Source organism: Cavia porcellus, unplaced genomic scaffold (genome assembly GCF_034190915.1).
Source record: "Cavia porcellus strain 051 isolate PalLab524CR breed Dunkin Hartley unplaced genomic scaffold, mCavPor4.1 scaffold_29, whole genome shotgun sequence".
Lineage (NCBI taxonomy): Eukaryota > Metazoa > Chordata > Mammalia > Rodentia > Caviidae > Cavia > Cavia porcellus.
Window position 1 is genome coordinate 44,824,213 of NW_026947512.1, and position 60,948 is coordinate 44,885,160.

The 60,948-nt window shown below is 48.2% G+C and overlaps 1 protein-coding gene across 1 annotated transcript; it reads left to right on the forward strand.

Annotated features, from left to right (window-relative positions):
- Nucleotides 1-38,648: 38,648 nt before the first annotated feature.
- Nucleotides 38,649-54,449, forward strand: Eif4ebp1 (eukaryotic translation initiation factor 4E binding protein 1). Its single transcript, XM_003462882.5, has 3 exons — nucleotides 38,649-38,846; nucleotides 51,240-51,419; nucleotides 54,038-54,449. Exons 1-3 carry the CDS (start codon nucleotides 38,702-38,704, stop codon nucleotides 54,067-54,069), a joined length of 357 nt encoding a protein of 118 aa, XP_003462930.1. The 5' UTR covers nucleotides 38,649-38,701; the 3' UTR covers nucleotides 54,070-54,449.
- The last annotated feature ends 6,499 nt before the right edge of the window (nucleotides 54,450-60,948 follow it).

The following is a 60,948-nucleotide window of genomic DNA, read 5'->3' on the forward strand; positions in this document are numbered from 1 at the left end:
GATATGCACATGTTCTGTTCTGTCCTGGCTACAGAAGTCTGGGGCTGGAACGTGGACAACACTAGTGTCTACTTGCAGAGCTTCTCATCACTGACCCCAAAACTCAGTCCGAGTACGATGACTTCTGGTCTCTCAGAAACTCAAGGTTACAAAAACAATGCGGTCGAAAGCCTGATGTTGAGGCAGTCTCAAGAGAGATCAAAAATAAATGTTCAGTCTGCTCTAGAGTGTATACTGCTCTAACACATACAGCACTAGAAAACATGGAAGGCACAGGTGAGGGAGTTAAAATATTCAGAAATTGACGATGTTCAATTATAAAATTACTGCTAATATTTCTAGAGGTGATGACAGTATTTTAGATACGTAGAAAAAAAATCCTATTCACAGATGTTTTCTGAAATAAACAAGGATGGAGCATCAATTTGCCTTTTGTCTACATTTAAAATTGTTTCAGAAAATTCCATCTATTTTATACATAAAGTATGTGTGATGAGTATTAATATTAAAATGTAAATTGGGAGCGTGTTTAATCACTATATAATTCTTTCAGTTTTTTATGATTTAACAAAGACAATTTTAATTTTTTTATTTTATTGTATTTTTGTTTGGGTCATTCTCCCCCATTTTATCATGATCCCCTTCACTCCCCACATCACCTTCTTGCCTACTCTCCCTGTATACCTGTTTTTTGTTTTTCTTTTGTTTAATCTTCTTTTCCTACCAGAGTTTGGGACCCACATAATTTCTTTATTCTTGGCCTTGTCCTAAAAGAACATTTTAGCCATTTCTGGCATTTCAATTATATAGATGCAAAATTTGATAGTAATCCTTCAATATTTCTCTTTTTTAGAAACTATATCGTGAAATAATTCATTTGTTCCTTAAAATTTGACTTACGATTCCTGTAGCTGACCAATGCTAGTTTTAATCCAGAAAGAAAAAATTTTGGAATAAAGAGAATAGACATGATTCTTATTTACATATATTCATAAACTATTGGCCAACTCAGTAAGAATAACACCCAAATAAATCTTTACAAATTTCTGGCAAGTACATTATCTCTCTCCATTCTCAGGACAGATCGGAGCTCTTTCTTAGTGATCCTTCCACATTGGCAAAGTAGGCCTCATGGCAGCCCAAAGTGATCCACCCACACCTAACACTAGGATGCTGAGGATGGTACTTTATTTGGATAAAGGGTCTGTAGCTATAATTAAATCAAAGCTCTTGAGATAAAATCAGCTTAGACCACCTGGATGGATTCTAGGTCCAGCAAGAAATATCTTAGTGGGACTCAGAAGTAAGTTCCAGCAGCAGAGAAGGCCACCTGGGATGGAGGCAGAGACAGGAGTCATAAAGCCACAAGCCAGTGATGGCCTGCAGCCACCAGAGCCGCTCAGAGCAGAAGGGTTCTACCTTAGAGACTAAACTTAGGGTTAATCCTTAGGGACACACATGGACTCTCCTGGAAGCCAGTCTGCAAACAGGTAGTGAATTTCACGCATTAGTTCACTCAAAGGTGAAAATGTCAGTTATTCGTAAAATCTCAAGGACAAAAAGAGCACAAAGCCCACCTTTCATAGCAGGTGAAAGCCAGAAAGCCCTTCCTGAGTCCCAGGAGCCTGCAGTGGGAAGGTGCTGGCCCCTGCTTTCCTCTGAGCACAGAGCTCGGAGTCCTGCACCCATCAGGAGGCATCTTCTTTGTCTGTCCAGTGTGACATGTGCAGGCCATGTTTTCTCTCACTGTGGCACTTTACTGTCGTGCTCATGTTGTAGTGTCCACATTCTGAAGGAAGTCAGCTGGAGGTTGTTTAGTGACAATTTTGTCTTTATCATGTGATCTGCCCAAGATATGGTGGCTTTGGGTAACTTCCCTAGCAAACCATGGGTCGTACAGTGTGGTCTGTCATTACACTTTAGGACCAGAGCGGAGGCCTACTCTATAGGTCTCTAAAGTGAGGGGCCCCAGAGCTTTCCCTTCAAGGGGCAGCTGCTGTCCTTTTGCTGAGTCATCCAGTGTAAATAATGCCACATAGAGAAAAGCACACAAATAGAGGTGCTGGATAAATATTTGTTGAATGCATCAATAATTCTTTAACAGTGAGACTCCAAAGACATTGCAGTTGTGTGTATTTACACACAGATAGATGTGTGTACAAAATAAACAGAGTAATAAGTACCCTTTTAAAGAATTATCATAAAAGAACCAATATTTCAAAATAATAATCAAAGAAGAGTAAGCCTATGAGGATCTATTGATCTTTACTAGTGTATTCTCCATTTTTCCACAGTTTCTATGATAAATAAGCATACGTTTGTTTATACGTATATATGTATATTCATATTAATGCATACATATGTACCTTTTAAAATATAAATGGAAGGATAATTATACATACTGTTCTGTGATTTAGATTTCTTTTTTAGTAATATACTTTGGAGTCCACTTCTTATTAGCATATATAAAAAGTCCACATTTCTGAAATAACTGTATAGTGGAGTTTTATTACAATTTCACAGTCAGTATGATTTCACAATCAGGATCTCATACATGCTAGGTAAGTGCTCCTCCACTAAGCTGTATCCTCCCATCGAATCAGTTCTTCCTTTTCCTCATGTCTAAGCCTGTGAATGAGCCTTTCTGTTATTTGTTTGTTCTTTGCAACAAAGTCTTACCATGATCCCAGGCTGGCCTTGAACTCACATCAGTCCTCCAATCTCAGCACTTATTTGTAGCCCTAGTGATGAGATGCATACACTGTTCCCAAGCCATCCCTGCTACAAACAATGCCGCCATGAATTTCTTTACACACTTGTATGTTGGGTATAGGAAAAGTATATCTGTTGGATAAATCTAAAAAGTTGACTTGCTAGGTCATAAATAAGTATATTCCAAATTCCAATAGATTTTACATAAGCATGCTTTAAAGAGGTAGAATCAATTTACGTTCCTAGGAAAAAATGATCACACTGCCTGTTTCCCCATACTCTCGAGAACTACACATTATTAAAGTTCTTGGCCTTTACCAGCTTGATCTATCTAAACTGATGTTTCATCTAGTTTTTATCTCTTCTTATAGTGCAGGCGAGTATCTCTACTTATATGGATATAAATCAGCTATATTTCATTTTCTATAACAATTATATGTATGTCCTTTGTCCATTACCTACTGCAGTGCTGTTACTCTAAGTATGTATGAGTGTGTACACACTTTTCATGATCGCAGAGAATCTCTGATGCACATCTATGACAGTGATTCCCAGCCTGTGGCCTGGAGCCCTGGGGTTGAGGTGGGAAAGCATCAGGCCTAGATGCACCTGCCAGAAGGAGTCCTGAGAGCTGCCTATATTTCTATGAATAGGTGTCCCTTAAGTTTACAGACATATAGAATAGAACAGACTTCCATAAGGTGTCCTCACATTTTTGAAACATAGCTATTCTCATAATAGCTTTTGTAACTTACAGAGTGTTCTGGCAAATCTGTTACTTTAAAAATGTTTTTCCATTTAAAATAGGCTAACAATCAACTGTACATGCTTTCACATTTTTATTTTCTGCTGTTAAATCTAAGTACACTTATATAGCTATTTCCACTCCTGTTCTCCATGAAGTAGTTAAGATGGTTCATCTGTCTACAAATAAAGGCAATCACAACACAACAATCATGAAACAAGCCGTTTTCTCAGGTTGAGTTTAGCACCTTTGTGACTTATGCGGCCTACTATTTACCACACTGATGATCAGAGGCTTCCTTGGAGTCTTGGAAAGCCTTTCCATCAGTATTCATGGGACCGTGATAAGAGGAGGCTAGGGAAGAAGGACACCAGGATTCTGTCTGCGAAAGCCTTGTGATTGGCATGGCTGGACTGAACAGGCCCCCCGCTCGGCCCTCACTTACCTCTCTGTGGCTTTGGTCACATGGAGTGTTTGGAAAAAGCTGGTGTTCTTTCCAGTCAGCTGCTGTTCTTTCTCCAGGGTCTTAGGCATCTCACTGGTCCATTATATGCATGTAGAATCACTTCCTCAGAATGAAAGATAAAGATGATGAAAGGAATCTCATGCAAAATCTACAGATTCGTCTCCTCTGATACAACACTAACTCTGCTTTCATGGTGATGGCATTAACAGTCTCTCCCAAACCAGCCATTGGAAGGAACACAATGCAAGCTCTCGGGTTTGTGCCCAAGCACATCAGGAAGGCCTTGTGTGTGGCTGCTTCAAGGACACTCCTTATGTCTGCACCTGTAAATGATCCTGAAGTGCACGTACCCTGGGAGAGACAGACATAATGACTGCCCCAGGAGGATGCAAACCTCCATTTCCAGGACCTCTTTGTGGTTATGTTACAGATACATTACAAACAGGCAGTGTGATCATTTTTTCCTAGGAATGTAAATTGATTCTTTCTCTTTAAAGCATGTTTATGTAAAATCTATTGGGATTTAGAACAGCTAAAATAAAAAAAGAAAGTCATTGATACTGCTAGGGAAAGAGAGATAATTTCTGAGCTGTCTAGACACAAAATTACTGAAGGAGTTTGATAGGCTGCTTTTGGATTTTAAATTTAATACACATTTTACTCTGTAAATACCACAGGAATGAGTATCCTTGCTTAGACTTTTCAGTGCACCCATGTGCTGAGGACACCTCCTCAGAGGTGGGGATAGCGGGCCAAAGGGTCCACACCACAGTCACAAGGACTTAGAAAAACCACGCTACACAGCTTCACTGGTTCACGCCAAGCAACGCTGCCCCCACGGCTGTAAGGACGGCAATGGCCACTCCAACCAGGTGAGCAGGAGTCCATGCAGGGCACAGAGGTAAAGGGAAGTAACTGGAGACCCAGGACAGCAGCTGCAGGGAGGGAGCCAGGCGCTGGAGACTTAGGAAAAGACTCTGGGCAAGGGGAGGGGAGGGAAACCCCCAGAGGTTGGGAGGAATCGCAAAGCTGTGCCCCAGCCCCACAGGGAGGGAATGTCTGTGCCACAGCACTAACCTGGCCCCATCCCCGAGATGCTGAAAGACAGGCGGTGCGGTCACGAAGCAGGAGTCACAGAAGGGGCTTCTGGCCAGGGGTTCAGGCTGAGACCCCACACGGGAGGCAAGCGAGGAAGAGGGATGCACCAGGAAAACAGAGCCTGGAGAACGAGCTCGGCAGCCCAGGCCCAACAGCTGCTGCTGCGGGAAAGCCTAGCTGGGTGCTTGGCCCCCGACCTTCCACACTGGATGTGGGTGAAGGTGCCCTGGAGGGGCAGTAAGGAAAGGGCGGGAACCCTGAAGGGCAGGCACAGGAACTTCCCTTGACACCGCGTGCCCTTGGTCCTCCCTCACCCCGGAAGCCCCAAGGGGCAGCCCATGCTCTGCCCCTTCACCCCTCTGCCCAGGGCAGCCCGGCTCCTCTGCTGCAACCCACAGACAGACCCCAGCATGTTCCGGCTAAGAGGTGACGTCGTGTGGTGTTGGGATTCGGGTTTTCAATCCTGGGAAACATTTCAGGGTGCTCGGCACGGTGTGTGAGGGCGCCTCATACTCGAATACTGCCATTTCCACTGGATGAGGGGCTGCAACCCACGCTCCTCACCAGGCGCAGGGGGACAGAGGCCACCGGACCTCAATGACCATGTCCCTCACCACATGGACCGCCCCACACATCAGCTCCTCGCCTGAGCATTCTGGCTTAAACCCTACTTTAGTAGAGGACCACCTGGGTGACTCTCCTTGAACGAAGAGCCATCATGTCCATTTTGGTTAACCCTGGCCCTATCTCCGTGTGCTGGTATGTACAGAGAGAGCTGGCTAAGCTGTTTCCTTTTCCCCTCAATTGGCTCTATAAATAGAGCCAGCTGAAGTACTAATGTGTGATCTCTGAAGCCAGGTGGCAGTTCTGTTTCCTCACCTCAGTGTCTCCCTTAATGTTCGAGCCTAGCAGGATGCAGAGCCAGTGCTCCAGGGCTGTCAACTGGGTTAGAGCCTGGAGATAAGAGGCTATAGCTTCCCCAGGCACAAAAGTTTGCAGAGCAGAGCTGAAGCAACACCAGCTAAACATTAGATGTTACCTCAGTTGTGTTATGCAGATAGGTCTTTCTGCATATTGCAGAGGTGCTCTCCAGCCTCCTAGCTAGAGCAGCTCACAGCACTCATTGAATCCCTGCCATTCTCCCCGTCACTCATCCTCTAGCCATTCCCTTCTTCATGAATTAATAAATTCCAGTTAGGCCCTGGGCCAAGGTCTTTGTTCCAATGAACCTTCATACAACCAGACTCAGAATCCCTTGACCCTCGTAATTGCAAACATGTCTTAGTGTCTTTATTCTCACCATGGGTTGCACTGGAAGTGGTAGGTTGGAGTTAACTCACTAGAATTTCAATAACATTTCCATGGGATTACTAACATAAACTTCCCAGGCCAGGATGAGGACAGGAAAGGGGTCTCCTATATTTGGCACCCAACATGGGGCACACATCCACTCCCCTGAGACTAAGACTCAGTTAGTAGAGCATGAGACCCTTAGTCTCAGGGTGGTGGGATCTCTTTCTCATCCTTGTCATGGTCCCCCATCTTCCCCAAAATGCCTTTGCTCTCCCGTGTGCCCTTGTTACGTGACTCATTTCCCTACTGGATCAAATAAGTGATGCAGCTGTACTTGCAATCTTATAGGTTGACTGTAATTTGACCCATGTTGTACCCGTACTGTGGCTTTTCTGTATAAATTACTCCTGACAAAGGACTTTGGCGGCAGCCCACTCAGGACCCTGCCTCTCTCTCAGGACCTACCTCTCAGTAAACCTTTCCTACTCTTAATGGACCTTGTTGGGTAAAACTCATTCTTTGATTTCAGAGAATACAAACTTAGACATCTAACATCCCATAGGTTGCGACTTCCATTTCTCCCATATTGCCTACAACTTCTGCTGTTTTCCTTTGAGGCCAGGTCTTTCTACATAGAACAGGTTGTCCTGGAACTCACGATGCTCCTTCCTCAGCTCCCCAACAGGTGAGATCTCAGGTGTGCCCCACCATGGCTGTATCACCACTACTCTCTCTGAAAGCTTTGAGATTGGAAGGTGTCTGTCTCCCAGGAGGTTAGTCCTGCTCTCCTCTCCACTCCTGCCTACATGAAGCACCCATCTACAACTTCAAATGACATTGTTTGTAAGTTTGGCTACTCTTACACCCTGTCCTCTACTAGATTGCTGTTTGCAGCTCCCCAAAGAGGCTATGAATTTCCCAATGACATAGATTGTCTCAGACTCCACAAAAAAGGAAGCCACCCCCATGGTGGTCATGCTTCTGCCAACAGGAGGGATATTTATCCTGCATGTCTCTGCACAGAGTACATTGGAAACATGGAGATGGATTCTGAGGCCTTCTAAACCTTTTTCCCCTTTCCCATCCCCATTACAATGGGTTCCAACATTGCCATGGTGACCAATAGTCACAGAGCAAACACGTACATGTTCTCTTGGCCACAGAGTCTCAAACTCTGAGCCATTTCTCACTTCTCCTGCTCAGGAGTGAAGACTTTTAGAGCTTAACTACCAGATGGGCAGCCACCAGGGCAGGGCACTGCAGGCTGGGAATGTGAGTGTGTCTGTGCCCACACACTTTTCTACTCCCATTCATAGCTAGAGCATCATGGGATATGGTAGGCTAAATATGCCATTAGCTGGTGTGATGATGATGGTTATGAGCTTTCTGGAAAGCACTTTGGTATGGATTCTCATAACAACACCCCAGTATCCCGTATGTCTGAACTCATGTCCACAGGCCCCACATACAGAAATACAAGGACAGACAGGGGCTCAAATTAAGGACACAGGAATCAGCCCACTCCTGGCCACACCAACTACCTCGTCTTGTGTACTTGGGATTTGTTTGGAGACCAGGTCTCACTACGTGGCCTAGTAGGCCTGAGCTTATGCTCCTCCTTTGTCAGCCCCTCAAGAGCTGAGATTGCAGGCCTGTGGCATCATGCCTGCCTCCTGACTGCTTCCTCCATGACTTCCTCTCCAAGGCATCACCAGGGCTGTGTTCCTGGTCTCCTATGCACTCCCAGCCTGCCCGCAAGAGCTGCCCTTCTGGTCGCTCACGATGTCATCTGTAAGCTCTTCCGTTGCACTGCCACCCTGACCACACTGCTCAGGTGATGTGTGTCTCCTCCAGGAGGCCCTGAGGGCCCTGAGGGTGTGGGTCTTCTTAGACCCACTGTAACACAGCACAGCGACCCACATGTCCCACATGCTTTTGCCAGCAGGACAGGTGTTCTTTAGCCTGAATGGTGTGTGCACAGGATATTTTAGAAGACAGTGAATAGGCCCTCAGGTCCTTGGCCCCTTTCCTCCCCTTCTATCTCCCATGATGACTTGGCTCTGATACTGCCATAGTAATTCTCTCACAGAGCACAGATTTCTGTTTTCTCTTGGCCACAGAGACTCAGACTCTGAAGGATTTCTGAGGTCTCTTCATCAGGACGAGACACTGAGAGCTGATCTTTCAGGTGAGCAGATGCAAGGGCAGGGCTCTGCAGACTGGGAACATGTGTGTGTCTAAGTGTGTATGTGTGTGTCTGAACACATACTTGCCTTTTATTAAGTACATGACTCTGTTCTCCCTATCTTTTCTTCAATTTCTTCTGAAGCTGAGGACCTGACAGTGACAGAAGACCCAACCCGATAAGTTCGTGGCAACTCCAGACCCTGGCTCTGGGGATAGCTCAGACTCAGAGCAGTCCCACTGGAAAGTGAATTCTGTAGAGAGCCTCGCAGGGGTGACTTCCTGCCTCCCACACCTTCCAAGCCCTCCTTCATAGGGCACATCTGTCACTGTGACATGACAACCTTGATGAAGGATGTGCTGTAACTGCTTCTGTCACCAGCCTCCCTCCCGTCAAGGAATTAGAGGACACAGGAACTCTAGGAAGATGCGTGGACAAGAAATGTGACACTGAGGATGACCTGACCTGGTCATACACCAAGCACTGACATGGAGAGGATGAGGACACAGACGACAGTGAAGGCCCAGGAGCTGATCCAGTGTCACCACCAACGACCAGCAGATACACAAGAATTCACCCTTCAGAGGGCAACGGATCGACCCCTGGGATGGCGGGCCTGAATTTCAGCTTGTTCTCCTTCAACCCACAGAGAAACAGGAACATGAGGATGGTGACACCAGGAGGAAAAGGTAGAAAGCAAGAGCAGCGAAGACGAGAGTCAGGAACTGACTGAAAACTGATGAGAGTGAACAAACTGACTCAGTGGAACAAGAAGAAACCCACATGGAAAAGAAGAACCATGAAGAGACCCACAGAAACGAAGAGCATACAAAGCTTCATGAACCTATTCGGGTGAGCAAAAGACCCAATGCCACCATGCTGGCGCTGTCCATCTAACGAGGACGATGGAAAACAGCACAGTGAAAACCACGAGGAGCCAGGAGAAACACACAACAGCCAGGAGCCAGTGTTGTAACTCAAAAATGAGGCGTCATACAAAAAGAAAAAGAAGCTCTTTATTTAAGCTGGTACCCAGCGGCAGAGGCACGGTGGGGGTGCAAAGCTGTGCAATGTGCAATGTGGGCAGGTTTTCGGAGAGTTTGTAAAGGGAAAAACCACAATGGGGTGGGCTTGTGCAAACAGGTAGTTAACCATTGGAAATGTTTTACAATCAATGATCAGCCGATTCCAGGAACATGTGTTTTACACTCAGTGGTCGGCCAATTCCAGGAACGTGTGTCTTTCTCAGAAAAGGGGAATTTTACGGGAAACAGAAGTTGAAACAAAGGTCAGGGTAACGACACATACAGAACAGGATGGTGGCGCTTTGGTTAGGATACAACAGCCAGAAGAAACACGGAACAGCCAGGAGCCAGAAAAAATGCAGAACAGGCAAAAACATCAGGAACCTGACACTGAGTCAGCGCTGCCCCAAAGCTGATGCTCTAGTCTTCCAGAAAATGACTGTAGAAGAGTTCCAGCTGGGCAGCAGCTGCCCTTCTCCTCCAGCTCAGGTCCATCAGGAAGAACAGCACACACTGCAGGACCTGCCCACCTGCAAACTGTGGGAAAACGCAGAAGTCACCTGTGTCCCAGGGATGCCGACGATGCTCAAGGAAGGAGCCCACTGAGGTGAGCACAGGGGCTCCCAGGAGAGGAGGGGACAGGCCCGATGGAGCTGCTGGGTCAGACAGCATGGGCGTCACTACCTTCTATGACCAGCGCTGGACGCCGGGTGCTAACAAGGTGCACAGGGGAAAGAGGCCTGTGATGCCATGGCACCTGAAAGGACAGGACAGGGCCACAGCTGAGGACCCCTGCCTCCCACCCCAATTACCTAAAGACTGTAACTTCAGACATCTCACTCCTGCAGCGAAGGTCTACTTGGAGATAAGGTAGTTCTACCAGATAACATAACTTATTACTTGGAGAAGTCCTTGAGCCGACTCCCAAGGTCCTACTCAGTTTCCCAAGTTTTCTCTTGTATGAAAGCCAAATAAATATGGGCTGCCCTGAGAAGTTCTTTGTCTCAGCCCCCCGAGAATCTCGGGTTCTGCTAGAGGGTTTTGATCCTCCTGGAGACCTAAAATCATACCACTTGTCTCTTTCATTTAAGCTTTCACTGTCCACTCATTTGGTTGTGTGCCCAGTCAGTCCCAATAACTGGTGCTGGAACAGGGACTTGAAATCCTTGGACTGGAAATTTGTAGCCTAAACCAAGTAAGTCTACTTAGAGACCAGTTTCCCACATTTTCCACTCTACGCAGACTTACTGGAACAGATTAACTTACTACAATTCAAGCTACTCTGGAGGCTAAGGCAGTGGACTCAAAGTTCCAGACCAGTCTGGGCAAATTAATGACAACCTTTCTCTGATTAAAAGAGAAAAGAGGCTAGGAATAGAGTTCAGTGGTAGGGGGAGGCCTTTGGCACAATTCTAGTACCAAAAACAAGTGAACAACTTAACTCTTGCAGTCTAAACCTGGGATTAGGATGTATTTTCCAACCTACTACCATTGGATGGTTAAAGATACATTTATTTCACTGTCCAGGGGATGGAAGTCCACTGACTGGGTACCAGCAAAATTAGAGGTTAGTTTACATAGGAGCTGCGATAACCCAGGAAGGAAACTTGGGAGTTTGTCTTGAAACTGTATCTACATGGGTTCTTCTGAGGCTGTGTGCTTATTTGGGCACCACACAATGTGGTCTGTGGGTGCAGACACACAGGCCACCCCTGGAGCAGCCACTACTCTTAAGAAGGCCCTTTGAAGTAGACAAAGTGCACCCTCCTGTGAGCCAGGCTCTGCCATGGCATCAGGAGGTGACTGCTCAGCAAGAGGACAAAGCATACCCTTCCATGACATGCCAGGACTCAGGCCGGAAAACTGGAAGAGCACCCCCACCCCACCCCAGGGAAGCAACTGGCTGATTCAGAGATTCAGGGTGAGACAATAGCAACCGAGGTACAAGAATGGCTTGATGCTTGTATTGCTTGATGGACTCTGCAGGCTGGTGTTGGTGGTCTGGGCATCTATTTGGAGGATGGCAGTGTGCATTGGGGCTACTAGGGGCATTTTCTCCTGTCTTGTTTTTGAAATCTAATGCTTGTTCTGTCTTACTGTTTTGTTTTATTTCTGTATCTGGTAACCTGAGCAACTATTTTGAAGATAACGATATGCAGCATAACAACCGTTGTTAAATTCCTATCATCTTGTTTGGAAAACCTATATAACTATTGTTGTTTTGCTGTCCTTGTCATTTTGCTCCTTTGTTTTTCAAGTTTGTTTCCATCTTGATTTTTCTGTTTTTTTTCTTTTTTCTCATTAAAATAAAGAATGTATGATAGATATAAATTGGGAAGAAAGTGTTCAAAAAGAAAGATAAACTGCGGTGAGGAAAGAGGAATGGGTAAAAGAAAAAAATATTTGCATACACAAGATAGTTAAGGTAGTTATACAGCCTGCTTGTTTGTTCCTTGAAAAGAATGATTTGTGCTAATACTGTTTAGACAAGATATCATGCCAATGTCTTGTACCCCGAATGGCTACTACAAGATGCCAGTATGCAACGCATCGAATATTGTAACTGTCCTCCTACCCTTTTTGAAACTCATTTCTATTGTTTATCTGTTTTTCTCTTTAAAATAAATTCTTTTTAAAAAGAGAAGACCTTTTATCTCTGACATTTCTTTCATTTTTATTTAGTTATATTTTTATTTATTTGATGGTGCTGGGGGTCAAAGCCACAGCCTCACGCCTGCTAGGCAAATGCTTTACCCAAAGCTGTACCCCAGCCTGTATCTCCCAGCAGCTTAGTCTAGGCTTGTAGAAAATGTGGGTTTGAACACGTTTTTTCCCAGTTTAATATTTCATGTGATTTTTCTTTTCTTTTTTTTTTTTTTTTTTTTTTTTTTGAAACTATGAAACTGCCCCAAACCTTTGGCTACTGACCTGTAATGCTACATTTATTTAATTTTTACTGACCTGTAATATTTAATTATGTAATTATTTAATTATTACTGACCTGTAATGCTACGTTTATTTAAAACCGTTCTGGCCTTAGAATTCAAAGCGTCTTCTGCAGGACTGTGCAGTACTCAGGGAAGGAATCCTTATCGGATCCCCAGAGTCAAAGAAACTGCCGGGGTTCTGCGCACCTTCTCTGGGCCATCGACGACCCCTGGGGGTGAAACCCGTCTCCCACCTGGAGAGGAGGGCAGGCACACCCCTGAAGGGAAACCGGCTCGGTGCTCGCCTGGTCCCTCCTCGGCTCCTTCTAACCGCGCCTGTCCTCCGCCAGGCCCGCTGCACGGCCGGGCTCCACCGCAGAAGACCCCGTGGGAAGAGCCGCGTCCAAAAGGGGCGGCTTCCTCCAATTAGGCTGCTCAGAAAGCTGTAGACAGGAGCTGACCCTGTGGGTTTCCCTACCTGTGAAAGTTGATAACCTCACTGATGGGAAGAAGTCCAAAGAACTTTTTCACATGGGAAGAGGGGAGGAAAAGGGATTTTTAAAAAGGGAAAAATGGACATATAGCTTCTGTTAACGGGGAGGGGGGAAAAAGGATGGGGGAGGGGAGGGGAAGGGGACAGAATATAATTAATGTGTATTATGTGCATGGACAGTCCCCGATGATGAATGTGTTCATTATATGCCTCAACTATACCGATAAAAATAAATGAAATTTTAAAATTAAATATTTAAACACATATAAGTGAATCATATATATATATATATGAAAACAAGAAATATTTTTAATGAAGCCAACTGTAGCATGAATTTTCATGCTATTTTCCAGTGACCACTCCCCACCAGAAGTGAACAAAGATGGAATTTGTCCTGAGCTATATGTTCTGCACACCATAAAGTGACAGTGTGTGTTCAGATAAACGTCAGAGCTGGGTGTGGTGGCACATGTCTGTAATCACACCGCTCGCGAGGCTGAGGCAGGAGGAGTATTGTGAGTTTGAGACCAGCCTGGGCTACACAGTGAGTCCAAGGCCAAGGTGAGCTACATAGTGAGACCCAGTCTCAAAAAAAAAAAAAGTAAAAAAGACCAAAGAGGGACAAGGGTGAAGTGCTTAACATAGCATGATTTAAAACATCAACATAATTTACAACATAAAACTGGGCATGAGGCTGTGGCAGGAGGATCAAAGTAAGTTTGAGACCAGCTTAGGTTAAAAGTAAGCTCAAGTTCAGCCTGAACTGCATAGTAAGACCTTGTCTCAAAAAACCCAAAAATAATAAAGTGTTAATTTAAAACATACTTGCTTCCCAAGGTCTCTTCCTCAACACCGTATATAAAGGATAGGAATACAGGATACAAGGACTTGAACCATATTCCCGCCAAACACAAGGCTCCATGGGGTTAGAAACCAAGATTTGTACCATTTGTACAGCTGTTCCTTTCCCAAGCCTGAGACAATGCAGGTGCTCAAGAAAGCGTTCTGATTACATAACAGTTATACAGTATTTGTTCCACATATGTCCAAAGTGGAAATTTACCTTCTCATTGTGCTGGGACAGCTTTGCAAACGCTTTCTTTTAATTTCTTGCTTTCTGTTGAGCATGGTGATACATCTGTAATCCCAGCTTGTGGGAGACTGAGGCAGAAGGGTCATGAGCTGGCAGCCGACCTGGATTATATAGCAATGCTGTCTCAAAACAAATAAAATGTCCTATTTATTTTTTTCCATACTGAACCAAGGGGTCCCTAGCAGTGAGCTATATCCCCATCCTTTTTTATTCTTCCTTTTTGAGACAGGGTCTCAGAGATTGCCTAGACTGGCTGCAAGCTTGAGACCCTCCTGTTTCAGCCTCCAGATCAATTAAGATGCACCATGATGTGTGGCTACATTTTCTGACTGAGTCCACCAGTCAAAATGAGTAGGGGACCAGGCCAGAGGACAGAGCGCCTATTTAATCTGAAGGAAGCATGCATATGAGCCCAACTTTAGCAGCTGTCTATGACAGAAAAGTCTCACTTATCAAAATGCATCATGAAGCAAAAGCAAATAAGATTGTGGGACAGTCCCAGAGACAAAAAATGGAGCAGAAGTGTACAGGACCACTTGGGAGACGCCTTGAGTAAAGAGCAATCAGGCATTGCAAGGAGAAAACACAGTACAGGACATATAATCTATAGTAGTATTTTATGCTAGTCACTCAGAGTCAAATAATAAGAACAACAGGAAATCTGTCTGTGCACTAAAGACCCAGAGAATCTAGCTGAGGGCCTGGATCCCATGGCACTATCCTGAATGAGTTAACTGAAAACCTAGAACCCATGACAATGCCTCCCATGAGTCCAGCTGAAGGCCTAGAGCTCATGACAATGACTCAGGCAAGTCTGTTTCATGGATCTGCACTGGGAAGACCCAAAGATCAGTGGTGGAAGCTAGAAAGTCTACGCCAGTGGAGTGAAGGGTCTGTGCCAGCAGGTTGAGGGTTCTGCCCTGGGGCCAAGAAGCGATGCTCAAAATAAGGACTAGGGATCCCCTGAAAAGTACCACAGCCATTGGGGCTAGGGATTTAGCTCAGTGGCATAAGTGCCTGCCTTGCAAGCCTGTGGTCGTGAGTTCAATCCCTGGTACTGGTAAAAATACAAAAATAAAAAATAAAAATGTAAAAAAAAAAAAAAAAAAAGTACCACAGCCACCTTTAGTACAACAAGGTCCCAAGCTTCTCAAATGATGGGAACAGCTAAGTTCATATCAGGAAGCCAGTGTGGCAAGCTTCTCTTGGAGACTGAACAGCACACATCTTCCTCTAGAGACAGGAAGCAATGCTCAAAGGACTAAAATAAGCTCCCCCAAAATGAACCACAGCCATTCTCAGCAACAAGGTACTGAGCTCCTCCATTGATAATAGCCAACTTAGTAACTGGGAAGCCAGCATGACAAGCTCCTCCAGGAAAACCAACAGTGTCAAACACCACTTAGGAGAAGCCACAGTGCTACTTTTCCTCTCCGGGTCTCCTTTTTAAGCTGGCAGCAATCCTCAGCACCACACTGATTCAGTTCAGCTACACCACAAGTTGCTCAGCCGTTTTTAATCCACCACACCACCTCTTCAGCTAAACTGGGCCCTATCTCCATGTACTGATATGTACAGAGCTGGCTAAGACAGTTCCTTCTTTCAATTGGCTCTAAACAATTTAAATGGGGCTGGCTGAGGAGGTGATGCATAATCTTTAAAGCTAGGAGACAGTTGCCGTTTCCCCACCTCAGTGTCTCCCTAAATATGGTTGAGCCTCAAGGTAAGAGGCTATGACATCCCAGGACAGAAAAAGTTTGCACACTGGAGCTGAAGCGTCAGCCTCCTAAACATTTTGAACTCACAGCCTTGTGCTTGTCAAGCAAGCACTTAAGCCACTGAGCTAAACACCCGGCTCCAAGCCTCCTAAACGTTAAATGCTACCTCAATTGTGTTATGCAGATTGGTCTTTCTGCAGACCCTTCTCCGCACACTGCAGAGGTGCTCTCAGGCCTCCTACCTAGCCCAGCTCACAGTACTCCCTATCTCCCACCATTCTCACAGTCACCCATCCTCTAGCCACTTCCTTTGTCACGAATTAATAAGATCCAGGTTAGGGCCTAGGTCGAGGCCTTTGTTCCAATGAGTCTTCATCCTGACTGGACTCAGGACCCCTTAGATACCCATAATTATAAATATGTCTTAGTGTCTTCTCACCAGGGGTTAACTTGCTAGAATTCCAATAATATTTCCATGGGATTACAAATATAAACCTCTCAGACTGCAACAAAGATGGGAAAGGGATCTCTATACAGAAGAATTTAAAAAAACAAATTTGAGGGCCAGGGATTTAGCTCAGTGATACAAGCACCTGCCTGGCAAGTGCAAGGTCCTGAGTTCAATTCCTAGTACCAAAAAAAAAAAAAAGAAAGAAAGAAAAAAGAGAAATAAATTTGGATGGGAAATAAATGTAATAAAGTAATTACTTGTCAGTAAAGAAGGATAACACAATAAAATACTGGGACAGCTACCCACCTGCAAAAGATCCTGACATTATACAGGAAAACTCCAAGTGGGCTAAGGACTACAGGGAAACATTGCTTTTATAGTCCTGGAGATGAGGAAAGACTAACATAAAGCCCAGAAAACAAAACAAATTGGCACCTGCAACATGGAAAGCATACTATGAAAAAATACCATCAGCCAAACAAAACCTGGAGAAACAAGCTAGGAACAATGTTTGTAACCTGAATGAAGATCAAATGCTTCTTATTAAAACGTCTCTAGCTATATGTAGTAATACATGCCTGATATTCCAGCATTTGAGAGGCTGAGGCAGGAAAATCAGTTCAAGCACAGCATAGGCTACACAGAGTTCAAAACCAGTCTGGGCCACATGTGGGTTTTGTCTCAAAAAACCAAAAAACAAAATTAACATACAATAAACAGTGTATAAATGGGAGAGGGTATTCACGTGGACATTATCGACAAGAGCCAATACACAAGAGAATATAAATAGCAACTGAGAGTGCTGGGCCAGGCCCCTCATCCCAGCACACTGGGAAGCTGAGGCAGAAAGAGATGGCACATTCTAGCCCAGCCTGAGCAACCTCGGGAGGGAGACTTTTATCTCAAGATAAAAGTGAAGAACTGGGGACATAGCTCAGTGCAAGAACTGGGGACATAGCTCAGTGCAAAGGCACTCAGGTTCAATCCACAGTACAACACAAAATTAATTAATTAATTAAAATATTCTTAAATGTTAATCTATCAAAGAAACACCATTTATTGATTTAGCATTACTGGGGACAGAACCTAGGGCCACTGCACCAAGCTATATCCCTAATTATGTTTTTAATTTTCTTTTTAAGATGAAGTCTGCTAAATTGCTACACAACTCTGGCTAGGTTCAAACTTGTGATTTTCCTGAATCAGCCTCCCAGAGTGCTAGGAAAACAGACATGTACCACCAACCCAGGTTTGCATATTTCCAACAATAAGACATCTTCTAAATTTTCTCCAGTCATTAAAGTAGCAATTATTAAGAAAACTGACCACGAGCACCTGTATGGATGGAATCCACAAAGTATAAATGTTAACTATACAGTCTTCTGGGAGAATGTTTGGCAATACCTTTTTTGTTTTTGTTTTTGTTTTTGTTTTTGTTTTTGTTTTTGTACCAGGGATCAAACTCATGTCCTCGCACTTGCCAGCAGGCACTTATACCACTGAGCTAAATCCCTGGCCCTGAGAATGTTTGGCAATAAATACCGTTTTTTTTTTTCTTTTTTGGTACTGGGGATTGAACCCAGAACCTTTGCACTGAGCTATATCCATGCCCCTTTTTACAGTTTTCAAGACAAGATCTCACTAAATCATGGAGAAGGTTTAGCTCAGCCATGTAAGTGTCTTCCTGGAAAGCACAGGGTCATGAGTTCAATCCCTGTTACAAAAAAAAAGTCACTAAATCACCCAGGTAAAAGAAAAAGGAAAAAGACAAACATCCCCGGAAGATTAGAATGGACATTCCCTGGGGGGGGGGGGGGCGGAAGTGGGATGTGTCCAAGGAGACATTTTCCATCCCGTGCCCTGAATCTCAGTCAGTAAAAAAAAAAATCTGCAAAAATTAAACAATAAAAGTAAATATATCACCTCAAACTGTGAAGCAGGCTCAAACCTGCAGTCCCCCTGCTTCAGTGTCCCAGAGTGCTGGGATTACAGGCACACACAGCAAAGCTGACAAACATCAAGTTTTCAGTCCATGTAACAGCTACACCTTAAATGGTTGGAGAGAAATCACTTGGGGCTGGCAACACAGCTCAGTAGTACAGCAATCGTCTGGCAAGCTCTAGGTCCTGCGTTTGATTCCTGGTTCCACCAAAAAAAAACCTGTGGGAAATACTGCAGCTGCAACTTGGGAAGAACTGAACCATTCCTTTGGTGAATGGCTCGGGCAGCAGAGAGTTTAGTGTTACCAGTCATGAAAACAGGATGTCAGAGGAGCAGCGAGCAGAAGGCCTGGGTGTAGAGCCCTGCCCCGCACCGCACAAACACGGAACAGTGTAGCTCTAAGGCCACATGTCCGCTGTGTGCATGAGAATCTCCGAAGAGGCAAGGGATATGTAGAGGGATATGTCCTGTAGTACCTTGTGATCCCATTTAACTTTCATTCAAATGTTTCGAACTATTGTTGCCAAGCAACCTAAGAGGCATAATAGAGACTTCTGGCGGGGATTTAGCTCAGTGGTGCAGCACCTGCCTGGCAAGCATGAGGTTCTGAGTTTGAATCCCAGTGCCCCCACCCCAAGAAAGACCTCTCTACTACAGTAATTTAGAGGGGACTCATTTCATTAAAGAAAAATGTGTTGGCCAGGTGTAGTGGCCTGAACTACCAAAAAAAAAAAAAATTTAAAATACGTATTCAAAAGAAGAAAATAAACAAGAGTTTGGCTTCCTCAGGGTAACAATCCACAAATGTTTCTTCTTTTTACTTTCTGGCTCTGTTTTTTGTTTTATTTTATTTTGTTTTGTTTTTAAAGGACTGGTTAATAATCAGCAGAAGAGGAATGTGGCCAGGCACCCTGGTGCAAGCCTATAATCCCAGCTGAGAAAGGGGGGTCTCAGGCTGGAGGCCAGCCTGGGCAATTTAGCAGGAGCTTGTGTCAGTACAGAAGGGATGGTAGTGTGGCTCAGTGGCCCAGCAGTCCTTGTTTCAGTCTCCAGCACCACAATAAAAGGGTGTCGTAATTTTTTTTTTGTTTATTTGTTTTGGTACCTGTGGTCAAACTCACAACCTCATGCTTGCCAGGCAGGCGCAGCCCGTGATTTTTTAAATGTTTATTCATTTATTTAGTCTTTTTGAAATAGGATTTCACGCTGTGGCACGGCTGGCTTTGAACTCACTTTGTAGCCCAGGCTGGCCTCAAACTCCTTGCGATCTCCCTGCCTCAGCCTCCTGAGTGCTGGGATTACACGTGTGCACTACCACTCCTGGCCTGGTGTGTGGTTTCAATAAAAGGCAGCAAGAGCGTCTTCACAAGGCTCTTCCCTCTTTGTGTGTCAGGGTCCGCCGAGGCCTCCGGGTGCCTGTGCAAGAATAGGCAGAGCCCACTTGTCGGAGGGGCTCTGAGCTGGGTCTCAGCAGACTGCGGCTGGCACCCCGCCGGGCCCCTGAGCACCCAGCCTTGGCATCTCAGGAGGAAAACGGTGGTGGTGAGTGCATGGAAAGCGTAAGGGCCTCACAGATGCTGGAGAATCCTCACAGTAAAGTTCACTTTTAACAGCCATCGCTGGACCGGCCAGGCCAGCACACACAAGAGCCACACTGTCCCTGGCGCTGACCCAGAGCCACTGGGGGTCCCGGGAGCTGAGAGTGCTTGGACAGCCGCTGGCAGGCGGCCCAGGCACAGCTGGAAGAGGGACTTCTGTTCCCGCAGTCTGCGCGGGAGGTTTGAAAGACGACTTCCTGACAGCGTGGCCAGCCTGCACTCTGCAGTTCAGCAGATAGAACTTACCTTTTAAAAATTACCCTGGTGCACGAAGCCTAGAAACCCCCATGTCACTGTGTACCCTACCAGGTGCTTGTGGAAGGATCCTGCGGCGAGCTGAGTCACCCCCGGAGAAGCGAGGTCCTGGGCTGAACTTGTAATGGTCCTCCTGACTCAGCCTCCAAGTGGTGGGATTATAGGTGTGCACTGCCCATGTGCGGCTCAGCAATTTACCTTTTTTTTTTTTGTACCAGAGATCGAACTTACACTTGCCAGGCAGGCGCTTATGCCACTGAGCTAAATCCCCAGCCCAGCCATTTTAAAACTAAGTGTAAAGTATTTTCTGGCCTTCAATGCCATATGCAGAAAGCCCATATGTAATACAGGGGAGATGTGAGAGTCGAACACATTATGCAATGTGCCGGCTGCACCACGGACTGTGAGGCTCGGCGACCTCTCAGAAGGAAGTTCCTCAGGACAGTGAAACTAGAAAACCAATTTACTCTTGCAATTGCCTGTCCCAAAAGAGCTGGAGACGGCGTTTTACAGTGATCCCTGCACACTCACGTCTACAGCAGCCCCATCCATACTGGCTAAACCATGGAGGCCGCCTGTATGTCCACAACCTTGCACTTCCCAGGCAGGCACTCATGCCCCTGAGCTAAATCCCTGGTGGGAGGAGATAGATCTTTTGCAGTAGGGAAGGGGACTGAGAGGCTGAGGGAAAGGAGCTGGAGAGGAGGTGAAGCAGGTGAAAAAAGAAATTAAGATGTGCTGTGTATCTGTACCAATTTCCCACAAGGAATGTAACCATGTACTGCAAACATGTACTAATAAAAAATAAAAATTGGCAAAAAAAATTGAAACTTTGTTGATCACTTGATATGGTAGACTTCCTGACGTAGAGGGCATATATTTATGCAGTTCCACTGTATTTGTAATTTCTCTATATGGCTTTAATTTTCAGCTTATTTTTTAGGTTGTGTTCTTTTGTTTTTGAGTCAGGGTCTTGCTATGTGGTTCAGGCTGAACTCACTGTGCTGCACAGGCTGGCCTCCAACGCACAGCGAGTCTCCTGCTTCGGCCTCTTTCACTTTTGGTTTTTGAAATATACTTTGCCACCACCTTTTGCTTGTTTTACTCAATTCTTTATTCAAGACAGAAAGAACCTGCAAACTAACCTCAGAAGAAAACTACCAGATTACACTGGATTGCTGGGGCTGCAGGCATGGCCTCGAGTTCACGAGTGATGCTGGTCTGTAGTGCTCTGTTTCAGTGCTGTGCCTGTCTCTCTGCTGTCTGCTTGTTTTCATGGCAATGCAGTTCTTGTGAATGAGTTGGAAGGCCCTTCCTCCTTTACCTTCTGCTAGACGTTCCATGAAATCAGGGTCCACCTGGATGCACGGGAGAATTCCCCAGTGGAACACCCAGTCCAGAGACTTCTATTTTACCTGGGTCTCATTATCCTGGCCTACCTGATCATAATGGCTTTGGCCACTTTGCAAATACTGCAGCTGCAAAGGACCTTGGAAATCATCGTGGCTTTCACCCTTCATCATCTATGAAGAAATGGGCCTCGGAGTGGGGCTTCAGCTTTGCCTGAGGTGGCAGGACCAGTGAGAAAGAGGGAAAAGCTACAGCTCAGGGTGCTGGTCCTGCTTTCTTTGCTGGTGATGTAAATGGCCATGACTTTAGAAGTGGGGACTTCACTTTTCGGACCTCCTTGGATGATGCCCTTGTTACCCAGCCTTGCTTCCCTGGGGAGATAAAACACTTTCCCATATAGCTTGTCTAAAGGAGAAGTTTCCACTAGGTCCCTTCTAGTCCCAAGTCAAGAGTAGAAAAGAGCAGGAGTGGAGCTGGAACCTGGGCCAAAGGGGGCGGAAGGCCAAAGGGGCAGTCACCAAAGTCTGTACAAGAAGCAGGAGCCACCACCGGCCCAGGGAGCGGGGCACAGGGAGCCACACTGCCCTCTGCACGGAGAGCTGGGAGATGGTCTCCTGTCTCACACTGTGTCCCCACCAGCCCATGGCTGTGCTCCCAAGGGCAGCACAAAACGGGCGGAGAAGTCACAGCCACATGTGACAGTGCTGCAGTAACAGGACCTCCTGTGACGTCCAGCGGCACCACCACTAGCCTCTCGTGGTTACGGGGATCCAGAAATGTACACCACGTGACAAAGGAGCTGAATTCTAAATGTTATTCCATAACATGAGCTTAAATGTGAAGAGTTACAAGAGATGGCTGCATGCAGAAGCAGAGTGGCTTGAGGAAGCTGTAAAATGTACTCAGCAACAACCTATAAAGTGTTTGAAAATCAGAATATAGTCCACAGTGTCAAGGAAAGATCACTACAACACATCGAGACATTTAAAACAGAGCCAAAAGTTCAAGCCCCAAAGTGGCACCAAAATTACAAGGCGTTCTTGTTTACTTCATTTGGTCTCCATGCATAGTAGTTTAGAATCTCACTTGGGCAACGCACAGGCTTCAGGAGTGTGACTGGACCCAGTCACCAACTGGGTGCGGTATTTGGTTTTTAGTCTGTTTGTTTTTCTGTGATTGGGGACTGAACTGAAGCCCTTCTCACTGAGGTAGATCCCCATCGTTTTTAAAAAATTTGAGACAGAGTCTGGCTAAGTTGCACAATTACCCGGGCTGAGCTTGAACTGGTGATCCTCCTGCCTCAGCTTCCCAGAGTGCTAGGACTATGACAGGCACCACTACACCAGGCAACCATTTAGAGAAAGAGCAGCGCAGCTATTTGGTTTGCTTTATTCCTATCTCTGTCCAGGGTGACACCTACTAGCAAACAACACCCTCAGTAAACATTTGTGGAGTGAAAGAAAGGACCGACTCAAGACCCTTTGATTGGTCTTATTAAAAAGAAAAAAGTTGCAAAGCGAAGTCTCCAGGCTGAGAGGCGCAGCCGCTAGAGGGCGCTCCCACCGCTACCCACCGGGCTGCGGATCCGCCCTCCACAACCAGGCTCGGGTGTGGGGACACGCCACGTCCACGCAGCCCGCGGACTGGAGGCCAGCGACGAGGGCTGTGCACATGCACCCTGCCGCCCATCACTCTGTCACATCCTGCCGCTGGAGTAAGAAAAGCGGGGCTTGGGGCAGAACACGGGACACAGGCAGAGCCCACACACCAGAGACCCGGGCTTGGAGTAGTGGAAAAGACACGGGGAGCAGATGTGGCCTTCGTTTTGTTTTGCAGTACTAGACATTCAAAGCGAGGGCCTCGCACATGGCAGGCAAATGCACACGCCAGTCCCTGACCATTAGGTCTAGGTGGGATGGGAAGGCAGGACGCCACTGAGAGGATTCATGTGCTTGGAGGACGCAGGAAAGCTGGCGCCGAGGCGCCGCACACCTCTACAGCTAGCGCTCAGGCTGAGGTTGGAGGATCTCCAGGCAGGAGTCCAGCCCTGTCCCAAAACAAAATAGTGCTGAGAACAGGGCACACACCTGAAATCCCAGCCCGTGGGAGGCTGAGGCAGGAGGATCTCTGTGAGTTTGAGCTAGCGTGGGCTACATGGTGAGTTCAAGGCCAGCCTGAACTCATAACCACGCATAGTGGCACAAAACTGGGCCTGGGAAAAATAGCAATTTAGTGAGGTTCTGTCTAGAAAGAGTCTGTGGATGTAGCTCTGTGTGAAGGCCCTGGGTTTAACTAACTCCCTGCCCTGAAAGGTGGGGGTGCTGGCTTGTAGTTCAGGGGAGAGGCCCTAGGTTCAATCCCCAGTACCACCACCAAAAACAAAAAGAGCCGGGTGGTGGAGGGCACCTGTGAGCCCAGAGGAGACCCGAGGCCAGGGTGGGCTACATAGTGAGTTCAAAGTCAACTTGGAATACAAAGCAAGTCCCTAACCCCCAAAAACAGGGGGCACAGAAAAAAGGATGAGCCCCAGAGGCTCTCAGCACAGCACTCCAAGGTCAGAAAGGGGTCTCGTCATTGGGCCGAACCCTCAGGCACCTTGGACCTTCCTGAGCCCTGTGCATCATGCCCTACCTGCTTCAGCAGCCCAAGATGACTGACTGCTCCTCTGGCCTCAGGGTTCTTACTGTCCTGGGATTCCTCCCTCTCCCTGACACTGGGGTAAATCCCGTTCCACCAAGCTCCAGCCTGTTCCTGCCTCCCAAGCTCTCAACAGCCCTCGGGAGCCTGGGACCCACTGTCTAAGCAGGGGGCAGACCTTGTGCCTTCTGCTCAGGGCCGAACAGATGCTCCTGCCCCTCCCTATGGCTCCTCCTCCTTCGTGAAAGGCCAGCCGGCCTTGTCTGAGTCAGTGGTGGGAGGAAAGGCCCACAGGGCTTGTCTGAGTCAGTAGTGAGGACATTCCCAGAGTTCCACTCCCATGTCGCCTCTCGTACAGCTGCAACCATTGGATCTCTATCAAGGATTATTTTATTCTATTTGTTGAGACAAAGTCTCGTTACGTAGCCCAGACTGGCCTTGAAGTTGTACTGACCCTCCTGCCTCAGCCTCCCAAGTGCTGGGATTCCACGCATGCACCACCATGTCCAAAAATATCATCCCTTCCTTACTTGTGGTTCAAGATACTCATCATGCTCACAGTTAGCAAGCCTTACGCTAACAGAAAAACCTAGAATAAAAGATATTTGGGGGTGACAATGAGTACTTGGGGCTAAAGATCTTGACTTCCCTGGTGCTCAAGAGGACTGTGGACTGTCCTCAGCCCAGAGCAAATACTGGGCTAAAGCCTGGCATGTGCAGGCTCCAGAGCCCTTTCCAAAGCAGGAGGAGTGCACTGTGGTCACACACGTGCATGTGTGTGCGTGTGCACACACACACACACACACACACACACACACACGCTTGGGCCAGCATTTAGGCGGAGATTTGCTCTGGACTACTCCACATACCCTCGCCCTACTTCCCACCGCACCCGACCTCCCCCTCCACTGTGCCCCCTTAGCCCCACTACACAGCCTTTCCCACCTCCTCTGGTCTTGGGAGTTGACCTAAGGCCACGCATGCCTGGACTTCTGCTCCTTTGTTTTCCTGTAGGGTTAGGTTGGAGCCAGGCAGGAAATCCCAAGGCCAGCGGGCAGGGTGAGAAGTGCAGCTCCAAGGGCCAATAGGACTCGCCCGGTAAGTGGCTTCTCCACCCAGACTGCTTCCTCCTGCTCCTCCCTTCCAGGAATGGGAGGAAGATGGGACGGAGAGACAGAGGTAACAGCAGGTAGACTCTCAAATGACTAGAGGATAGGAGGCTTGAAAGAAAATAAATAAATAGACTTGAAAAAACTGAAAAGACCCAGGTGTGGTGGTGCATGCCTGTAATCCTATCACTCAGAAGCTGAGGCAGGAGGATTGTCATGAGTTCAAGACCAGCCTGAATCGAAGAACAAGACCCTGTCTCAAAAAAGAGAAAAAGAAAGAAAAAAAAACTGGAAAAGGCTGACCGTTTGAATGGCTCTCCTTGAATACAGAACAATTGCTTCAGAACTGGTTAAATCAAGTCTTCTCTCCATGCGCTGATACTACAAAGCAGCCCATGGTATTTCCTTGTCTCTTCCGTTGACACTAAGCAATGCAACTAAGGCCAGCTGAAGCACTGACATGTAATCTTTAAGGCCCATCAGACAGCCTGTTTCCTCACATTGTGTTCCCTGTCAGTCTGTTGAATGCAGCCGGATGGCAGAGCCAGTCAGCTCCCCTAATGTCAGCTGGGTACAGCACCCTAAATGAAGAGGCTGTAAGTCCCTAGGGCACAAAGTTTCCGTATCAGAAACTGAAAAAACATCTTCCTAAATTCATTCATATGCTATCCCAAACAAGTTATGCAGACTGGTCTTTCTGCATATCTCTGTCTTCGCATTTTGCAAAGATGCTTTTCTCCCTTCCAGGCCAGCCAGCTCAAATTACTCCAGCAGATCCTGCCATCCTCACTGTCACTTGTTAGAGTTTTTCAGCACAATAAAGAAGCAGAATATAAAAGTAAAAGTGGCCTTTATTCTACAGATGTGGAGAGGAGCCCGCCAAGAGCGGTATGGGTTATTTCCTGTGTCCTGGATACGGGGTATGAGGTATATGTAACCTCTGAGCAGGGGTGATGTTTAGGGTGGGCATTGATGACACTTGAGGAGCTGATTGGAATTTTCTTCATGTGCACTGGGAAAGGAAAAAGGAAGTTGTTATAGGAGAAGGAGGAAGTGACCTCAAGGTAAACATCTCTGGTTTGGGTTCCACCACCATGATGTCCTGTAATTTATTCTACAGCAAAACTCTTTCATTCCCATCTTTTTATTGTTAGGAAAAGGGTGAAGTCGCTCTCATTATTTCCTGCTGAAAGCAGTGCCGTATTGGGGTTCAAGAAGGTTGACGGGATGACGGCTGATGTCTGTGTAGAAGCTGGTACCAGGTGTTTGAGTCAGGACAACTTTATCATTGGTGAATGTTCACATCCTAGATTGGAGAAACCAAGAGACAGAGTGCTATGAGGAGGAGGCCACTGTCATATTTAAGGACTATGAGAGGTAGAAGGAAAGGTGTCTTTGATCTAAATATGCCATTCCATCAGGACCACAGTGAGGTAGAATCTGAAAAATAAGTGTGGGGTTAGGAGGAATGAAGTTATGAGAGGTGATTATCCCCCCATCTGAAAGGGTAAAAGTTAAAAGTGTAGGTAGGTAGGGCTTTTCTCTGATCCAGGAGTCGAACTGGAAAGAATAAGCATGAGAAATACAAGGCCTGCTGATTGAATTATGTTTAGGAAATTACAGAGCAGGGGTGGGGAGGGCCATGACTGTGTCACTATAAGGGAGATAGGAGCCTAGGCCCACAGGATCTCACTAAACAGCTGAGAGCAGAGAGAACTGAGACAGTTGTCACACAAAACAACATGAAGACGATTTTACGCATGATGTGGGAGTCTTTAGGAAAGACTGTCAAGAGTCCTACTGTAGAAAAATAATTAACAGGATGTAAGGGATTAGGAACCAAATTGGACAACAAAACATGACTTAGCCTGAGAGTTGTGGCTGTGGGGCCTTGGTGACACAGAGACGGGTGGGCAGTGTAAGATGAGATGACCACTCAGGACGGTTAGATTCAGGGTTGGGAGGGCCTCACTTAGCCTGAGTGATGTGGAACCAGGATGGCAGTCTAGTGACTCTGACCGCTGTCGGGTTTGCCAAGAAGACCAGGTAGGGGTCACTACCTGATTGTAGTCCTGTGGATTTAGAACGTTTGAGATAAATTAGATCTCCTGGGGATATGAGAGGATCTGGTTTGGTCCCATCAGAGGGTTGAGGAAGGCAGAGATCAGCATGTGTCATAACAAGTGTTGGAGGGAGGAGAGGACTGGGATGCAGTCAGCAAGAGGAGGGAGACTTTGGGGAGTAGGAAGATTGTAGAGTAAGAATGGCCTGCCATACATGAATTTAAAAGGTCTTAAAAACGTAGGAGCTGGGGGAAGTGCCCTGAGCTTGGCTAAGGCGAGGGGCAGAAGTCGAGGCCAAGGTTGGTGTAGTTCTAAAATGAGTTTTGTGAGGTGTGTTTTTATGAGGCCATTTGCCTTTTCTACTTTCCCTGAGGATTGTGGATGGTATGGAATGTGTAGGTGCCAGGTGATGTATAAGCTTGAGGATACCTGTTCAGTGATCTGAGAAATAAAGGCGGAACCGGTAACTGACTAAATACTCTGAGGTAAACCAAACCTTGGGATGATTTCCTGTAACAGAACTTTAGTAACTACGTCAGCAGTCTACCTGGTTGTGGGAAAGGCTTCTGTCCATCCTGAAAAAGTACAAAGGTGAGAAGATATTTTAGAGTTTTGTAGCGGGTCATGTATGTAAAATCTACCAGGGGCGTGTCTCCAAAATTGATAAGTAGGAAAGGAAGGGGGTGCCACGTGTCCCTGAGGAGAGGTCCTAGCCCAGAGATGACAGTGTGAGTAATCTGAAGGATGATAGCCCTCAGAGAAGGGTGTGTGACTACTGGGGCTGCGAGTCTGTATAGGGCCTGTGATCCTATATGGAAACAGGTATGTAAGTCAGTGATGATGTCTAAGGCCTGCTGATCTGGGAGAACAAGTTTTGATCCCTGGAAAACCCATCCCTGAGTGTTTTGTGTGTAACCTGGTTTATGAAGTAACTGTAGCTGCTCTGGGGAATAATTAGGTTGAGGTAGACTCTTTGGGACTAACGGGATAAGATGAGAAGGATGGGGCCTTTGTGCAGCTAATTTGGCCTGTGAATCTGTAAAGGCATTGCCTTGAGCAATGGGATCTGCAGAATTCTGGTGTGCCCTACAGTGAACAACTGCTGCCTGCTTTCAGAGTAGTGCTGCCTTTAGGAGTTTAAGAATAAGAGGCACATTAATCATGGGGGTTCCCTGAGAGTTAATAAAACCCCTTTCTTGCCAGATAAAGGCATGGGAGGGTAAAATGCTAAATGTAAATTTTGAATCAGTCCTTTGCTAGTGTAAGAGCCCTTTAAGGGCAATAAGTTCTGCCCTCTGGGAAGAGATCCTAGGTGGCAGTGGATTAGCCTCTGTAACTTTTGACTGGTTAACTATTGCATATCCTGCTTTCTTTTGGGTGTCTGTGTTTGTTGAAAAGCCATCTATGAACCATGTGTCAAAGGCTAAAGAGAGAGAGAGGTGTGCTACTGATGTGAGGGAAAGGGGTCAGCTGTTGAAGGTGAGAAGGGGTCAGAAGAGCAGGGAAAGCCTTATGTGAGATGAGCTCACTTAGATGATGAGGTGAGTGTACTGTAATAACTGCCCTAATGTAAACTTCTTAGCTTCCTGTGTCTGGAGGGCTGCAACCGCAAGGGCTCGGAGACAAGGAGCCCATCCCTTTACTGTGTTGTCTAACTGCTTTGACAAGTAGGCTACCACTTGAAAAGAAGGTCCCTTCTTGTGTCCTAATATGCCTACAGTACTGTGGCCCTGAGAGGTAATATATAGAGTGAGAGGTTGGGTGGGTCAGGAAGGCTAAGGGCTGGAGCCCTTAGGAGGGCCTCTTCCAATTTATGAAAGGAGGCATGCATGGGCATAGCGGGGTCTAGGAGTTCTGAAAAGGAACCTTTAGAAGCTGAGTAGAGGGGTTGGACTAGAGTTGCAAAGTTAGGAATCCAGAGACAAAAGAAATTAGCTAAAACTAGGAAAGATATAACCTGTTGTTTGGTTGTGGGCACCGGGAGATCCTAAAGAATCGCCTTATGATCTGTAGTGATGGAACGAGTGGTAGGGGTGAGAAAAAGACCTAGATATTTGACTTCTGGGGAAGCTATTTGGGCTTTAGCAGGAGAGACCCTGTACCCACGACTGGCAAGAAAATTAAGGAGAGTAGCTGAATGCTTATGGCTAACGTATGGGATGGAGAACACAAGAGAAGGTCACCTATGTGTTGAAGGAGAGTGCTAGGTCTGAGGTCAAGTGCTGCAAAGCCAGCAGCAAGAGCTTGGCTGAAGAAGTGGGGACTACTCCAGATCCCTTGGGGGAGCACAGTCCAAGTAAGTTGTTGAGACCTGAGAGTGTCTGGATCACTCCATGTAAATGCAAAGAGATCCTGACAATCAGGATGTAGGGGGATAGTTTAAAAAGGCACCTTTAAGATCTACAACCATAAAGTGAGTGGTGGAGGAGAGATATGACAGAGCATGGTATAAGGGCTTGGCACCACTGGGTGAATTTGGGTAACAGCTTATTGATTACCCTAAGGTCCTGTTCTAGATGATAAGGCTTGAGAACTAGGAGAATGGAAGTATTATAGGGTGAATGGGTAGGTTTAAGAAAACCATTGTCTAAAAGGCACTTAATTATAAGTTTAAGTCCCTGTAAATGTTTGGGAGCTATGGGATATTGGGGAACACAAAGAAAAATTGAAGGATCCCTAAGATGAATTAAAATAGGCATGGCATGGGTAGCGTGGGTGGGATTGGAGGTATCTCAAACTATGGGATCAACCACAGAAGAAGGGAGGGGAGGGGATGGCTCTGTGGCACACTGTGAGCGTGTCTGGAGAAGGAGAGCTGTAGGGAGGGAGAAGGTAAAGAAGCAGTTAAGCTTTTGAAGAAGATCTCTACCTAAAAGGGGTGTGGGACATGTTGAAATTACTAGGAAGCTATGGGTAAAGAAGAGAATCTGGAACCTGCATGGAATAGGCCCTATCTGCAAAGGCTGTGTAGGTTGGCTGTTAACATCCACCCCAGAGATGAGGACTTAATATAGTGACCTGAAAACTCAGGAAGTACACTATAAGTTGCTCCCTTGTCTACAAGTACAGATAGTGTCTTACCTGAGACCTCCAGTGAGGCTCAGGGATCCGAGAAGGACACCTTAGTGGGGGCTGTGGACCCCAAGCCTCATCAGTCTTCAGCAGCAAGTCCGAGTAGGTCGCCAATGATGAATCCAGTGGTGATGAGATCTCCTGTGAGGGCAAGGAGTTAGAGGATGGCTTCCCACTGTCTGGCAGTTAGGACAGTCGCTCTTCCAATGGTCCTTGAGATTGCAATAGGGGCAAGGCCCCAAAGGAACGCCTGGGTCGGGGCACTCTCTTACCCAATGTCCTTTCTTGTTGCACTTGAAGCATGGTCTCAGGCATACTTCAAGTGCAACAGGGGCTCAGGCAGCTCTGCCTTGTTTTGGTTTTCCTGTCGTGGGAGCCCCAAGTGCCACCGGTAAAGATCAGATTGATATTTAGTAAGTGTCTTTTTCATGCCTCTTTTTCCTCTTTTTGAGTTTTTCCCTCTGTTGTTGAAAGCAATGAAAGCTATATTAAGAAGCTCTCTCTGTGGGGTTTGAGGGCCAAGTTCAGCCTTTTGTAATTTTGCACAAATATCAGGAGCAGACTGAGAAATAAAATAGGAGTTAATAACAATTGTCCCTTCATGAGGGTCTGGGTTTACATTAGTAAACTTAATTAAGGTGTCCCTAAGCTGATTTAGGAACACAGCTGGATTTTCATTAGCCTCCTGGACCTGTCCTAAAAGCTTGTTATAGTTAGTATTTTTGTGAGCTATTTTATTAAGGCTCACAATTAGACATTCAATCATCTTACATATTTTATAAGAACCCTCTCCATTTTGGTAATTCCAGTTAGGATCTTGTTCAGGCACTTCAGTAGACCCAGGGTCATTCTCAGCCTTATGTCTGTGGTCAGCTTCTTCTCAAGCTGCTTGCCACAGCTGAGCTCACTCCTGTGAGCTGAGGGTAATGTTCAGAATCACATAAGTATCCTTGAAATGTAAATTATAACAATTAGTTATAAATTCAAATTCTTTAATATGATTCTGTGGGTCAACAGAGAAGCAACCTAATTTATGGATAATCTGAGATAGGTCAGAGTGAGAAAAAGGAACATGAATATGAGCTAATCCCTCAGGGCCAACCTGTTCCAGAAGCAGGCATAGAGATTGAGGCTGAGAAGTCTGTGGAACAGATGGCCACCAAGCGGCCAACCACTCAGCAGGCGTGTATGGGCAATTACTTGATGATTCACTACAAAACGGCCACTCATCACCATGTGATGGGAATACAAGATGTCGACTGATTACCGTGTGACCCACAGCAGGATAGCTATTGCTGGTGACACAGTGAGGGAGCACAAGATGGTGACTGGTCATCATGTGACCTGCAACAAGATGGCTGCTGCTGGTTGCATGATGAGGGACCACAAAATGGTGACCATTAACCCTGTGACCCGTTGCAAGATGGTGGCACACTATCATGTGGCAGCGGGCTGAAAGATGGCAGCTGTCCTCCATGCTAGCTGCAGCAGGATGGCTATTGAGGAATATGTGGCCTGCAGGATGGCTGGAACACAGCCAAGTAGGTAGGCCAGCAGAGCAAGCGGCAGTGTAGGACAAGGGGACAAAGAACCATCCGACAGAGTATATGGCTCAGGTGGAGGGGATTGAGAAATTGGAGACTGGGGAGAGAAACTAAGGAAGGATTAGAGGCCACTGGGGGTAAGGAAGGGGGAGAGCATGGCACGGGAGGCACAGAAACCTTTGGCTGAAAAGGCTGTGGGGTTTGATCTTGAGGATATGGAGGAGGAGTAAAGACAGGAGGCACATCATTTCAGGGGTCTGGTGGAGAAGAGGGGAGAGTTCTGGTACGTAGAGTTAGCTATAAATATTTGAGCTGCCGTATATGACTGAATGAGACAAGAGCACATCCTTAGGGTAAGGAAGGCCTGTACATAAGGGGTTTCTGCTAACTTATCGCCAGTGTAACAAAAGTTATATAAGTTTTGAAGAATACAGGAGTCAAACATTCCCTCTTTAGGCCATGGCTGCTGTTAAGCTTGTAGGTCTGCCATGCCACCTGGCATTAAAAGATTGTTTTTATTTTTATAGCCTTCTTTAGGCCAAGAGCACCAAGGTTATGAACCAGGCACCCCAGAGGTGTGTTTTTCAGGGGACAGGAAATAGTATTCCCCATGCCGGAATTAAAAGTGAGCCAAAAGAACAACTTTGCCTCAGGGTATAAGAGCCGTAGCTCCCCCCAGAGAACCTGAGAGTTGTCCCAGAGTACACTTATCAAAAGAAGTCAAATGTGATAAAGAAGGCTCCAATCCAATCTCACTGGCCGTCACCAAAAAGCACTGATTGGGATCCCAGAGGACCAGAGTAACAGTTCTGCCTCAGCCCGCCAAGGAACATGAGAACTGCTATCTCTGTCCAGGGATACCAATGGGTAATCCAGTGTGGGTCTGGCCCACAGAAGTAGAAAACCCCTGATGCATGAGATAAATCAATGCTGTATGCAGGCTGATGTCGACAGATTGAACAATGTCCACTGAAAGGAGAAATTATTTCAAGAAATGCTTCTTAGAAACGGTCTGCATTTCTGCAGGGGAGCTCAGCTGGGAGGACTCCCAGGAGCCACTCACTCTGCCAAACGGGGCCGAAACACCATAATTTTAGAGTTTATTGGTTTAAAAAAGGAGCAAAATATAAAAGTAGATGTGGCCTTTATTCTAAGGATGTGGAGAGGAGCCTGTAACCAAGAGTGGTCTGGGATTTTTCTCTGTCCTGGATATGGGTTATGGGATATATGTAACCTTTGACTGGGGTTGGTGCTTGGGGCAGGCACTGATGCATGAGGAGCTGATTGGAATTTTCTTCATGTGCACTGGGAAAGGAAAAAGGAAGTTGTAACAGGGAAGGAGGAAGCGACCTCAGAGTAAACATCCCTGATTCGGCCTTCCACTGCCATGATGTCCGTAATGTATTCTAGAGCAAAACTCTTTCATCACTCATCCTCGAACCACCCCCTTCTTCACAAGATAATAAATTCTGGGAGAGGCCCTGGATCAGACTTAGGACCCCCTTGCCTGCCCATCACTTTGTTGTTTTGTTTTTGTACCAGAGATCGAATTCATGACCTAGTGCTTTCTAGTCTGGCGCTTACACTGCTGAGCTAGATCCCTGGTCCTGCCCATAACTTTGAGTGTGTCTTGATGTCTTTACTCTCACTGTGCCTTACATTGTAGGTGGTAGATTGGAAGGAACTTGCCAGGATTCCAATAATGTTTCTATGGGATTATGAATACAACTTTCTGGATTACAAGGTGAACTGGAAAAAGGATTTCAATGTTTGGATTACAATGTACAATATTGGGATTTCAATAAACTGGCTTTTACTGTGAGAAATGTCTAAGTTTTTGAGTTTACTAGAGACAAAGCTGACCTGAGACTCATGGTTCCACTGCCAGTGAGAACAAAGGGACTGAATGCTGGCCCAAAGACTCAGCATTAAGGTTTTCATCAGCCTTGGCCAGGGGCTGCATGCAGCAGAGAGAGGGAAAGAGGGATAGAGAGACAGGGCAGATGCACCATAGAGCTCGTGGGCCCTGCCCAGGATGGACAAGGACCAAGGAGCTCTGGCCAGGACCACCAGGCCTGCCAGGCCTCCTTGGTGCCCTTTGGCATCCTCCACGTGGCTGTCAGGACCTCACTGTATGCAGCAGTTCTCACCAAGGACTCGGCTATGTGCTTGCCATGAGGGAATGTCCTGCCTGCAGCTGCTCAATGTATAAGAGGACCACAAGTCCTCTACACTCTAAGTCCCCGCAGTGCACCTCTCCAGTCCATGATGGGGACACATCATAGAATGTGAAATCTCGATAATTAGCAAAATAGGGCTTTTAAATGAGAATAAGAAAGTGAGCGCCACAAAGAGTCGTCGTTCCCCATTACGTCTGACCTAACACTTAGGCAGTCAGGCTGTAGCACGTGAGGCATGAATCGGTGTCTCGGACCTTGTGCCAGAGCAGAAGGAAGTTACAGGTGATGGGAAGCTGTGCTTGGGCCACAGTAATAAGTAACAGCTGTGAAGCAGCCCTGTTGTAGGAAATCAATGTAGAAGTAATTAAGGGGTCACATCCACTTTAATACCTACTTTTTCTAGAACTGTGCGTCAACCTGTCAACTGTGACATAACTTTTCCTAAGAGCTCCAGTCAAAAAACTAAACAATTAGTGACAATGCACTGTGGGCTTATTGTATTTTCTCTGTAGCTTTTAGATGTATAGTCTAGGCAGTCTAAGAATACTTCATGCCTTCTCTCGGAATCCCTTGGTTTTGAATGTGTAAGCACCTCACCTCATTATACACAGTATTATTTGTATCAAATTAAACACTGACTGACACTGAAGATGTTGAAGACATTGCTGTGTTTCTTCAGATACTCAACATTTAAGTGCCAATACTTTTGTAAAGCCGTACTTTTGGAAACATCTTTAAACGGAAACCGGTGGATCTAGTCCTAAGAACTGAGCGGGAATGAGGGTGACCACTCTCCACTTGTTTTCCACTGAGTTGCCCTGAGAAAGGAGGGCAGAGTCCCTGAAAGTTTGAAATTCTGCTGCTGCACAATCGCATCTTCTTAATTCAACAGATCAGACATTGCCTTCAGAATTCACTCCTGAAAGCAACTTCTTGGGACACCAGCAAACCATTCAGGGCAAATGACACAGGAAGAAAACACAGGCCCAGGAGGATTAAGAGCCAGAAGTCCAGGGACAGGAGCATTGGGGAAGCCCATTGTTCCCGGCCACACCCGGGGGCATCTGAGTCACCTGAGTCCTGGTAGCTGGGCAATTCCTCAGCCCCAGGAAATCCAGAGTCCCTTGTTGCATAGCCACCAAAGACCAGAGGACGTGGCCAGTGGGGAAGTGGGCACATCTAAGAACACACACCTTCAAGGGCCCCCTCAGGCCCCTTCACTCAGCCTCCAGCTCCTCCCCAGCCAGTTAGTTACTATAGGCTCTCTCCACACTTAGGGATACCTCTTCGAATGCTTCCTTACATATATATGATTTTTTGTTTTGCTTCATTTTGTTCTCGCTGTTGTTTTTGTGGCCATCTTACTAGGTAGCCTCTTTGGCCTCAAACTTAAGATCCTCCTGCTCAGCTTCTGAAGTGCTGGGGCTGAAGACACGTTCCACCTCTCTGGGCTAGCATAGCTGTGGGCACACCTGCCCACTGGTGATGGACTTTACTTTCACCTCACCCCTTTCTCCTGTACACACAGGCAGGAGGACAGAGGGTGGATATCTCAACCCTCTCAGAGTGCCTCAGTCTTGCAGTCTTGTGGTCTTGCAGGTGACTGGCTGCCCTCCCAAAGCAATCCAAAGACACACAAAAGGAGAAGCTAAGGGGAAAGACTCCTGGGGTGAAGACCCCAGGGCTCAAAGATTTAAGTAGAATTTTTAGTGATGCCAAGCACAACCTGCAATCTTTCCTTTATCACTGTACCCAGATTCTTGGGACCCAGAGTGGCACTCTGTCTCACGTTTGTTCAGCAGAGCAAAACTGCGTTGAGATGAACACTGAATTCTCAAACTGGGTTCAAATCTTCCTCCATTCTTCCTCAGCTTTCCTAGGTGCTAAGATTACAGGCATTCACCCCCACACCCAGCCTGGTTTTGTGTGTGTGTGTGTGTCTGTTGTTTGTTTTACCCCAAGAATTACAATCACAATAAATGAAATCAAAATAGGTTTTTTCAAAGTTCCTTGATAAGAAAAAAATAAATACGGTTTGCAATTGTAGCAGCGGCACCCAGGGATCAACAATGCCTTCTCTAGGGTAGGTGCATGCCCAGGAGTCATGTGGTCCCTGCCCCTCTGCAACTCCATAGAGAGCGTGAAATGCACACATCTTTCTCCCATTTCCTGATGGACAGCTTGCTTAAGCCCTTGAGTTCCTCTCAGTGAGAAGTGTGCCTTTGGTACACTAATGAGATGGTTATCAGATAGGGCCTCATAGTTTTGGAAGGGGCCAGGTCTTTGAAAGAACAAGGCAAGTGGGGTGAGGTGGTAGTCACCTGGAATCCCAGCACTGAGGAGGCTGAGATCAGAGGATTCCTAGGAGCTTGAGGCCAGCCTGGGTCACATAATGAGTTCAAGACCAGCCCAAACTGCATCATGAGAATCCATCTCAAAGCAAAAACAAACAAACAAAAAAACAGAGGAAGAGAAAGACCAAAGCAATAAAAGACAGTTGGGACTTCTTGCAGTTATGTTTACTAGGAGACATGGTGACCAAACAGCCCTGTATAAACAACCTCTACAGAAACCAACCTCAGTAGTCTGGGAGCCTGAGGCTGGAGGGTCACAAGTTTGAGCCCAATCTGGGTAACTCAGCAAGAGCCTGTCTTCAAATAAAAAAGCCTAGAAATATGCAGCTCAGTGGTAGAATATCCAGTACCTAATACAAAGAGGACGACAACACACACACACACACACACACACACACACACACACACACGGACACACAGTCATTAAAAAGTTACTGCTCAGAGTTTTCAGAGACTCCACCCCTTTGTCTAACAGACGTGACATCTGATGGAGCCATTTCTTGGAAGCAACAGGCGACTTGTGCAAACATACCCTTAACCTCACCAGTTGGTCCCTGCTATAGCCCATCTTCTAGCTGGCAGCCAGCTGGAAAAGTGTTATCCTTTGGAGGGAGCAGCTGTGTTTGTGTGAGGGGCTGTCTGTCTTTTAGAGGGCGGCCAAGAGGTCCCCAGTCTACTCCACTCCCAGCTCTGTTTTTGCCATTCTTGTTTTGAGATAGGTCTCCATATACAGTTCAGACAAACCTTGAAGTCATTATAGAGCACAGGCCGGCCTCAGACTTTCGATGATACTCCTGTCTCAGCCTCCTTCTCAGCCCCTTTTCTTTACATATTTACTTGGTGTTTCCTTTTGAGACAACTATGCAATCCAGGCTGGGTTCGGTCATGCCCAGAGCTTGGAGAAGGGATCACTTTGTTTTTCCTAATGAGAAAGGGCTGGCCTAAGGACCCTGGATTCCTGTCCTGCCTCTGCTATTTAAATTATGCATTCTTACTCAAACCTTACTCCTGTCTGGACTTCAGTTTCTGCTGTTTTTTTTGGTTTTTTTGTTTTTTGTTTTGAACTGGGGATGGAACTCATGATCTTGCACTTGCCAGGCAGGCACTTATGCTACTGAGCTAAACCCATGGCCCTGTTTTTATTTATTTATTTATTTATTTATTTATTTTTGTCTTTTTCTTTTTTTATCGGTACTGGGGATTGAACTCACGACTGCCTGCTTGCAAGGCAGGCTTTATGCCGCTGAGCTAAATCCCCAGCCCCCCTGTTTTTATTTTTTAATAAAATTGGGTGAATAACCAATGATGTACTGTTCCATTTTCCTGGACCTCAGCTGGGTGCGCCCCACTAGCAGGAGAAAGGATCTGAGAGCTTTTGGACTGGTTTTACATACTCCATTCACAGAGCAGCGCTGTCCGACAGAAATACAGATTTCACAGTGCTGGGGATTGGACCTTGGGCCTGGTGTATGCCAAACAAGCACTCCACTACGGAGATTATTTCCAGCCCAACATTCAATGTACCTAATACTCTAGGAGGCTGAGGCAGGACTGCAAGTTCCAGCTTGGCTTAAACTTCAATTTAAAAAAAGGGGGAGGGAGGCGGACAAGTAACTCTGGGTAAAAGTCTTGGGTTCCATCTTCAGTCCCCCAACCCCTTCGCACCACCACTGCCGCCAAAAAAAATATTCCATGGTTTGGGGCGATTGCTCAATGTGAAACTCTCTGCCGAGTACGGGCTAAGCCCTGAGTCCGCCAAAAAGGAAAAGAAAATCTGTCTCCTACTTTTGAAAGATCCTTTTAACAATCTGACGGCAACTTCCCTTTCTGATTATTTTCTCCTCTCCCACGGAAAGACGCGGACACCCGGTGTACACGTTTCCAAACCATCAGGTATGCTGTCCGCACGTTCCTTCCACCGGGGGACCTGCCGAGGCCGGCCACACTCGGGCGTGCCCGCTTCAGGGGCCACCGCCATCCCTTGCGCCTCCGAGGCCCGGAGCAGCACTCCCGGTCGTTTCCCAGCCGCTGGTCACGTCGCGAAAAGAGAGGACACACGACAGGGGCCCTAAGGCACAGTACGGGGGAGGCTCGAGGGTCCCCTCGGCTGGGACTCCTGCCAAAGAGGGGCTCACCTCTCCGAGCCGCAGCAACAAAGCCCCGCAGCCTCGCCCGCCGCCCCAGCGCTCGGGGACAGCAGGCACAGGGAGCCGGAGGCGGGGCCCACGTGCGCGGAGGGGCGGGGCCACGCGCGCGGGGGCGGGGCTGGACCCGAAGGGGCGGGGCGTGTCTGGGGGGGCTCGTGTGGGCGGGGCGGCGCGTCCAGCACGTCCCGGGGCGCGGGGCGGAAGGGGTGGGGCCGGCGGGAGGCTCGGGTGGTGAGCAGCTAAACATGTCTGGGGGCAGCAGCTGCAGTCAAACCCCGAGCCGGGCCATCCCCGCCACGCGCAGGGTGGTCCTCGGCGACGGCGTGCAGCTGCCGCCCGGGGACTACAGCACGACCCCCGGCGGCACGCTCTTCAGCACCACCCCGGGAGGTAGGCGGGGGTCCGGGGTCAGGGGTCTGGGCGATCCGTGCGTCGCAGCTGGCAGCAGCGGCCAGGAGGTGTGCGGAGGCTGCGAGGGGCGCGGGTGGCCGCCCGGGCGTCTGCCGCCTGCGGGGCCACGCGGTCTCGAGCCTGGGCTGCACCTTCCATGGTTAGATACAGCGGCGTGGCCTCGCGCGCACAAACCCGCGCGCGAGCCAGGGTCGGCGGCCCGTTCTCTGGGGAAGGCCAGGCCTGGAGTTTGCCTGCCGCGGGCAGTCTCCGTCTCAAATGATGCCCCCTGCCAGGGTCCTTCCTCCTCTCAGAGGGACCCCTGGTTTCGCGTGGGACAGAGCCTGGGGACCAAGTTTCTGCTCCGGCCACGTTCCCCAGTAGCTGTGACGCGTGCAGCCTTTACGCGCGTGGAGTCCCCTGCGGAGAAATGCGTCCGTCTGGCCAGGGCAGCAGCGCCGTGTGGCCGCTCTGGCGTGGCCGAGGAAAAGGAAGCCGAGCTGGCGCGGTGGGGGCGCGGCGCCCGTGTGTATGATGAAATCCTCGTGGCGCGCCGCTGCGCTCCGACCTCGCGCCGCCCCAGCCCGCGGCCCGGCCTCCGGCGGCGACGGCCAGACCGGCAGGGACGGCCGCATGGGCGGCCCAGCGCTTCAGCACGAGTGCCTCGTACTCCACGACACAGGGCTCTGAGGCCCCAAAGCTTGAGCACGTAGCCGTCTGCGTTGTCACATCGCTTTCCTAGACCCGGTACTTTTACTAGAAATGACCCAAGGAAAAGTTGCCAGGAATCTGACTTGCCACTCTTAATTCTATTGCTTTTCTTCTTGCACGGCCTTCCCAGCCCGTGTTGTTCCCTTTGTCTTTTTCTGACAATTAGGTGTTTTTCAAGTGAAGCTGTGAAGCTGCTGTTCAGGCTGGGCGGGGAGGAAGCCCCTGAAAGCTGGGATAGCCCTCTGGCTGCTCCCTTTGTTGTTGGGGGGGGGGGGGGCGCGAACGAGAGCAAGTGTATCATAACCAGGCTACCTGTGTGGGCAGCTCTCGATTTGGCTGGAGGGTGGGGGATTTGGCAGCCCACGAGAAACCTTCCCTTTGGAGGTCTTTGGTGGGGAAGAAGAAGATGGGGCTTCTGCGGCAGCGCTAGGAGCTGGGTTCCAGCCTTTGTTGAATGTCCTTGGAGAGAGCACCGGACACTATCCATAGCCTGGGCCACCCAGCTTGCTCGTGTCCAAGTCGGTGAGCCTGGCCCTCCTTAGTTCCGCAAGGTGGAGAATTCTTCTTTGGAGTCCGTGTACCCCACCTCTGCCAGGCAGGCAAGCTGACCTGACACCCTTGCCGCTCCAGCCCTGAGCCTTTTACAGTTAGCATGGGAGTTGCCTGGGGCCCGATTTGAGTGTAAGTTAGACTTGGATTGTGTAGGTCTGCGGTGCTGCGATGTGCCCAAGGTCTCATCTCTTCTCTGCTCTTCTCTTCTCTTCTCTTCTCTTCTCTTCTCTTCTTTTAAGACAGGATCTCACTTTATAGTTTAGGCTGGCCTAGAACTCTCTATGTAGTCCAAGCTGGTCTTGAATCAAGCTCTGTGATTCTAGGTGTAAGCCACCATGCCTGGCTAATTCCTGTATTTCTAACCACCATGAATTTATAGAGCACCATAGGACACTCCTTGCCTTTCCAGGTCCTGGCATCTGGTGAAAAGTAATGACTGTGCAGAGAATGGTGGTGCATACCTGTGATACCAGCTGTGGGAGGCTGAGGCAGGAGGATAGCAACTTTGAGCCCTGCCTGGACAATTTAACAGCAAGATTCCATCTCAGAATAAAAAAGGGCTGAGGCCAGGGATATAGCTCTGTGGCACAGCAATTGCTTGGCAAGTGTGAGGTCCTGAGTTTGATTTCTGCTCCCCACTCCCCAAAAAAGGGCTGAGGATGTAGCTCAGTGCAGAGGCCCTGGGTTCAATCCCCAGTACTACAAAAAAAAAAAAAAAAATGTGATGATTGTATTTAAGTAAACATATCCTTGAGGTTGGGTTTAGTGTCCATAAAGTCAGGGTCTGGAGAGACAGTTTTGACAGATTGGCTACCTGGCTTGCTTCCAGGGACCATCAGCTTCTCTGAAAGAGCTTTTGGAATAAGTCACTCTGGCTGGGGAAGTCCAAGCCCTCCTCATTCCCTCCACATCCACTTAACTTCGCATGGTCAGTAACCCCTTGCAGGCTGAACCACTGAGCAGAGACGGGAAGAGAAATTTGCTTAAAGGAATTTGTATTGAGGCAGGGTCTCACTGCAGTTCAGGCTGGCCTCACACACACAGCTGTTTTCCTGTCGCAGCCTCCCAAGTGCTTCGATTACAGGCTTGCACCATCTCACCTGGCCTGAAGGGAATGTGTGTATTTGAGTCCAGGGTAGGTGTGGGGTCTTAAAACTCTCTGGCAAAACCTTTGAATGGGTCAGAACCTTTCTTCCCCTCCCCCATCCACTCTGCACATCCCCAATCCTGTTCCTGGGGTTCAGGGTTATCAGAGGTGAGCACCCAGCGCTGCAGGTGTTAATGGCACCCTGTTTGGTTAGGTGAGCAGCCTCTGTGCCCTGGAAGCACACCCTGTAGCTGCCCAGTCTTTCTGTAAGCAGGGAGGGGGAGGTGCACCGGGCCCTGAGGCTTTGATCATGTGTCATAGAAGTTAGTGTTGAGGACAGGCTGGAGAGCTAGGAAGAGAAGGCAGTGGAGATGCAGGTTCCCGACTCATCCTGACCCAACCTTCCTCTTCGTGTTTGGAGCATGCGTACTGACATGTCCCTCACTGCCCAGAAGACTGCCGAGAAGATGGGGTTTTTCCGGGTATGGATGCCCCAAAGACTGTAGTGGTGATGCCAGGCCTCCTCATTTTGTTCATATGATGGCTGAGGATCAAACCCAGACCTTCCCAGCCAACTGTGTCTCCAGACTACTTTATCTTGTAGTTTGAGACAGGGTCTCACTAAATCAGCATGCCCAGGGTGGGCTTAAACTTGTGAACCTCCTGCCCCAGGTTCCCAGAGTTATGGGGTTACAGGCAGATGCCCCATCTAGACACTAGAGGCAGTACAACTTCTGGGTTGGGCTTGCCACTTAGGAAGGTGACACTGGACATGTAGCTTGGCAGTGGTGCAGCACCCACCTTGCGTGAGTTCTTTCCGAAGCAGCAGTCCAGGCTGGCCTTGAACTTGTTAAATTGCTGAGCTAGTCTTAAACTGACAGTCTCACTGCCTCAGCCTCCCTAGTGCTGAGATGACGCCTGAGCCACCACACCCAGCACCCTTTTATATTTAAGTGAGAACTCTTCCCTGGTTGTGTGGTCTAGGGCTGAGAAATTGTAGACTAATCATAAGTGTACATTATGTAGGTTTTAATGACTTTTACAGGTTTGTTCTTTTTTTCCCTGTAATAGCAAAAAGGTCTCTCGTTATCAAATTTGGTAAAAAAAAAAAAAAAAAAAAAAAGGCAGGCATTACTGTGTCCGTGTGCAGGCATGATCAGCCTCTGATCTCAGCGCTTGGGAGGTTGAGGCAGGAGGATCACTGTGAGCTGGAGATCAGTCTGTGTAGAAGCCAGGCGAGGCATCTCTCCTTGGATGTAGAACAATGGTTGCAACATTAGTTAAGTCAAGTCTTATTTCCATATACTGATGCTATTTCCTTCTCCCTTGAATTGGCTTTAAGCAATACAAATAAGACTAGCTAAGGTACTAATATGCAATCCTTGAATCTAATCTGGCACTTTTCTGTTTCCTCCTGTAGCACTCTCTGTAAAGGGTTGAGTGCAGAGTCGCTCAGCTCCAGTAATGTCAGCTGGGTACAGCCTCAAAGTAAGAGGCTGTGACCCCCCAGGGCACACAGTTTTACACATCATAAACTAACGCAACAGCCTCCTAAAACCATTTAAATGCTACCCTCATTGAATTATGCAGACTGATCCTTCTGCATATCATTCTTCCTGCATATTGCAAAGCTGCTTTTCTCCCTACCTGACTGGCCAGCTCAAGTTACTCATGTGATTACTGCCATCCTCCCTGTTATTCATCCTCAAGCCACCCCCTTCTTCACAAGATAGTAAATCTGGAAGAGGGCCTTGGTGCATGTATCCTCACTTGGATCAGGCTTAGGACCCTTGGATGCCCATAATTTTGAGTATGTCTTGGTGCCTTTACTCTCGCTGTGGGTTACATTGGAGGTGGTAGATTGGAAGGAACTCGCTAGGATTCCAATAATGTTTCTATGAGATTACAAATATAACTTTCTGGATTACAAGATGAACTGGAAAAAGGATTACAATATTTGGGTCACAAATATTGTATAACACTTGGATTACAATATTATAAGGAATTACAATTGGGATTATAATATTGGGGTTTCAATAAGCCCAGAATACATAGTGAGTTCAAGGCCACCCTGAGCTACTGAGCTGGACCCTATCTGAAACAAACAAAAAAGTGGTTCTGTGTCCCATCTATTGATAGAAAATAGCGAAGCATTTTCTCCTGTGGACCTTTTTCTGATGTTCTAGAAGGTGAGTTCAGGAAGGAGTGAAAAAAGGGTTGTTGCTGAAGACAAAAGTTCTTAGCTGTCAAGTCATTTAAAGGTGTGAATTCTTGAGTATTCAAACAGATGAAAAATCTGCTGCCTCACCTTCTGAACCCCAGGCTGCTGTCATTTCTTGTTACCATTCTTCGTGTGTTTGTTTATATGAAAGTCTTTCATAATGGCCTTACTGAGGCTGGGGATTTAGCTCGGCACCATAAGCGCCTGGCAGCAGGTCATAAGTTCGAAAAAACACAACAAAATGGCCTTACTGGTCCTGGTTCCCTCAGAAGATGAAGACTTAAGCTGGAGGTGGTGGCACAGGCCTGTCATCCTCACACTCTGGCTGAGGCAGGAGGATCACAAACTCTGGTCCCACCTAGGCAATTTATTGAGACCCAGTCTCAAAAAATAAAGGGATTGTGGATGTAGTTCAGCAGTGGGGCCTCCCTGGCTGGGTCTGATTCTCAGTATGAAGAATAAAGAAAAAGAAAAAAGTAGGTGGAGGGTTGAGACATAGCTCAGTGGTGGTGGAGCACTCACCCAAGTCAAGCAAAGCCCTGGTTCTGACCCCAGCAACACACGTGCACACACAGAGGAGATGAAGAGCTGGGAAGGATGCTGGAACGGAATGAAAGTGGCCCCGTGTCCCACAGGATAACCTCATTTCTTTTCCACCAGGCCTGGTCCCCTGGGTTTGGCTTATTGATGTCTGCATTGCGTGGGCCGTGGCAGTTGTCTCAGCAGGCTGTGGGGTTCCACCCCATCCATTTGTAACTGGCCCCAGCTGTTTCAGTTGCTTGTGTTCCTTCCCCCATTCTGAGCAAGGAGCAGAAGGGACTTTGCTGGGTTCGTGGACTCGGGGGCCCATGTACCTTACTGGCCTCAGCAAGAGTAGGTGACCTCTGCCCAGCCCTGGGTGTTGCATGGTAGGGCAGCAACACATTTCACGACCTAGCGACTCATTGAGAGAGCCTGGAGTCCCTTTTGGCTGCCCTGGGCTTCCTCTCTTTCTGACAGTGGTTAGACCAGGTTAGCTTTTGCTATATAATAAGCCATCTCAAAACTCAGTCATTTAAACAATAGTTTGTTACTCCTATGTTGGGCATTTTTTGTTTTTTGACACACAATCTGCTATGTAGCCCAAGCTGACTTCAAACTTAAAGCAATCCTCCTGCCTCAGCCTCCTGCATACTGAGATTGCAGGCATGTGCCACCACCACACTCTGCCCTCCTTGGGCTTTTTTTTTTTTTTGGTCTTTTTGAGACAGGGTCTCACTATGCAGTTCAGGCTGGCCTTGGGCTTATTTCAACTGTCCTCCTGCCTCAACCTCCTAAATGCTGGCGTTACAGGAATGCGCCACCATGCCCAGCTTCTTCGGCATTCTTTATTGGCCTTGCTTGAGCTGACTCATGTGGCCATATAGAGTCTACAGGTGGACTGCCCGGGGCTTGGAAAGTCCAGTACATCCTTTCCTATAGGCCTGGGGCATTCCTGGGACATTGGGAAGCCTGGAGCCTGCTCTGTTCCCTGGGGATGATGATAGCTCATCTACCCAAGGATTTGCAAAGACAGTGTCTAGGGCCACCTGAGCCACGAAGTCTTGATATCATCACAGAGGAAGTCTTCTCTGAGGCAGAACAAGCCCCTGTACAGCCATATTCCCAGAGGAGGAGAAGGAGAGTGACAGTCTTTCCCCTGCAGGCAGCTGTCCACAGGGTCACACCTCTAAGAAGGGTCCTGTGGCTGCTGCCCATCCTGGGCCAGCCAGGTACAGCAGCTGACAAGAGGACAAGCTGTGACTCGGAACGTAGACAGCCCTCCTGAACCCTTGAGTCCTGCATGCCAGGCCTCATTCATGAGGTCCATATCCAGTCCACAGAGCAGATCACACAGATGGCCACGATGCCAGGCCACAGGTAACATTGTCCACTCATTCCATGTTTCCCAGCTAATCCTTGCTCAGTCCATCTCCCCTTCCAGCCGTCCAGGCTATGGAAACCCCTGTCTGCCCTGTCACCCCACCACCACCACCAACATCCCAGCCAAACACCTAGGCACTCAGCAGGATCGGCAGTCCAGAAGCAGGTTGTCGCAAGGATCCTAGAGGCTGTGATCGGTTCAGAGCTTCACTTCACGCAGGTGAACCACCAGGCCTCCTGAGTCTGTCTGTTTTGTCTTTTTGAGACAGGGTCTTACTATGTTCAAGCCATGAACTCACTGTGTATCCCAAACTGGCCCTGACCTTGTGGGGATCTTCTTGCTCAGTCTCCTGAGTGCAGGGATTACAGGTGTGTGCCACCATGCCCTGATTTTTTTCTAATTTTGAGGATTTCACTAAGTCAACAAGTTGCCCAGACCGGAGTTAAGCTTGCAGTCCTCCTGCCTTGGCCTCCTGGATACTGTGACATGTGCCACCTCGCTCAACTACAGCTTTTCTTTCCTTCTGTTTTGGTGGAAGTCTGAGCTCCGAGTGGGCTGGTTTTTTCTGAGGCCCTTGCCTTGCAGGTAGCCACCTTTTGTGTCTTCATGTGGTCTTCCCTCTGGGGCCTCCGTCCAAATCTCTTCTTTCTCTGAGGACACCAATAAGGCCACCCTAATGGCCTCGTTTTAGACCAGTCCAACAAAAGACCTGATTTTACTCCAAAGTTCAAGGGTCGTGTTTCAAGGCAACTTGAGGGAGACACAGTTCAGCCCATTGAAGAGCCACTCCCCATTCTGAGGGACCCATGCATTGTCAGCTGGAGCCATAGGAAAGGGGACTTCCTGTGAGTGAACCGAAGGACCGTTCACTGTGCTCTGCGTGGAGCTCTCAGAGGCTGAGAGAGGCAAGAGGGCCATGCAGTCCAGGCCTTCGCCCCGTGATTAAACCCAGGCCCTGTGGGTGCGGAGCTAACAGACCCACAGAGCTTCGTCCAGCTGGCCCATTCTGTCAGGGGTCAGGGGAAGCCGATAGGGACCCTTTGCATGAGGGTGCACCCCATGCAGTCTCAGGTGTGAAATTCTGGCCCTCCAGAATCTCGGGTCTGCCTGCTTCCTCCCTGTGGCCTGGCTGTGGCCTTCGAGAAAGCTGTTCTCTCTGCTTTCTGGCAGTGGGATCCCGGGGGAGGGCTTAGCTCCCAGCCTCCCTCCCTCCTTCTGCCGTGAAGTGCTGTCTCTCTCTTGCCCTGGAACGTGAACAGCAGTTCTAGGAATGTTGATGTCCCTGCATGCCTGCCAAGCCTAGGTCCCTGTTGTTCCTAGGATGCCTGGCCAGCAGCAGCTGGTGGGAAGCTCAAGGCGGAACATCCTGTCCCACACTCCCCCCTGAACTTCAGGTGGTGGGGCACAGCGGCACATGCCTGGCATCCTGGCCGCTCTGAAGCCCGAGGCAGGAAGGTCACCAACTGTAAACCCAGCCTGGGCAGGAGGTTTTGTTTCCCTCTGTGGTGTTAGAAATTGAATTCAGTGCCTTTTACAGGATCTCCTTAAATTGGTAAGGTGCTGTCACAAAACTTGCCATCTGCGTGCCTCAGCGTTCCAAGGGCTAGGATTACAACTATGCACCAATGTGCTGGCTCATACTTTATTCAAAGAGCAAAGAATCCATTTTGTGGTGCTGGGGATCAAAGCCAGGGCCTTGTGCATGCTAGTAAGTATCCTACTCAGCCTTCAGAAGACTCTTGGTATTTGTTATTAAATCTTCATAACACTCCTTGAAGGTATGCACCTCTGTCCTCTGCTCCCCTTCTGTCCATTCCAGGGCTTTCACACGAGCTATGGTACTTCCTAGCATTTTTAAAACTTGGGTGGTTGGTTGGTTGGTTTGAGACCAAGTCTCAGCCTCTCAAGTGCTAGGATTCCAGGTGTGCGCCACCATACTCTGCATGGATTTCATTCTTCCTCTTGTAGTGGAGAGTGAAACCATGACTTGGAGTTGGGGGACTGATATGTGATGACCCTGGGTTGAGCCCAGATTTTACATTAAGCACCTGCCAACACAATCCTAAAAATAGACATGGTATGGCTGGTGCTTTAAAAATAGAGGGAAGATTCTAGTACACGTCTCTTGTTTCACAAGTGAGAGAACCGGACCCTCAGGCATGATGGCAAGCCTTTTAGGTGCTTTCTGTGTTACAGACAGTGCTGCTGCTGCCTGTAGGTTGGCTCCCACTGCCCTAGGGAGGGTATGTATTGCTATAGGCAAACTGTCATCAACGAAAAGCACATCCTGAGAAAAAATGCTCTCCTCTATTAGATGTCCCTCTGAGCTAGAAGTCCCACACAACACAGCCACCCAAATTCAAGTTCACAGTAGCTTTTGGATTTTTGAAGGAAGGATAAAAGTAGGCTCAGCATTCCTCTCCTAAGTCTGTTTTTGTTTTGGGTTTGGGTTTTTTTGAAACAGGGTCTCACAATGTAGGTCAGGCTCACCTTGAACGCACTGTATATCCTACGCTGGCCTTGAATTTATGGTGATCCTCCTGCCTCAACGCTGGGGTCACAGGTGTGCAGGTGTGCGTCACTTCATTTGCCCTTTTTCTTTTCTCTTTTTTCTTTTCCCTTTTTGATACTGGCCATTTAACCCAGTCCTCCCCCCACCCCCTTTTTAGGCACGGTCTTGCTAAGTTGTCCAGGCTAGACCTGAATTTGTAATTCTCCTGCATCTCCAAAGTTTTCTTATCTGCTGTCTAACTTACCCCAGCTCTGAAATTGGTTCTCGGCGTGTGATGGGTCACACGTCCTCCCCCAGCAGCATGGATGGCGTAGCTCCTCTCAGCTTTGGTCCTGATCCACACCACTGTGGCACAGCAGGCAGAAGTGCTGGCCTCCCGGGAGCTGACAGCACTAGCAGCTGGGTTTGGAGACTGGGTTAGAAATGCTGTAGCAGGGTCAGTCTGGGTATGGGGGCGCACGCCTGTAATCCCAGCACCTGTGGCTGAGACAGCACAGCTACCCGGAAGCTTAAAGTTAGCCTGGACTACAGAATACACAGTAAGACCTTGTCTCAAAACAAACAATAAAAAATGATAGGCCCAGCTGTTCTTCACAGGCAGTTCAGGACAGAAACCCAAAGAGGCGCCAGAGCCCAGTGACACAGAAGGTTTGAGGCTTGGGGTAGGATGACATGATCCCCATCTGCTCTGGGTCCCCTCCAGTGCCAGGCATCCTCCACCTACCCTTTGGCTGATCTGACTCTAAACTGCTGTGGGAAATCTCAAAGTTGCAGCGATGACATGTCAGCATGCAGTCCCAGCTACTTGGGAGCCTGTGGCAGAGAATCACTTAGGCATTGGACCTTGAGGCCAGTGGCCAGAACCACATAGTAAGACCGTCTCCAAAGCGGGGGTGGGAATCAAATCCAACACTTAGAGGAGGCACAGCTGGAGGATCTGACCACCTCACCTTTTCCGTGGAACTGGGCCCAGAACCCAGGGCCTCTGCACTGAGCTACATCCCCAGTCCTTTTCTTAATTCTAAATTGAACACTGAGATATAGTCTCACTAAATCACTAGGTTGCTGAAGCTGGTTGCATCTTGAGATCGTTCTGCCTCAGCCGCCCACAGTTCTGTTCCACTGTGCCTGGCTACAGCTGACCTTCTCACTTGCCAAGTATGATCCCTGCCACAGAACAAGGACAGACATTATTCTGTTTCTTAAACTGTTCTGTTCTTGGAACCAAAATCTCAAAGTTTCAAAGATTTTAAGAGCAAAATTTGAGATGCAGAAAGATTAGAAATAATTCTTAAGCACGTATTTTTATACCAGTGAGGCAACTAATATTAAAACAAAATCTTTTTTTTTTTTTTTTTTTGCTACTGGGAATCAAACTCACAACCTTGCGCTTGCCAGGTAGGTGTTTAAGCCACTGAGCTAAATCCCTGGTTGCCAACAAAATCATTTGTGGAAATTCTTAATACTCTGGGAAAGAGTCAGAACTCACACTAGCTTTCTAGTTCAACATATTCTTTGCACACACATCAACAAATGCTTATTCGGAATCCACTATGTCATGGCGCCAAATATACAGATGCAAACAAAAATCTAATATCCCTAACACCTTGAAGTGAAGAAGAAAATGTGAAGGACATTAGTGTACCTGATCCAAAAGCCCAAATTTGGGTAATCTTCGGGGTCTTTGCTCCCTGGATCGGGGTGCTCCTTTACCAAGAATACATCTCTTTCTTTACTCTGAAAGGAAACAGCATATTAGCATTAATGGAACTCTTACACAGATGATCAGCCTCCAACCGAAAAGTCAGTCTCCAAAGACAGCGCTATTACAGAATCACTGCGTGACTGTCATGGTCGGTACCTACGTGTCCACCAAAGCCTCATGGTTTGTGGGGTGGGGGGTCTTTTGGGAGGTGACTGAGTCGTGGGTGTGTGACACTCATTGCTGGATCAGTACTGGGTTTACACCTGGGTGTGACACTGGGCGGCAAAGCCTGGTAGAAAGAGGTGGGTCGATGTGGCATGGCCTGGTAGGCCTTCTGTCCTGGTGCTGTGAGCTTTCTCCTCTGCCAGGGCACCCCCCCTCAGAACCAGCCGACTGCACTGAGACCCCACACTGAGCCAAATAAACCCTTCCTTCCTTAACTGGTGGGGTCGCGCATTTTGTGTCCCAGCGATAAGAAAGTGACTACAGCAGTGATCATTAAAAATGTAAAAAAGAGAAACAGGCAGCCTTCATCACCCTCACCTGTCCTCCCACCCCACAGATAAGCACCAACGGCTGGCTGCTGACTCCTCCCCAGATGCTCTCATTTGTTTGTTTATTTATTTTGGGTTTTTGTTTTTGGTCTTTTTGAGACAGAGGCTTGCTGTGCAGTTCAGGCTAGGATGGAGCTCACTTTGTAGCCTGGGCTGGTCTCAAAATTGCAGCAGTCCTCCTGCCTCAGCCGCCCAATGCTGGGATGGCAGGTGTAAGTCGTCATGTCTGGCATTGTTTTAATTTTTGTTGTTGTTTTTGAGACAGGGTCTTACTATATAGTGTAGGCTGACATTGAACTCAGGCAGTTCTCCTGCCTCAGTCTCCTGAGTGCTGGAAGGGATTACAGGTGTGGGCCACCATGCTCAGCTTTTGTTTGTTTCTTTAAAACAGGCTTGGACTTACGGTGGTCCTTCTCCTCAGTCTCTCAAGTGCTGGCTACCATGCCTGGCCGGCTCACTGATCTGTAAAATGGGGTTAAAGATGCCTATTCTGGCCAAGCTTGGGGACACGTGCCTGCAATCCAACCATTCTGAAGGCTGACGCAGGAAGAATAAAGTTTAAACCCAATCCCGGCAACTCAGCAACTTGGTGAGACCCTGCCTCAAAATAAAAGGCTGGGGATCTTTGAGTTGTATCTGAGAGCAAAGGCTCTAGGGTCAATCTCCAATATCCCTCTTCCCAAAATACCTGTTTGTATAGGTGTAGTACAGTGCATATCTGTAATTCCAGCTCCTCAGGAGGCTGGAGCAGGAAGACTACAAGTTTGAAACTAGTCTGGGCAACCTAGCAAGATCCTGTGTAAAGGAATCAAAAGCTAACTCACTAATGAGATGGAAAAAAAAAAAAGGAATCAAAAGGACTGAGGATACAGTTTAGTGCCTCCTGCATGTTGATAAAAAGATGTGTGCCCTGAAGCACTGTCCGGACAGCATGGAATACTGAGTGGGAGTCACTTTCTCCCGTGGGGTATGGTTGTCCTGGACTGGATCTGAGCTCTGCCAGGTGAGCTTGGTGTGGATCTGTAGAGGCAGAACTCTGAGCAGAGGGTGGGATTTGATAAAGAACTTGGACTTCTGCTGGAGCCACTCTTTCAAGCGGTGGGACACCTACCAGCAGGGGCTTCACCAGCTTCCCTGTGACCTCCCAGGGACCAGGATCATCTACGACCGAAAATTCCTAATGGAGTGTCGCAACTCCCCTGTGGCCAAAACACCCCCAAGGGACCTACCCACCATCCCCGGGGTCACCAGCCCTCCCAGTGATGAGCCCTCCGTGGAAGTCAGCCACAGCCACCTGCGCAGCAGTCCAGAAGACAAGCCGGCAAGTGGTGAGTAGAGGGACTGCCCTGTTCCCCAGGATTCTGGGGAGGAGGGGGTCCCAGTGACTCTCGTCCTCATAGGCCAGAAGGTGGAACCCTAAGTGGTACCAGCTTTCCTTCTGGGAGGGGCCCATGGACCACAGAGATGGCAATTTCATGCTATGAGGTAACATAAGTTAGTGGAGAGTTGATCAAAAATGTCAGTAGCAAGCAGAGTTTAACGGCAGCATTCAAGAGGCTGAGGCAGGAAGATGGACAGTTTAGGCCAGACTGGGCCACATAGGGAATTCAGGCTCAGCAAGGGCTGCACAGTGAGATCGTATAGATGGATTGGTAGAGACAGAGAGCGTCGAAGTGTTAGTGGCTCTGGCTAACTGCCCCTACATTATTGCTGCACACACACAGTGCTTGGAACATTCCCATGATGTTGTGGTACAGGAGATGCTTCATCAGAGACATGGCGTGCTTGCCCTCTAGGGTGTTACCTGACTACAAGATAGGAAGTACATCCGGAGGACTCCTGGCAGGGTGTGCTGCTTCAGCAGGGGGGGCAGGCAGAAACAGTGCGGCCTGTTGTCTCTGCAGCTTTGACCCTTGGTATCGAGGCCCTTCCTGGCGTCTGTCCCCACTCTCCAGTCACCAGCAGCCACCCTGGCCACGGTGCATGTGAACGTACTCTTTGTGCCGCCAGGCCTAGCTGGCCAGAGCCCTGAGGTTCCAGAGAGCCTGGGGCCAGAAGCTCTGCCACTGTGCCCAGAAGGCAGTGCCCAGGCCCCAACAGGAAGTCACTGGGCCTTGGGCTGGCAACCACCTCTGCAGGACCTGCAGGACAGGATACAGTGCCTTCAGAACCACCACACCCCAGAGGGGCAGGGGTGGATTTGTCTCAGTCTAGAGGACATGGCAAGGCAGGAGGTGAGCAGCAAGAGCAGGGTGGATTTGGGCACACGCCCAGCACAGGTGACAGGCAGGTCAGGCAGTGTGGTCACGGTTGATAGCCCAAGAATAGAGCTGGTGGGTAGTGACAGTTCTGCCATCTTCACTTTGCTTTCCTTGTTTGTAGGAAAAAGTCCTTCTCCTATCAGAGAAGGACTCGGGGGCTTTCACACTGAGCTACTTCCCCAGCTCTGTGTGTTTTTTGAGACAGTGTTTCACTAAGTCAATCAAATGCCGAGGCTGGGCTAGGGTTGAGGACCCTCCTGGATCATAGGCATTGCAGGTCGAGCCACGTGAGCCTCTGCCACTTCCACTTTTTACCTGAAATCAAAGCAAGAGGACACTGAGGATGGATCTGGTCAGCCCTGCAGCTGCTGAGTCACCATTACCCAAGGGTATCACTCCGTCCTGCCCGTGTGCAGGGTGCTGTCTGCCCCGGCCCATGGCAGATGCAGGCCCAGTCTGGCAGCCTGACATGCATGGCAGTGGACGCCACACCATGGCCCAGCAGGTGCACATGGTTGCTGAGCTAGGACCGAGGCAAGACTTAATTTAATTGTTTACTGGACACCAGAGGACAAGAGCCCTCAGATGCAGATTCGTGTGAACATGACTGCTGTTGCTGAGTATACTTCCCATATCTGGGACTGTTCTGCTCAGGAGACTAGTGAGGCAGTTTGACAGCATTTTTTTTTTTATTTTATTTTTTTGGTCTTTTTGAGACAGGGTTTCACTGTGCAGTTCAAACTGGCCTTGAGCTCACTTCTTTGTAGCCCAGGCTGGTCTCAAACTTGCTGCAGTCCTGAGCCTCAGCCTCCAGAGTGCTGAGACTACAGGTGTGTACCATAACTCCCAGCTGCATGAATTACATGGTAATGTTAGGGGGTTGCTGAATTATCCAGATACTTGCTTTCTTTACAGCAGGGTCAGGTGATTCTGCCAACTGGACATGTGCCTAGGAGGTTACTGTTTTCCAAACCAAACACTAGCACAAACGTTGAGCAGTTTTATTTATTACAGTACTGGGATTGAGGCCAGGACCTTCAAGGTTACATCCGCAGGCTCCTAACCCCCACACCTTTTTTTGAGATAAATGTTACCCAACCTGGGCTTGAACTTGGTGATTTCCTGCCTCAGCCTACCAGAATGCTAGGATTACAGGCTTGTACCACCATGTCTGACTAGAAGGTTTATATTGAAAGGATATTTTTTGATGCAGTCACTTTTTTGGGGGGGGAGGGAGGCACCAAGAATCAAACTCGCTATGCCACTGAGCCATATCCCCAACTGTAGTCGCTTTCATGTAAGACCACAAGTAGCTGCTCATCCAATTTGGTTTGGTTCAGTTCGGTTCAGTTCAGTTTTAAGATAGGATCTTGCTATGTATGTAAGTCAGACTGGCACAGTGATCCTCCTGCCTCATCCTCTCCATTACTGGGATTACAGGAAAGCACCACCATACCCAGCTATCACCCTTATTTAAAATAAAAATTACAGAAGATTCAAGACTGCTCCTCTTGCTGAGGAGGAAACCTAGTCTCTGCTGTTTGGCTTGGGGTTGAGAAGGAGCCAGAGCTAGGCTTGGAAGGCTGGGCCTGTGGCAGCCAGGCACTCCTAGCCTCCCCTGGCACATAAGTGGGGCCTTAGCATTCCCATGTGCCCATTGCTCAGTCTATCTGTCTGCTCCCTAGGTGAAGAGTCACAGTTTGAGATGGACATTTAAGGGACCAGCCATCCGACCAGCTTCCGAGCTACAAGGCCTTCTTGGGAGAGGACCGCACCAGCCTGCCTTTGGAATGATCCAGCCTCCCGGGCAGGTGTGGGCCACGGGGCTGGCCACGTCCCCCACTCAGGGCACCTGCCTGCACCTGCAATTACAGCACAGACCCCCTTCGTGCCTCTTTACTGTGGAGCCGCTACCCAGGGCCTCACCTGTGCCTGCAGCCAAGGACCACCAGCAGATGTAGACGCTCTCTGAGCAGTGCCCGGCTGCTCCAGCCCTGGCCTCTGGGGTCACTCCCTGCTTCCTTCAGTTGGGGAGTCTGGGAAAGCGTTCCTCTTCCCCAAGACAGGAAATAAAAGCCAGCCTCACCCTAGGGCCAAGCTGTGGGCTCTGTCTGAGCTCTTCTTAACTTGGGCATATCACTGGGCTGGGTGATCACTGTGCTGGCCACTGCCTACTCTTCAGGGTCGCTCTGTGCCGCCCTTCAAGTTTGCTGAGGCAGGCAGACGAGGCAGCCTCAGTGCCCACGGGACTGAGGCCCAGCCTGCGTCTCTTGCTGTTCACCAGCTTCTTGTGGGCTTTCTCCCTGACGCCCATACAGGTCCCCTTCCCCTCAACCCTGTCCTACCCAGGAAAGAGGGCAGGGCCACGCCCCTGCTGGTATGGTCTCCTGAGCCCGGGCTCCTGATCTTTGTCAAGGGATCCCTTTGTGCGAGTTGAGCTCTATGTGTTTGAGTTGAGCTCTATGTGTTTGATTGAAATGAAGGAATGTCCCTTAATAAAAGGAAATAAGGGTAGCATGGTGACACAGGCCTATAATCCCAGCACTCTGGGGCTGAGGCAGGCTAATCATCAGTTCAAGCCCAGCCAGGGTAACTGAACAATTTGGAGTCTGTCACAGAAATTATAAGAAATGGGCAGGGGGTTTAGCTCATCAGCCTAAGTGCCTGCTTAGCAAACTCAAGGTTGTGAGTTTGACCCCTCACCACCAAAAAAAAAATTACAAGAAGGGCTGGAGATACAGCTCAGTATAAAGGCCCCGGATTCAATCACCAGTACTGCAAAAAAAAAAAAAAAAAAAAAAAAACATGAAAGATGGTACAGAGCTGGGGATGTGGGTGTGTAGTTCAGCAGAGGAGCATTGCCTAGCAATGCACAGACCTGGGTTCAGTCCCTGGCAAAAACAAAACCATGTGGAACCAGGCAGCCGGGAGCAGGCTGTGGAAGTGGTGTCAGGCCCAGCAGGGAGCCTTTGGGGTGGGGGATGCTGAGAACAATGGGGAGAGGGGTGTCTAGCATTAGCTGTAGGGGTCTCAGAACCAGGTGTGTCAAGGAACCCACGTTAAGCTGGGCGAGGCAGTACACACTGGAACTCCAGCTAACCCAGAAACTGAGGCAGAGAACTGAGTTTGGGACCAGGCTGGACTGCCCAGTGAGATCCTAGCTGAAAGCAGCTATCCACTTCAGGTAGAACAGGTGGTTTTGTGAGTTGGGAGTAAGTGGCAGGCCCAAGTCTTGGCTGAGAAACAGCAGGTGTTTCTCCAAGGCTAGGGGGTAGACGGCCCCTCGGTCACAGCACTTGCCAGCCTACTCATGGGAGCCACAGGGCTTGGGTGACAGTCCTTTGCCTGGCCTCTCAGTTGTGTGGAGCCCCCTTTGCTCACTAGGGCGCCCGCTGGAGTCGCATCTGGTAGAAGGCCCAGCCTCTTCCTGGCCATGTGAAGGTGGGGGTGGAGTTATGGAACAATGACAAGATCCTCCAGCTAGCAAGACAGCCTTTCTTTAGCTTTTCAGCAAAGGAATTCTGATTTCTGACATCCCACAGACACAGCAATCTCACCAGTTCACTTTACTACACTGTAGATCAATTTAAGTTTTGTTTGTTTGGGGGTTTTTTTGGTACCTGGGATCGAACTCATAACCTCGTGCTTGCCAGACAGGCATTTATGCCACTGAGCTAAATCCCAGGCCCAAATTCAAGGATTTTTTAAAAATGGGCTTCTTTGGTATTTGGGGGACCACAATAAAATTGTCCAGATGGGGCTGGGGATTTAGCTCAGCGGCATAAGCTCCTGCTTTGCAAGCAGGCAGTCGTGAGTTCAATCCCTGGTATCCATAAAAAGGAAAAAGACAAAAATAAATAAATAAATAAATAAAATTGTCCAGAAGCATGCATTTTCCCTGTCAAGCAAAAGCATTCTCTGGAAGATCCAGGTTTTCCTTGAGCATCTGCTCTGGCTGGGTGCTGTAGAGTGACAAAGATGTACAACTCAGCTTTGTCCTGGAGCATGTGAAATCTGGTGGGACCACTGTGGCCCAGCTTAGCACACTGTGTGCTAGGCCTGGGTGCTTTAGAGATGCACATTTTAGGAGATCTTGGCTGGTATAGTAGCACATTCCTGTAATCCCAGCACTCAGGAGGCTGAGGCAGGAGGATTGTTAAAAGTTTGAGACCAGCCTGGGCTACAAAGTGAGCTCAAGGCCAGCCTATTGAAAAGAACCAACGGGAAAAAAAAATCCTAGTTTGCCCTTTCCTCTGTCACTCAAACTAAGCTACAGTATGTGTCCTCGCTAGAGCCTACAACCTAATTAATGGCACCGTGAGCAGTAAAGTGTCACTGGGCCTGCACAAGCCATCCCCATGTGACTGCTCAGAGGTAGTGTATAGTATATACCTATACTGTAAGGTATAGAAGATGTCTGAGGAGCCTTCCTGGAGATGACACCTGATGGGACTGGAAAAATTTGAGGTTGGAGGCCCACCTGCATCCTAACTGGCGCAGTCCTGGCTCAAGCGGGTTGGCTGGGGGGAGCTGAAGCTCCTGGTCCGACCTTGAGGGAGGTCAGGAAGGGAGCACTGGTTTAAGAATTATTCTTTGTGACTGGCATGGAGGTCACCAACCTTAGAGACTTCAGTGAACCGTGGAGCCAAGGAGCAGAACTTTGTGACTCACCAACCTCCAGGTAGCCAGACTGGGCCCAGTGGAGAAGCCCCACGCCAGTGCTGCTTAAAAACAGTGCTTGGGGAAGGGTGGGATCCATCAGTGGATTCAGCAAGTGATCTTTCACAGCTGAGTAGAAACCATTTTATTCACACTAGCATGGTGCTGAAGAATTACAAGGGAACTGGGAAACGGAAGCCTGAGAAAAAGTGAAATAACCAAAAGAAGCTTTGATTGGATGTAAATTGGAGCCCACAGGACAGGCCAGCAGAGCAAGGACAACCAGTACAGGCTGGAGCAGAAATACAGTAGGGAGAAAGGTGTGTGTGGACCCCATCAAATGTGGGGCAGGATGTGCTTGATTTCAGCAGCTTGGGGGGCAGATGGTAACGTTAGGTGGCCTGGAATTCCACTGTTGGAACTGTGCCTTGTAGCAGAGCTCATTACAATCTAGTCATGGTTCCCCAAATTTAAGAGGTATTTTTACTGTTTTACACTTGCTCATGGCTAGTGACTGTTCCAGTTCCTAATTCCAGAGCTCTGGGCCATGCAGACAGCTACAGTCACTAGCAGGCAGCTGTGGCTGATTCTCAGGCAAACCACAGGAAGAGAGATCTAGAGCCAGGCAGGCTTTCAGGCATCCGCTGGGTGCTCCGTGCTTCGGGGCCAACGCAATGAGAAGAAATGGAGGAAAGAGCCGCGCACAGTGGCACACCCCTGTGATCCCAGAATCGGGAGGCTGAGACAGAAGATTTGCCAAATTTAAGCCCAGCCTGGGCAATTTAACAGTTTAGTAAGACCCTGTGTGGGAACATTGAAAAGGCCTGGAGATGTAGCGCTGCATGAAGGCCCTGGGTTCAGTCGCCAGCAATGCTCTCTGCCCTTCTGGGAATGAGAAGTGATGCGCACGCCTGAGTTCCCTAATGTGTGTTGTACACTGATCTGCTCCTGGGTTCAGGGCAGTGGACAAACCCCTGCTTCAGGGAGCCAGGCTTGTGGTGGGTGCCACAGTCTTCAGGAACTAATGCCTTTATATCTTGTTCTTCTGCACTGGTTTTTATTGTCAAAGTCACAGACCTGCTTCCCCTGGGAATAACGCACAGGCTTTAGCATTGCCAGGCTCCCCACTCCCAGACAGAAAACACATCCCATCCGTGCAGAAACCACTGGTCCTGCGTGGAAAGCCCACCTCACAGCGAAGACAGCAGGCCTCTTGGTGTCCGGGAGCATAAGAGCCAAGCCCTTGCTCCCCTTCAGGAGGATAAGGAGGCCTTCCCACAGGTGAGCAGGAGGAAGGTGCCATCCCGAGATGAGGTTTTGTTGGAACTCACATACTCCCAAGTGAGGTTGCTACAGAATAGTGGGACCGAGCAGGTCTCATGGGCTACAGCAAAGAAAGGCATTTTGTAGCAGAGGAAACTGCAGTGCCCTAACCTGTCCCATAGGTTCTGGAGTGGAACTAAGAATTTGTTTTGTGTTTTGTCTTTCTGAGACAGAGCCTCGCTATGCAGTTCGGGCTGGCCTTGAACTCACTATGTAGCCCTGGCTGGCCTTGAACTCACGGTGATCCTCCTGTCTCAGCCTCCCAAATCTGGGGTTACAAACATGTTCCACCATACATGGCTGTTTCTTAATACTTGACTTCACTCTGCCCCCTGCTGGAGGTGACTTGAATGAAAGGAGGCATAGTACTTCTGGAAAGGGTTGTTTCATTTGGATTCCACTGGGAAGAAAAGATGCCACAAGTACTCAAAACTAAAGGAAGAATCCTCACTTATTTATGCTCTCTAGAATGGGCTCAGACTTGGGTTGGATTCACAAATATAGATGTAGCCACTCAAGCAACTCCCTAACTCTTGGAACACTTTCATCTTCTGAGCCCTTTAAAAACTACAAATACAGCTGGGCATGGTGGCATATTCCTGTAGTCCCAGCACTGGGGAGGCTGAGGCAGAATTGCTGGAAGGTTGAGGCCAGCCTGGCTTCATTGCAGCACCGTGCCTCAGAAAATAACAAATACTGTTTCTTGGCCTTTTGGCTAAGATCAAGTATAGTGTCAGAAAACAAGTAAGAACCACCCAGGAAGTCCACCCATACCTGTTTCCTCCTGAGCTTCAGCAAGGAACATCTAGCATCTGACACTACACAGCAGCACTGACACAGATTTTTATGGAGGCGTTACCGAGGATTGAACTCATGACCTGTCTGCCAGGCAGGTGCTTGTGCTGCTATATCCCAGCACTTTGGACACAAATTTTTAAAAATGTTTTAAGGATTTTTGTAAATCCACAAACTGTACACATTTGTGGGGTGCAACATGTGATCTACATCTCCAGTGTGGAGTGACTGAACATTCCAACTGCCTCAACTACTCATCATTTTTTTGCGGTGAGACCACTGGAAATTTCAGTGATTTTGAAATGCACCTTTTGTTTTCAGTCTTGCTTTTTGAGACAGGGTCTCACTGTATAGCTCAGGCTGCCCTGGACTCAGCGATCCTGCCTCTGAAGTGCTGGGATTACAGGTGTATGTGCATCATCATGCCTACTTGGAAACATACTTTTTAGTCTTGTGCCAGAGGTCGAACCCAGAGCCTCCCACATGAAATAGATGCCAGGCAAGTACTCTTCTACCGAACAACACCCCAGCCCTCCGTGTACTATCAGAAGTCCAGGGAAACCAAATGTTCTTGAAGCCTGATGAACCAAAGCTCAAGGTCACTCATGGCACTCATCTGACTTGGGGAAAAAGTAACAACTGTCACTTTTCCTTCATAAATGGCACCCACACCACATCTGCCTTTTGCAAGGCAGGGCACTGTCCCACTTTCTGGAAGTAGACACTGGGGAAGCACCTTGGGTTGTGTGTGTGTGAAGTACCCCCCAGCTCACCGTGGGTACAGGAGACTATACACCTCAGAGGACCATGATGGCACCACCAGGTTCTGCTGTGGTCAGTTCACAATTGGAAATGCCATTCAATCACAAGTGGGTGGTCCCTCTGTTGATAGATGTCCTGGTTGCTACCCCAAAAGCCCCTCAGATGCTGCCTCTCCCTCCTAGAGCTTTCAGGTCTAAGCTTTCTTCTTGTTCCTTAGAGTGAGCGTGGCCATCCCGAGGGAGGGCTGCTGATTCCAACCCCCGTACCTGGCAAACACGGCACTCCAGCGAGCAGGGGCATTGGGACCCAACAGAGGTCTGGCTTTTGTGTGACTGAGTCATGAAAGCAAAAGTCCCCAAGTAGTGATTACACAAACATTTACAGAACAGTCAGGCCCTTCCTTTTGTCAGGCACACTGTCTTTTCCCACTATCTGACTCAATAAAACAACCCCATTCTTCAGTTTCCCCTCTTTCAGGTCCTTGCTAACTCCCAGATGTATGAGCTTCTCAGATCCAGTAGCTTCGTTTACCCTCAGCCCCATCACGATAGCCTCACATTACTATAGCAAACACCGGAGACCACCAACGTTAGAGGGTCTGGGGCTCAGTTTTAGGATTTTACTTAGGCATATCGTGGCAGGGGCTGGGAGCAGGGGCAAAGTCACAATGGGCAATAAAAGATGGTCAGAAGTCCTCCCACAGCACTAGGTACTAAAACAAAGAGAAAAAATTAGTTCTAGTTTTCTAGAGCACAAAATTGTAACTACCAGTTAAAACAATCTATGCTACATTTCAAAATGACAGGAATATTAAATTCCCATGACTGCTGGGGATTTAGCTCAGTGGCACAAATGCCTGCCTGGCAAGCTCTAGGTGAGTTCAATACCCAGTACCAAAAAAAAAAGTATAAGAAATTCCCATGACATAAAAATGATGAAAATGGGCTGAGCACAGAGGCCCCTGTGTATGTAATCCTGGCTACTTAGTAGGCTGAGGCAAGAGAATGGCATGTTTGAGGCCAGTCTGAACTGCAAAGTAAGTTTTAAAATCAGCATG

Excerpts from the sequence above, each read along its gene's own strand:
- Eif4ebp1 (XM_003462882.5), top strand. The coding sequence starts at position 38,702 with ATGTCTGGGGGCAGCAGCTGCAGTCAAACCCCGAGCCGGGCCATCCCC. Across the intron at positions 38,847-51,239 it reads CTTCAGCACCACCCCGGGAG|GGACCAGGATCATCTACGAC; the intron begins GTAGGCGGGGGT and ends GTGACCTCCCAG. Across the intron at positions 51,420-54,037 it reads AGAAGACAAGCCGGCAAGTG|GTGAAGAGTCACAGTTTGAG; the intron begins GTGAGTAGAGGG and ends TCTGCTCCCTAG.